Source organism: Sabethes cyaneus, chromosome 3 (assembly GCF_943734655.1).
Source record: "Sabethes cyaneus chromosome 3, idSabCyanKW18_F2, whole genome shotgun sequence".
In the NCBI taxonomy this organism is placed as follows: Eukaryota; Metazoa; Arthropoda; class Insecta; order Diptera; family Culicidae; genus Sabethes; species Sabethes cyaneus.
In genome coordinates, this window is record NC_071355.1 from 185,861,979 (window position 1) to 185,914,256 (window position 52,278).

Below are 52,278 nucleotides of genomic sequence, written 5' to 3' on the forward strand. Positions count from 1 at the left end.
CAGAAACGCGAAATAAAGCAATAAAAGAAACGAGATTAACACAGAAAACTGAGTAAGAGCAATGGGAACCTGAATTGAAAACAAACGTGAATTGAAAGAATCGGAATGGGTTAAAAAACCAAAAGGGAAAAGTTAGTAGGAAATGGGAAATCTGAAAGGGAAAGTAAATATAGAATGGAAAAAGGGGGAGATTAAATATGAAAGGAAAATGAGAAAGTATGATTGAATTTTGAAGACTATGAAATGAGTTAGATTAATAGGTTAAAATTGAAATAAAACATACAAAAGAAAATGGGAAGAGAAAAATTGCAAAGAGAAAACAGAAACAAAAACAAAAGTTATAAAGCAAAATAGAAGAAGCAGAATAGAATGGATAATAAGAAACGTATGAAAAATGAAAAAATGAAAATGGAAAAAGCGAATAAGGGAAATTGGAAATAAAATTAGAAATTAAAAATAAAAGTTGGAATTTGTAAGAAATGAATAAAGATACTAGAAAAGTGAAATGGGATAAAGAAGTAATAAAAAATCTGAATTTATTGGTCGATTTCAAATGTATTGTATGGATTGTAAATAAACGGAACGCGAAGTGGCAAAGCGATATAAGAAAGGAAAATAGTACAGCGAAAGCAACATAACAATGAATCTTATTTATTAAAAAAATATAGCTTAGTCAAGTCGTATTTAATGGCCAATTCTAAATGATGCTGTGCTTTTCTAAACTATTTTAAAACATACCTAATCAAGTATGAAATTTAGAACACATTCATTCTTCCCTATTACCACCCGCGTAAGCAACGCAGCATCCTCCCACCAGCAGCCAGCCCATGGGGTGGGATGGGATATAAACGAAGTTTTCAAATTCGCATCGACGATGACTATTTTTTCCGAAGACGGTTGGCCAATGGAAAATGCTCTCTGCTCTCTCTTCTTTTCTCTGTGCATTGCATACATTAATAGTTTTGATGTGTAGCGTGAGACCGGGACTGGAAACGATGCATTTTGCTTGCATATATTCACAAAAGTGCGCGCATAATTTCTCTCCTTCTCTCACCTGTAAGACACGCTAGTTCATTTTCGTTGTGCTAAGCTGGACTCAACGTAAACCATCTGTTTTCCCTTTGGCTTGTTATATACATAAGTACATGTATACCAATGAGGAGAATCTAGCTGCTGGCTGATCTTTTGCCGTCAAATTCGTCGCCAGCCCACAGTGCGACAAGCGAGGCAAGAAAAGATACGTTTTTGCGCTTCAAGAGCTTGGTTACGGAGAGCCAAGCAAGTTGCGGTTCAGTTCATTCTTGACTTTCGAACCGTTTGGGTGTTCTTTCGGGTTTGTTCCTCCGGTAGTGATTTGGGGACTTTACCGATAGTGTTATTTTGTAGTTAAAGGTTTTGCGGGCAAGTAAAAGTTGCAAAGTGTTTAACGAAGTTCAACTTGGAAGACTCCAATCAAGGATAGCAAAAACTATTGCATCAAAGGTGAATTGTTATTCAGGTCGTGTAATGTAAATCAATTTGAAATCAACAGAAACTAGATTTCAAAAAAGCTAACAAAGTGTTGAGAAGGGATATTCACGAGAGCCGTTTTGTGTGCACCCAGATATACGATTCTTCGAGAGTGAACCACTTTAGATGCTGCACACACCGATTAGCGCCTAATTTAATGATCTGTCGAAAGAGGCTAACGAATACAGTTCAAACCGGAGAATTCGCAACGTGCAGAAAGCGAATAAAAACAAAATAATATGTTTGTGCAAAAAATTCAGTGAAACCGGCTTAAAGGAAGTAGAGAGCATGGAAAGTGTAAAGATCGGTAGCCAGAAGCGATGTTTGCCAGACGTTTTGAGTTAAAAGGAAAAGATCGGCGTACGAAATTGTGCAATTCATCAAAATCAGTTTGAGTGGCGGTGGTGTAAATATGTAAACAAAGAATGGTCCTATGGTCGATTCTAACTTGAGGTTGTTCGCTGTTCGAAGCTTTATCACATCGGCAGTCAAGTTCTTGGCGTGCTTCGGATAGTCCAAATAAACACCCAATCGCCAATTGGAGTTCTGACACAGCAACAGTCTCCTATGGAAAATATTTATCCAGAAGCAAATGGAAATACAGCTATCTTAAGTTCTTCGAATAATGGGTTTTAGAAACTTATCACTTTGACAACTAAATTGCCGACTTCACGTTTTGATTGTATCATTCATTAAAGGTTGGCTTAGAAATGATATAAAATTTTTATCTGGTCACCAGTGCACTATGGTCCAGAAAGCGATTTTAGACGGACAAAAATGATTGCGCCTTAACGGGATATTCTAGCTCAATGAAGTCTTCGGCAACTTTTTGAATGAAAACATGACGCATCTTTTAAAAGGGTCGTCTAATGTTCAGATGATACCGTAACAACAAGTCAAGTAATAATTTTTTAAATAAGTTTGTTTTCCATTTTTTAGTTTCAAAACATTAAAGATAGATTAATTTCACGTAACTTTTCTAAACATTCCAAATTTCTAACTCTTACGTATTTTCAGCAGTGGACCTTTGTTTATGGACGACCCGTAAAATCATATTTCCTCTTATAACTCTTTTATCTCAACAGATAGCTCAATATGATGTTCTACAAAAATTTGTATACGTAAGAGAAGAATATTTTTGCAGAAGACTGTTTTGCTTTATCTTTATGAGTTAATAAGTTATAGCCGAATTCAGGTTAAAAACAGACCAATTTTACTGAAGCATAACTCAAAAAGCGGCAAACGGATCTTGATGAAACTTTGGCGATTTAATATACACATGTGCATAAAGTTTTTAACCAAATATGGTGGAGGTGTTACTTTTTTAAAAAAAGATAAAATTCTTTGAACTTTATGATTTACTATAGCTAAAGTTTTCGTTTCATCCATCCCTAACTGCCCAGGTACAGTTTCTTGCTCAGTTTCAAAGCGTTAAAACATAATTTTGTGTAACTATTTTTTTAGAAAATGTCTAAAACATAATACAAAGCTTGTTGCTTTACTATTTATGTTTTATCGAGACAAATACGAACGCTTATCTTACGATAATCGCGGTCTTTTCAATCTGTTTGTGAAAAATATTCATGAAGTTTATTTGATACGTTTAGTATCAATGCCTACATTGAGAGAAAAACTATTATATATACGCTGATAAATTACATAATTAAGAAATCTAAATACTATTTGCACTGTCCACTGTCGGAGGCAAAGGATACCAGCCATAGAACTATACATATAGATTGTTCTGTGTATTCCCGAAACTGTACATATTTAACCTTCTAAAGAGGCAACGATAGATAATGACTATTTTTCAAGAAAGCACACTCAAAAGAAAGTCAATTTGATATTCATGCAAAAGTAATAATCTGGACTAGCAACAGTTAAGGCATATTATAAAATCTTTATTTTGGGTTTCATATCCAATCCTTGTTTTTTCCAAATATTACAAAACTCAGTGCGTTGTTCATCACTGAATATTTTTGAGGTCGAACATTTTGTTTTAGATGTCCTATGTTTTCAAAAGTAAAAATTGACAAAAATCGTGCAATTATTTTCGTCACAATTTGCCTGAATTTTTGATTTTAAAACATAAGAACTCTTAAACGCATAGTCAGAATGTTGCAATGCTGATGCCAAAATGTCAATTTATTCTCAGCACAGATATTGTGTTATCCAATTAGAATAAATTTCGTATATGGCTCTAAGACTCTCAAAGCAAAAACTATCTACAGAAGTCTACCCGTTGAAGGGTTAGTTATATGTTTGCTAATAATTATTAGCATCTCGTGCATTCGCTCAAATAAATCAACGTGGTGTATATTTAATAAAGTTGAAATTGACTGAAGTTTTTTGAGCGTTTCAGTGGAATACTAAGATTGAAAATAAAAAAAAAAAATCCCGATTTATTTCCATTGTTAATTTTATAGTTTTAAATGGATTTAAAAATCATAATAGAATTCTTCTTGAATTTCAATGGTAAATTTCCCGAAAAGTATAACAATTAGTGGAATTTCCTTCGTAAGTAGTTCGATTACGCGCAAATCATAAGTCTTCCGCAGCTCTGCTTCATCTTCGTCGTTTTTCACATCGCAGTTATTTTTAGTCTATAAAATATTTTCAAAAAACATTCAAAACATATTGCGAATATACGCGTATAACAGTAAAAGTCCGTGTTAGTGTCTAAAGGGATCGTAAAAATCGTTTAATTCAAGGTTATTATTAAACATTCTTTTAGTTTTTTCGCTTAAAAACAAGATTGCGAATGTAACTCTTTGAATGCATTCACTATTTTAGTATCAACCATGGTTATTGCCAGTATATTTGTTGTGTATAGTATTCCGTGGTCGCATACTTGATTACTTGAATGTGAATCTATGAAGAAAACGACAATTTTAGCTATAGTAAATCATAAAATTCAAAGAATTTTATCTTTTTTTTTAAAAATAACACCTTCACCATTTTTTGCTAAAAACTTTATGCATATGTGTATATTAAATCGCCAAAGTTTCATCAAGATCCGTTTGCCGCTTTTTGAGTTATGCTTCAGTAATATTGGTCTGTTTTTAACCTGAATTCGGCTATAACTTATTAACTCATAAAGATAAAGCAAAACAGTCTTCTGCAAAAATATTCTTCTCTTACGTATACAAATTTTTGTAGAACATCATATTGAGCTATTTGTTGAGATAAATAAGTTATAAGAGGAAATATGATTTTACGGGTCGTCCATAAACAAACGTCCACTGCTGAAAATACGTAAGAGTTAGAAATTTGAAATGTTTAGAAAAGTTATGGGAAATTAATCTATCTTTAATGTTTTGAAACTAAAAAATGGAAAACAAACTTATTTAAAAAATTATTACTTGAATTGTTGTTACGGTATCATCTGAACATTGGACGACCCTTTCAAAAGATGCGTCATGTTTTCATTCAAAAAGTTGCCGAAGACTTCATTGAGCTAGAATATTCCGTTTAGGCGCAATCATTTTTGTCCGTCTAAAATCGCTTTCTGGACCATAGTGCAGTGTTTTTGAAGCTTGAAATTTACAAAACAGAGACAAACATTTATTAATTTTAATAGAACAAAATGATGTGTTGAGCGGTCTGTTAAAGCGACTGTTAACGCTGCAATTAGCAAATCAAACTGTCTAAATTAATCTATCAAAACTGAGACCAAAACGAATGGACGGAAATCCCTCGAATAATCACCACTACCGGCTACAGTATTAATTATATTTCTGATAAAAACTAAAATCATCATCCAACAAACCAAATTGGATTCATGTCGGTATCGGCATCTGGAGCAGTATGGACTCAATTCCAGCCCACGTCACCTTAATGAGATTTTTTTGGGTCATACTTTTTATTGCAGGAATTAGTAAAACCGATACGTGGTATGTTTAATTGGGACGTTAGTTTGAGGTCCTGGATAAAGTCAACTTTCCGAGCTTTGTTGATTAGAACAACAGTAGAACAATAGTGGACAGGTACCGACGGAGATAAAGCAAATACAGTAATTCCATGGAAAAAATACTAATGTGATTTAAAAGAGCTCCGATTTTATTCAAAACTTCTACACTTGTTTCTTTCCTGAAAGTTTGAGGCCTGTATTTATTATTTGGCACTTATAGTGTTACAGTTTCAGATAAGTGGTTTGGTTTTACCTGGACGAAAACGAATGTTTCAGGTTCGATTTTATCGAAAATATTCGTTTCCTTGTAGTTAAATACAAAATACCATGCACCTTCATTACATTGTAGTAAGTTTATCTGTTTAAAAGGTTGTAGCCCACAAAAAAATACAATATGTTATGTAAAAAGTTCACAATTTTCTATAAAAATTATCAATTAAACGAGAGATCTTTGGTTTTCAAACCATACAAACAGAGAATAACTATTTTTTGAATTGGTTTTGCTATTCCAAGAAATTTTAGGCCAATATTTTTCCTGAAAGACTTGTTAAAATACCTTTAATACAAAAAATCATAGTAATCGCTTCAGTTAACCCTCTAACGGGTAAGACCGTCTATAGACGACCTTCGCTTTTGGATCTCCAGAGTCACATACGAAATATGTCTTGAATTGACAATATGAGAAAGATGTTCAGAACAGATTTCCTGACACTATCACATCATTCTGACCATGCGTTGTAAAGGTAACCTCTCTCAAAAACAAGAATTCCAAAAAATTCCGAAAAAATTATAGTGCGAATATTTCCTTTTTTACGATTGAAGAAAAGGGACATCTAGAACAAAATGTTCGATCTCAATTTTTTTCCTATGAGTAATTTACATGCTTTTTTTCAATTTTGTGATATATTTGAACTGAAAAAATATTTGGGTAGAGCGTTAGGCATGAAAAACTAAAAAGAGAAATTGGACTTTTTCATACCTAGCGGTCCTCCAAATAAATATTTTCCCGTGAAAATCAACACTCGAGCTTCTTTTGAGTGTACTTTCATGATAAAGTAATCATTTGCTCGACCCCATCGTTTTTACGATGTTGCCCGTTAGAGGGTTAAAACCGTTCGCTCGGCAATCTGTTTCGCATTTGACCTAACGTTGTTTAATTCAACTTAGGATGTAGCTTGGCAGCTCCTGTGGTAGAATTATTCCTACTGAGATTATCTTCACTCGTCTTTGCAATGGCCTAATTAATTCAACTCTTATGAGTCAAACCATTTTTTATGAAAAACAAAAGTTGTATCATAAAATGCTTACAAATATCATTTCACCTCATCTTCAAGTTAGAAAATTTCCTTCTTGCGATTTTTTCAAAGTGATTCTACAGATAATTGAATCCATTTTTTAAATGGTTGAAAACACAATTTTTTCCACGAAATATGCACAATATTTTCCGAAGACAAATGCGACCGGCAATATTTTTCATTTATTCCTGAATTTTCTAACGACGTATTTGTCTGTTCACTATCAGAATTATTTCCGTTTTAATAAGGATCACTGAGCTTGGATCATCCAGGAATGCAAAAAAACACAAATCTTAATAGTTAGATTAATAGATTACTGTAATATTAAAAGTAATTTTTGGATACGAATATAACGACACTGTTCTTTGGAGGTTTAAATCTTACTAATCATTCCAATTTATTTATCAGCTTCATTATTATATTATAAATACTTCTCGATCGCAACTTCCGAATTCGCAATCTTGTTTAGCTTTTTACCTTTGTTATACTATAACAAAGGTTTAAAAATTGGTCGAAAAACACGAAATTGATCCGAGGCCCGGAGGGCCAAGTCACATATACCAATCGATAGGGTTCGACGATTTGAGCAATGTCTGTGTGTGTGTGTGTGTGTGTGTGTGTGTGTGTGTGTGTGTGTGTGTGTGTGTGTGTGTGTGTGTGTGTGTGTGTGTGTGTGTGTGTGTGTGTGTGTGTGTGTGTGTGTGTGTGTGTGTGTGTGTGTGTGTGTGTGTATGTATGTAATGATTTTTTCTATCGCCTGTTTCTCAGAGATGGCTGAACCGAATCGTTCGCTATTACTTTTGTTTGAAAGGTATTATTGTCTAGTAGACCACTATTGAGTTGCTTCGTGACACGACGTTTCGTTTAAAAGTTATAAGCAAAAATGTGAAAAATACGTGACACGGGTTTCTCCGCAACTACATGACCGATTTCAACGATCTTAGTATCAAATGAAAGCCCTTATTAAAGCTAAATTATTCAGAAATTTTTAATTGAAAACAAACAAGTAGTTTAAAAGTTATGCTTAAAAAACCTGTTTTGACAAGGTAATAATTATCGCCTGTTTCTTAGAGATGGCCAAACCGATTTATGCGCTATTAGTATCATTTGAAAGATAATATATGCTAATAGATCACTATTGAATGGTTTTTTGATTGGACGTTTAATTTGAAAGTTATGAGCAACCGTATACACCACACCAAAATTAACAATAATTTATAATGATTTTAACCAAGATAATTTACCTAATTTCAATTTTTTTAATATCAAACGAGAGGTTTTGACACTACGAATATATATGCAAAATTTCATAAGAATTGGTTGCACCGGTCAAAAGATATTAACCCTCGAACACTCGCGCCAACTTTTGCAACACAGTTACTCGCGCGCACTATAACCCCAAACCAAAGAAAACGTGCGCACTAGAGGTTTGACTGGGAAAACTTGGTTTTAGGTTTATCGAACCTTTAGAATAGTTTCTTGAAATTAAAAGACTTTTTCGACAGACTTCGCAGCCGGCTGTTAGACTACAGGACAATTACGGAACTAGTGCAAAAAAACTACTGACTCCATCTAGCAGCATCGCCTAGCCGAGATTCGAACCTGCGACGACTGACTTGTTAGACCAGCATCGTACCTCGAAGCTAACTGGGCGATTACATGGTTTAAACACGTGTCATTGATTTCAAGGTTTTCAAAAGTACATAGTTTTCCTCCTCAAAATAATAAATATGTTCATGAAACTCTTCTTCACTTCATTTTTTGCATTTTTCAGAATATACTTACAATTTTTTGTGAACAAATCTTTTATTTATAACTATTTTTGAAATGAATGAACATTAAAACATAAGAATTTTGTATAAATGATGAATCTGTCTCTCGTACGCGTAGCGCACGTTAGAAATTTCCCAAAAAGGATATGGACTAGAGCGGTCTAACCGGTAGTACCGAAACAGGCCAAATTTTGAATACCAATATACTGGTTATAAAAGGGCAAAAAATGTGTATTTTTCTTCTTTCGGGCATTTAATTAAAACTCCGCTTCAAAATTATGTCTGATTGAAAGCACAGCTTGTAATTAGTGCTGAAGAGATTTTTAAAATTGAATGGATTATTTAAAGAAATCTAATTAAATTGGAGTGTAATGCGAAATTACAACGAGCGATGAAAAGTTTGCAGCAGTCCATCAAATAATTGTAGCAATTGAATTTGTTTTGGCTGCCTTGAAGCATCTTCGCTGGGAATTTGGCTCAATGTATGAGGTGGACATAATGCTGCCATTCATGTTGGAACAACTTGCTATTCAATTATCTTTTTCGAATTTTTCAAAGCTGTCAGAATTGAGGGAAAACAATCGAAATACGACGACTAAAGAAACTGACTAAAGAAATGACAAGTAACTCATTTTCGGTACGTCGAAACCAAGTGCGCATGAATCTCGATGAAAACTTCTGAATCTTTTGCTCGAAAACTTGCGGAGTATCAGTCGATGAACGCGGGAGAAAATATTTACTGCAAGCAAACGGCAACAAATATCATCGTATCATTACGAAATCGATCCGTGCTGTCTAAAGGAAAACGCCAGGCAATCAAGTTTGTGGCGTACAGTTAATAAAATCACCTAAATGTTGAGCTCGAAAAAAATATTGTTAGAACTTTTTCGAGCAACATTGAACAGAGTCACGCACAACAATCATCGTTGAGCAAATTAGATTTAATGATGACAGGAGGCCGCGAATGACTGAGCTTCGATGTCATTTCTTTAGTCAGTTTCTTTAACGACGACCTTTTCGTTTTCTGGGTCAATTGTAATCTTTAAGTAAAGACTTTAAATATTTTTAAGTCTTCTAAAGGTACTTTAAGAACAAACAAGTTGACGAAAACTTAATGTAAATAAATGCGCCTTACATTTATGGGATTGATTATGGGAAGTGCCTGGGTGAACGCAAAGTACTCATTCTACTAGCATTGAATGTAATAAAAACACCAGGATCTTTGAAAACAATCAAAAGTGAATTTTCCCTTTTAAGAAGAGATAGAAGAAAAATGCTTGACCATAATATTTAACGCGCTTGGAACCATTCGTCAAATTTCGATGGAAGTGGAAAGAGTTTTATCCATTGCTGGAAATTTTTCCATTAAAACCTGAATCGCTAAGTATAATGTGATTCTTGAAATTCAGCTTTGCTTAGGTGCAATCTGAAAGTAATAATTTGAAAAATAAAGTCTTGCAAGAGAACACCAACATTTTTTTAACACGAAAAATTAAAAAATACCACTATTTGCTCTCTGCAAGTTCAATTCCTTCTATGCCATCATTATCAGGAATCCAGTACCGATTTACTGAGTTCACGTGGCTTAGTGGGCGTTGCGAACGAGCTGTTGCGAGCATATTAGTAAATCTTGAGTGTATAAAAATTATGTAGAACTTAGTAAGGTTAATTTATCGAAATTAAAAAAGCTTTCCGATCGAAAAACATGACAGCGAATGTTCCACTAGTAGGTACAAGCTTTGTTTGAGCGTGTTGCAGTTCTGAAGCAGTACATTAGATCACATGATGTTATAATGCACAGCAGATTTAGGAGAAGAAGTAGCGTAGTAATTTGCAAAAAAAACCTGGGCTTAAACGTCTTTCTAAGACTTAACTCTTCTTCATCGACAGCTTTCGCAGCCGGCTATTAGAGTACAGGACAGTGACGGGGCTGGTGCAAAAATCCTACTGATTCTATCTAGCAGCACCGCCTAGCCGAGATTCGAACATACGACGATTGGCTTGTTAAACCAGCGTCATATCTCGAAGCTAACTAGGAGCAAATTTGTTAAAAGAAGAGGTAATGAAATTTAAAATGGGCAAACTGATTATTTTCAGTTGTTTTCAACATTATATACTTCGTGAATAAGGTAATCTAAGTTATTTTTTCCTAAAACTTTAGGTCACTTTTTGGTCACTATTTTTTAAATTTTGGTCACTAAAGTCACTATTTTTAGTTGGTTAGGTCGCTTCCAGTCCTGAAAGCTCTATCGTCTGGTGGAATCTAAATTTTGATTAATCCCCCTAAAAGTGAAATAAAAAAAATTATTTATTTTTCAGTGTCAATATAACACATTGATGTGCTCTGCAAAGTTATAGAGCATATTATTACAAGAAATTTTGCTAGAGACAGTAACCTTCCATCTCTGCAGCTAAGATAGAAAAATCTTATTTATTGTATATGAATTTGTAAACTCAGTTTTTATATTTTAGCTCCTTTTGTAATTATTGTATGACTTTTTCTTATATTACAAAATTGTACAAATGATAAATATACACAACTTTGCTGAATATAGTATACCTCTAAGTTTGCTTGTTTAGGAACTGTAGAACTTTGATTATAAAAAATACCTTAACTACGAATTACTCGACTACCAGCAGACGGATACATTTTAAACATTTTACATTGGCTAGTTTTGCTGCCTACAGACACCATTTTTCCATATGGAGAAACGAGAGAAAATTCCACTTGGGGTCAATTGCGGTACACCTCGCATGCTGATTGTTTCGTTTCTGTGATGGCGGTTTATGCTGATCTATTTTTCCAACAATTTAAATTATTAATGCATTGAATAATTATGACATTTTGCTCAGAATAAGTTTATTGAAGAATATTCGTTAGATAAACAACGATTTGTAACTTTATAACAATATGGCGTTGAAAAACCTACACGTGTTGTACAAAATACAACAGCGTGAGTAACCGAAGGTTAATAAAAATTGATTAAAATTATTCAAGAAAACTCTATTGATGTGAATCAAATAGAATGGCATTACAGGAAATTATGCATAGTTCAAAAACCTAGAAACTAGACCTTTACTAGGCAATGTATATGTTAAAGAATAAGATTTCCTCTTACAACTTACTTTTATTTGCACTTACTCAAATTAATAACAACTTACTTATCCTTACTCAGCAATTACATGAAAAAAGGATCTATCAAAATTTAAAAGTGTTCCTATTTTGTTCAAAATTTGTAAACTTATTCAATTTTTAAAAATTTTATGTAAACCAACGCATTACGCAACGTTAACCAATAGATGACTTATGTTCCGAAAACGTGTCGATTTCTATCTCAAATACCAAGTAAGACCGTATAACAAAGGTTCCTTTCACCACTAGGTGGATTAAATCGGGTTTTTTTATTTCTTACTAGCTGACCCGATAAATTTCGCATTGCCACAAACTAAACTATGTTGTACAATAATCGTGAATCTCGGATGGTCTTTGTCACAATCTCGAGTTTTGCAAGTTTCTGAAGTGTTCATGGGTGTTTCAATATATAAATTTTCCTCACAGTAAAGTAGAAAACGACTCCCCCAATGCTTAGCCTTATAAAATAAAGCGGAGAGAATTTAAATATTCGCCATCATTACAAACCATTTCGCCGAATACCATTTTGCGGAATACCAATTCTCGGTTGACCATAACGCGAAATACGGAGTTTCGTAGAATACCATTTCACGAAAAACCTTACGCGGGATGTACCATTTCACGGAAAATATTTTCGTAGAAAGTACCATTTCACAGGGGTGACCCAACTGAAGGAAAGTAATAGACGTCAGTAGATCTAGGAAAATAAATAAATCTACATAGAGGTGATCTCTACGGGGGGCAGCCCCCCGCAGTGGCCGGCGCTTCCGAAGGCAGGTCGCCGGCAACACTCGCGGCCTGTGGCTGTCTCGCACTGAATCATCCAATGTTACTATTGATAGTTTTTGGTGGTCTTGTTATTGACTAATGTTTTATGAAAGAGTCTAAAATTTCTCGAGTTCGAATAGTTTTTGAGTTACGCAAAAATTTCTGTTTTATTTGTATGAGAGTCCTTATCCCCCTACCACAGAGGTGAGGGGTCTCAAACCATCATAAAAAATTCATGTCTCCAAAAACACCCACTTGTCAAATTTGGTTCCATTTGCTTGGTTAGTTCTCGAGTTATTAGGAAACTTGTATTTCATTTGTATGGGAGCCCCTCCCCTCTTAAAAAGGTAAGGGGTCCTAATTCATCGTAGAAAAAATTCATGCCTCCAAAAACACCCGCATGCCAAATTTGGTTCCATTTGATTAATTAGTTCTCGAGTTATGAAGAAATTTGTATTTCATTTGTATTGGCACCCTCAACCCCAACCACCCCGCCCCCCCCAAAGTGGGCAGGGGTCCAAATTCACCATAGAAGAAATTCTTGCCTCTAAAAACCTTCACATGCCAAATTTGGTTCCATTTGCTTGATTAGTTCTCGAGTTATGCAGAAATTTGTGTTACATTTGTATGGGAGCCCCCCCCCCCCTCTTAATGTGGAGAGGGATCTCGAAAGTCCATATAAAATACTTCTAAATGGTTGACATAAACATTGCCTATATCAATTCCAAAAGATTGGAGGCAGTAGGGCGGCCTTTGTAAAAGTAGCTTTGTGGTTTACTTGTTGAAAAAAAAATCCATTCACAATTTATTCAAATAATTTAGGAATGCATATGATAACATGTGGCAATACCATGGTAGTTGCGGATGTCCGACCCAAGTAGCACAATATACGTCCATTTAGTTGAGGCAACTGGATTACGACTGAAATTAGTCATATTTCGGTTACCGCAACAACTTTGTGACAACCGTGCTAGTAGGGGAATTTGTGAATAATATAAAATAATATCAAATAATATCGTCGCATGGGGAAATGTGACGCACATATGGGATGTGATAGAACTGGGAGAATAAAACAGTATTAGGTGCTAGACTATCTAAGATAGCGTGCGGCAGTAGTTTAGTTGGTAAAACTGTCGGGTACCAACCGAAAGAACGTGGGTGCGAACCTCATAGTTTTCACATAAAAATGTCCATTTTGGCGTCACCATTTGGTCGATTGCTCCGACCTCCCAGGCCAAGGCGCAGAACGAAAAGGCCACATTGCTCTCGGTCTTTCTTTTCTGCTTCAGCTGCACTCTATGGTCGCACAGCACCATCGAGCGGCCGAAACCAGGCTTCCATTCGGTGCTCTCGCCTTTCCACAGAAAAAAGAGGTTATTGTAAATGGAGGATCGTTTTATATCCGGCAGGTACGCAGTGCCAAGAAGTCAACTCAAGAAGTCAAGTCAAGAAGTCCAACTTTTTAGCTCAGGAGTACAGTGCGTAGTACGAATAAAATATCGAGCGTAGTTATTTTTGCCATAGCTGCCGCAAACTAACCAATAACGCTGTCTATTTGTTTCTGTGCAACTCTAATAAACGTAGGATTCCAAGAAAATTTGTTCCATTTAGGTAATTATCTATATGAAATCAATGCAAAAAATCGTGATTTCTGTGGTGCACTGTTCAACGGCATTGATTGATGGATTCAAGTTACTGCAATTTAATTTATTTTGCTTAATATCATTCTAATTTATATTTCACCCGTAAACTATAGCTGTTTAAAAAACACATCAAACAACGGCAAACTGTTACCTTCGGCGAAATGCTAATTTCTCTTCTGGCTACCGGCAAACTTTTTCAATCTGTCCCAGCTCAATAAAATAAAATAATGTCGGTCTACACCCTATACTAGTACATTCAATTATCGTTGAAAAACTGTGCGTTTCCGACGACGAGGAGAGTAAAAAAACACGTTCCCAATCAACGAACCGCCGTGTGTGTACCTATCACGGCAGTGGTGTATTGTGAAAGCCCGCGGCTGCGTCAAGTGTTTGTGTTTTTTATGAGTCAAGCGCTCAATGTGTGTTTTTCCGACTATTTCTAAACACCGAAGAAAAATCTATCCAGATTAAACGTTCCGACCGACGGCCGACCGATAGCAAACAGTCACAGTGTGAACCTGCAGCCAGCAACGGCAACAACAAAAGCAACTTAAAGCGCAACCGGTTCCTGCCCGGCCGACGCACGGCACGCCGAACGCGAAAGGAGGTAAAAAGGTTCATTAAGCAACACCGGCAACTCCAAAAAGGTTCGTGTTAATTAATGGTGTTTAAATTTTCCCAACTATCTTCTCTATCGTAGTTACGTATGAAGGGGCGATAAGCGTACATGAACCCTTCCCAAGTTCACAGCCTCCGTAGATATCTAGACATACCTACTCGCAGCTTCACATAAAGACGAATGAAGCAGTAACGCTTCTCTTTAGCATAAATCCAACCGTCGTTGATCGTATCCTGCCTGGGATGATAAAATGCGAGGGAACAGTTAGAAGTGGGAGGGAACAGTTAGAAGGCATTCCGCGTCAAAGTACGTACGTACCTACTGCACACATAGCTCTATGGGCAAGTGATGGCGGCGTTCATCCATCCATTGGTACATTTCAAACTCTATAAACAATTATTTACATTGACATTATTTCCAGCGTAATGCACGATTCGTGTACTTCTCCAAATGTTTTGTTTATTTTTCCTGAACTTCTCCGGTAGTGTGTCGTTTGAAAATATCAGTGTGCGCTGCTGAGCGCTGTGATCATGCTGATGTCCGATGGTAGAAATATGAATGGTCATAAGCTGCTTCGAATGCTACCGTAAGCAATTCAGGCTCGTTTCTTTGTAATTTTATCAAATACTATGGTATGGTCGGTAAAACTTATTTTAACGATTTTAAAATGCAATTGAAGCGGGTGAACTACGGCAAAGTATATTCAAAATTAATTCATTAACTAAAAGTAACGAAAATCTTGAATAATAAAATAATTGATTAAATGAATAATTGATTATAATTATCTATGGCATTTTCCTTACGACAATATCTACTATTTTTAATGTTTTTTTGTGTAAACTGGATGTGGATTGTTACTTTCATTTTTAGATTTCAGGTATTGTTTTCATGTTAAAATTTGATATGCTAATTAAAAATCTATTAACTTCAAATAGAAAAGTTAATCAATAGATAACTTATGGTCCAGCCATTTCCATCCATAGTCAGCAGTAATCAAACTGTGCTCTTTAAAAACGTACATGATAGTAGTCAAACTTAAGGGTGCGGCATTCAACATTCCCATACCTATTAAAAATTGTAGTAATCCGTCATAGGCGTTAATAGGTACCGATTATTCTGGTGGCAATGCTAAGTATAGTGGGCATTGCAAACTATTCAAGACACTGACTGCCAGCGGCAGACTGCTACCGATAAACAATTCAAAACTATTAAACGTAGCTTTATTAGTGTTTTACTGCTGGGATTTTACAACCTTGGCGCATTTGCTCAAATTCTATCACATGTCTCGATTATTTAGATGTATGCTAATTTTCTTCGCGGACTTTCTAACAACTGCTTACCTGAAATACACCTATCATAACAGCAAAAGGTTTCCTTTAACCTTTAAAGTAGGCGTTCCGCCAACTTTTATGTGTTTCTTTGCGATCGCAATGATATGGCCAGAGGCAGGTATAGGGTACTTACAGCTGAAGTGCCACAGGTTTACTTAAAAAAAATTGCCAAATGAATTCCGCCGGATACGGTTAAGACGAAAGGAATAAAATTAGCAAATTGGCAAGCTCTAAAAATCCTTAGGACGAGAAAATCTTCAATTAAGTTTAATAAAACTGCAAATTTAACTACACCCGTGGTGGCCTGCGTTTTGTTATATTATTGATGAGATCTTATTGTGATATAATTTGCGCTGTTGTAGGATATTGGTTCACATGCAATGGAACTAACTGAGAATAAACTAACACGACGTTATAAAAATTAAACTGAGTAAAATTACTAAACCTTACATTCAACTTCGTGTTTTTATTTTAGCTTATAATGAAGCAATGCATTAATCGAATAATTTTTTTAACGGTAGTCTTTCCAATAGAAAAAGGAATTAGTGGGCAAAGTAAATTAGAGTTTTTATAGAATCCTGATGGCGGGATAAGACAGAAAGACAAAGTGAGCAGAAAATTAGACGAAGGACGTAGGCTGAGTGTGAAGATCCGAAGGCCGAATGTTTGGTTTATACTGCAACAACGCTGGCGTAGGGGACCCTGTAGCCGCAAGGTTACCGAGGCTGCCTTGACAAGCGAGTGGTCGTGGGTTCGAATCTTAGTAGAATCAGGCCATTCGATGTTAAGTGACTTTAGGTTTATGGGCATGGGTTCATCCTCAAGCCCCTCCACATCCTTCCTACTAAATTCTTCATTTACTAACAATGAAGCCTCTTACCAGGGCAAGTTATAAGAGTGGCACTTGCTTGAGGTGCGAATGAAGCCTCTTGTTCAAAGGCAAATTATAACTTGTTCCACTTCCTGGTTCTAGGAATGAGATTGGTAATGCAAAAGTAGTAAGAAACACATACATACACACATACACACCCTCACCCTTTGCTGAACTCTGCTTTACCGACCATGAAGCCTTTAGCCGGGGCTGGTTATAAGAATGATACTTGCTCGAGGTGCGAATTAAGCGTCTTGTCCAAGGACAAATTGTAACTAGTCTCCCCCCTTCCTGGTTCTAGAGCTAGTTTGGTTGAAAAGTAGTAAGAAGAGTAGAAGGAAAAAAGGGGTGAAAACACCGACTCTTTAAGCACGGATAATAAGCAGTTCGCTCACTCTATAGCGATACTTCAAAAATAACGAAGTGCAGAACAATAACACCCAGATAAGATCACAATAGGTCAAAATGCTGGTGGTAGTGATAATATCCATACATAAAAAACAACGCTGGCGTATCACAGGGGAGCAACCTTGGACCACTGCTCTTTTCTTTTGTTGCAAATGAACTATCCGCTCTCCTGTCACCTGACTGCCGACCTTTGTATTCCGATGATGTAAAAATCTTTATGGTAATTAAAACTCTGATTGTATTGAACTTCAACAAATTTGACGGTTGACGCTCGAGTAACATGCTTACCGCCAGCATCTCAAAAGAAAGATGCCAGGTTTTGCTGAAAAAAATTTCTTAATTTTCTAAATAACGTTTCAAATTTTAAATTAAATCTTTGGTTTAAATTAAAGTTTAACCGCCATTTGTGCTTCATTTGAGCGTTAGTATAGTTTTTCCAAATTTTATCTTTCATTAGTCGTTTGGTTTGGTCGTCTTTTGGCTTTAATCTTTTGTATTTGTTGCCAAATATACTCCGTCGCCTCTGACGACATTTTGTCGTTTTTTGTTTGTATCTTTAATTTGATTGTACTCATTTTAACAGCTTGGGCCATTCGTGACTTCTGCGGGGTTGGAATGTTAAGTGACAGTCCTCGGTGTGACTGACGTGAATGCCTACCACTACTCCGAAATTGTCCCCTCATTTTTTTGTTGTTTTTTAACGTTTGTTAGTCATTTTCCGTTATATATGTCATCTGGCAATCTGTCATCTTTACATCGTCTTTTTGTCTCTTTTCAGCGCTTTTCTGTCATTTTTTATTGTCGTCTTTGGCATTTTTGGTCGTGATTTGTATTTTTTGGCGTTTTCTTGCGGCCGGTTGTTTTGTTGTCTTTATTGTATTTTCTGCATCTATTTATAGACATTTTGTCGTATTGCACTGTTTTTTGGCATTTTTGTCGCTTTTTTGGTGTCTTTTCCATAGATTTGTCGTCTTTCATCTTTTCTTCATCGTGCTTTCGCAATTTGTCTTCACTTTTTCGTCATATTTTCGTCTTTTTGTTGCGTTTTTGAAGTTCATTTGTTGTCTTTTCGTCGTTTTATCGTTTTCTGTTCATCACTACCATTTTCGGCACCTTTTCACGATCTTGTTGTCATCTCTTTGTTGCCTTTTTTTCGTCGTTTATTTTTGCATAGCCTTGGTGCGATCTCTCTATCATATTTTCGTCGTTTCGTGCATATTTTCGGCAGTCTTTTGTTGCTGTTTTGACGTCTTTTCATTGTCATTTTGCAGCTTTTTCTACGTTTTTTGTTATTTTTTGTTCTGTTTGTAATGAAGACAATAAAAATGTTATTTTTCTTTCGTTGTCTTGCTGATCTTTTCGTCTTTTCGTCGTTTATTTTTTGTATGTTTTATTGTCTGTATGATGCTTCTTAAACACATCTTTGCTGTTTTTTATCGTATTTTATCTGTCACAGTTTTGGGGTCTTTTCGTTGTGTTTTCATTGTATTTTCACGTTATTTCCGTCGCATTTTTGTCATTTTTCCGCCAACTGTTTATCGTATTTTTGCCATCATTTTTATCACTGTTCCGTCATTGTATTCCGGTGAATTGTAACCGTCTCTTTGTTGTTTTTTCTGCGTATTTTAGTCTTATTTTCATTGTATTCTTTGCACTGTCTTCCTTTATTAACAGTGCTAACACATACTGGATCCCTGCTTTAAGGATGGATTCCTATTTCATAGTAAAGAGGATTTCTTTAGCGAGTTATAGATATCCTGGGAATTCATCATTTAGCTTCTCATCTCATACAACAATGCTGGTTCTATAAGCAACGCATTCTATACGAATATTATTCAGAATTCCTCTACAAGATTTCAATGCGAAGAATCCCAACGATTCTGTGTGAGTCTTTTGGTTCGTCCGGGTTCCATGATATGGTCCCAGATACCCTCCGTCGTATTTCGTAACGTTACCGTTAGTCTTGTTTTGGTCAAGATTTGGTCTTGTTTTGGCTGATATAGTTGGTAAAATAACAAAAAAATATATCAAAATTTGGCTTCTTTAAGGCCCAAAGAATAACTACCCTCAAGTACTTTTTTTACACGATTTGTTTTTTCGATTATTAAGAACGGGACAACTTAGGGACCATTTATTTATTTCTCAATACATTTGAGATCGGCCCGACATTCGTTACGTAGTTTGTAAATGGTTCCTAAGTTGTACCGTTCTTGAGTAATCGAAAAAAACAAACCGTGTAAAAAAAGACTTGAGTGTACTTGTGTTATTTGAATAACAAAGCAATAACATGACCGGATTCAGAGTTTAGAATAACATATTTTAGTATTATTAGGGTATTGAATAACAAATGTAGTAGTATATGAGATATTAAAAAATCATTTTATAAAATATTTATAATCCAAAGATTTCTTTAATCATTAAAAAAATATGAAATATTTCGAATGTCATTAAGGTCAAAATAATATATGACAACAAAATCATTTATTAAACTCATTTTACAACCACTGTTTTAAATATCTACTCAATAACAAAATGTGTTATCAATGTATCTCCATATCTATTCAATAGTATACGTATAGTATACGAACTGCAAATCTAATAAGCGCTTCAATGACCCCTTTCGCTTCACTACTTTTTTCTATCACTCTTTGTCTATTGGCAAGACTACCGAATAATGCCTGACTTTATTATAAGGAAAGGCAAGAGTCCGTACCAACAAATATACTTGGTAAAACATTCATGATCTAGACTGCATTATTATTCAAGCTTCACTATATTTACATCTTCAGAATTGCAGTTTTCATTTCCGTTAAGAGAAAAAATGTGTCACAGGTAAAGCTTTTAAATATCCTTTTTAGTAAATTTAATTGTAGAAGAAAAACCACTTACTTTTATATGTCGTGTTTAACGCGTTGTTTAGATTTTTTATTTGCTCCAGAAGTAGCATTTAAAACATTTATCGAGAGGTGCCAGCTTGCGCCTACACTTAACAGAAGAAATGTGTTCGAATTTATTTCCAAACTTCCCCATTGGGGATAGGAAAATTATGACCGAACTTTCGTTTACTTCGAGTTTTATTTTTACGACGTCTGGTTTGTTCGGAAAACTTTCTCGTCAAAAATGATTATGTTGCTTCTGAGAATTCAGTTGGACTGCTGGAGTAGCAGATCGTTGCACGCTGCTGTTTCATTGTAAACAAATAGAAAATACAAAAAATGCAATTAGATAAATTCCTGCTGCTTTTCAATTTATACAGACATGCACGTGTTGCAGGACCTCCAAAGCATGCATCGTTCCGAATATTCCTTCACTTTACCTATCAACGAAATTAGAGACAAAAAAGTAATCCTTAGAACTGATATTGAATATCATATATACCATAAATAGTAAGGTTAATCGAACCGAACCAAAAATCGACATAAATTCGGCCTCATAACTTTTATTACTCGTCGATTTTCCTTTTTTCCTTCGCCGGCGGCTGGGAAATAAACGAAATTTGCTGTCAGTCGGCTGCTCCCCCAACCCCCCAAAACACGGCTCCCCTATTGTGGCCACACTACTGCTTTGCTTTGCTCCACTCAGTCAGAGGACGGCTGGTAAGCATAAGTTTACCAGCGCTCCAGCATACGTACCGTTCGTTCATAACTTGGCGTCGGCGGCATTCTGTGTACTTTCGGAATCGATTCGTTTAATAATGTGAAAAACGCAGTTTTGTTTTTATTGGATTCCGTCCGCTCTTGTCCGCTTCCCACATGTGCGCCGTCGGCAGCAGCGGCAGCAGTCCGAGCGGAAGGATATATCGATATAGTGTCTTAATTTGAGTTTGTGAATATGAAATTGGAAATTAGGGAATGATTAAGGTGTGTTCTCGGATGCCAAACCTGGTAGGGTAACCGATGCAATTTAGTACATACAGTAGTACATACAGTTTAGTACATTTAGTAGTCAAAACTCGAGGACGTAATAGGATATTTTGTCAAAAAAATATTCAAAATTATTGGAATGACGTTTCACGTCGTTTCAAGCAGAGAGTTATTCTTCACAGGATAAATAAAATTTCTGACTTTGTAAAGTATTTTATATGGATGATATGTAAAGTAGTTTTATTACATTTTTCCATAAAATTGATTCTTAAATTTTTCTGCGATTTCTTTTAAATACTGACTAATTTTGTCTTAGTTTCGTGTTGTCGGTAATTGTATTTCTTTAATTTTTGATTATAAATTGTTAGGTTAATGGTATGTTAATTTTACTTATTATCTTCTATTTTTCAAGTTAATCTTTGTCGTGCTCTGATATTTTTTACCATTTTGAATTTTGGCGCACATTTGTGAAACAAAATATGTTTTTTCCTGTCTCAATTTCAACACCCCGTAGTAAAACTGATTTTATGAAAAGATGTATGTAATAAGTTTAGGATTTGCAGTTAAATACCAAGAATGGGAAAAAAAACTTTCCCCGGTTCGGGTCACAAAGGCGTGCGTATGTCCGTCGCGATGGCAATGATGAAATGTGCGCCAAAACAACGCATTCTGAGAATGGTAACTAAAGAGAAAGACCGACAAGGAGAGAACATTTTCCGAATATAGTTGGCTTGATGCGACGTGAGGAAGGGGGGTGGGGGTGGCGTGCTGAACGCAGATGAACAACAACAAAGAATTGGAGTCGTCGTCGAAAAACAGGAAAAATTAGGGGGATTATAAGGAGAAATGCTTTCCGTCGTCACTGGAGTCGGTACTTCCTTCAATATGGATGGCCGCCGGCTCCGGAGGGTGGGTGAATCATAGCAAGAAGAAACAAACAAGACGGTTACGTTTGCTTTTTGCAACATCGATAATTTCCCAACTTTCGCATTACACGGTTCATTAAAACGTTTATTTTATTTATTTTGTCAATTTCTCAAACACTCTCTGGCGAGGACATGTACAAATGCGTGTTTCCTTTCTCACAAATTAACAATACCGCTTATGGAGGATAGCCGCTCTCAACGTCTTGTGTATAAGCGCTAGGTTGGAGCATAGAAATCGCAGTCACGTGGATGCAAGCTTGCGCTGATTCTTGGCATTCAAGTGTCATCGTTTTAGTGCACAATAGTACTCAACTAGAATGCTAATTGAGCTGCCACGGAGCACGTCAGACGGTCGTACAGGCTAGCCGAAGGAGTCGCGATTTCCTACGAGGATAGCAATAAATCTGCGAGAAAAGAAAAAGTGACGCAACGTTGTATCCTCCCTAGCCGGGCGAAACCTTCTATCTACGGTAATAATTTATGCACTCACGAAGGTGCACCATCATTTGCAAGCCATGCGCTTAATGCATCGTGGCCGTTCAAATTGCATCTACCATAACATTGCTTTATGGCTGTGCAAGCGCATATTCATCAGCCGGTGGAGTACTTCAAATCTTTTACCCAGGCGATACTTGAGCAAGAATTAAAATACTTCAGTGTGACGCAGTAGGAGTTCACACACTGATAAAAATAATTGCTGAATATGCGGAAGAAATATCTCATCAATAACGGGCCAAAAATCTATTATTAACAACGCTTAGGGGTTGGTTTAAAGTAAAAGATTATTTAAAAAGAAAAAAACATTTATGAAAAATGTAAAAGAAATGGAACATTTATGATTTATTAAAACATACAGCATTTTTTGTATCAAGTTTCACTACAAATGTATCCGACATTGCAAGATTTATCCCAACGTACATGGTAGTATGTTTCTGTACTTAACGAGAACAACGAGAACACATCATCTTATTGTTAATTGAATTTCTAGAGGTAGTATTTTCTAAGTAGGTATTGTTATAACGATCCTCAGAGTTGTAAACAGCACGGGTTTGCCTGTGAGAACAGCCACATAATAATTCCAGACTAGAAGAAGCATCAACAGGTTTTTAACTATGAACGTTTACGTGGTTCGCTTCAGAAGGCCTGCGGCGAGCATGTACCATAAGTAGTTAGTTACCTGTGAAGGTTGTCTTAAGCGGTTCTGAAGTGGCCGTTTTGCAAGGATTATTTGAGGATTAGGAGGGCTAAACCAGAAACATTTCTGGATGTAGCATATGAACGAAATGGTCAACAATTAAATAATTTTAGCTGCATGTTGTTCGAAAAGTGACCAGAACGAAATGTAAGACACAAAAGAGTGGTATTGCAGCACGACTACTATGTGGGACCGAATTGTACTTAACACACGAGATCCTTATTCTGATCGATGGTACGTGCTTCCCTGAATTCCAGTTTGAATGATAGTCATTGAAATACATGTATCTAGCTTTATGAACTAACTGCATGACCCTCTAATTTGCTTACTAGCAAATTTAAATGACCAAGTGCAAGACTCCATTAATTAACTGATATTCCACATTGAGAATGTTATTAGAGGGTATATGATGCGGAACTATTCAACAATTTTTATAACGGTAGCCTTTCCAATATACGAAGGGAATGGTAGAAGAAAACAACGAAAGAAAAGTGTTTTAGGGATACTTCTAAGGTGGGATAATACTGGGGAAATGAAGGATCATAGAAGTAGCACTTACTAGTTAATGGAAACCAATGGAACCGAACCAACTTTTCTGTACAGGCCTACAACATTCGCCGATATTGTGTAGCCCTTGAACCACCGAGGACTGACAAATAGCAATCTCTATAACCTTTATATAAGCGCGCTACACTTGTTCAGCCTCTACCAAAACTGGCACAACCGGTTTCCTAACAGGGACTACCCGGCATCGTCGTCCGGCATCTTTACGACATGTCAGGCCCTCCTGTACGATGGGAATTTCTTCAAGCAGTGCCTGTAGCTTGTGATTCATACGCCTCCGCCACTCTTTGCTTTCAGTTTGTACTCCACCGAATATCGTTCGCCGCACCCGCCGCCGCCGCTAGAAATTGGCTACCTTTGGTGAAAATCGTGCCTGTCTCTTCGATGGCTGCTCGTTGGATTACCCGGATGTTAAATGACATGCAGGTCACCGCGGCATCTCTAAGGGACTCGAGAGTGCACTTGAGTTGGGCGCGTAATTCATTACTCGATCAGTTGTTTGTTTGGAGAACCGTGTTCGTGCACTATTTGCCATAGCTGGTCTCGATCGACTGTATCTCATGCTGCATTGAAGGCAATAAAGGCATTTCTGCAAGAGCTATCGGGTGGTAAAAAGTTGGTCCGTAGTGGCGTGCGTTCCTTCATGGGAGGTAATAATTTACGAATCCTTGGGCTATCGGGGAGTGCCGGCGCAATAGGATGTGAAAACCCAAGTGTAAAGCAATTACCAGTGTTTCTCGGTCATGTTTAAAAAACTTTGCTGGTAAGCAGTCCTTACAGGCGGCATTGTTGGCTATCAGCAACTCAATTTCCTAGAGCTCAGGTGTTGGGGCATTACTATCTTCCATGACCATTCCTAGGTTATGTTTCGTTCCGCCTCATTGTAATCCTTGCGAGTTTGGTTTATGGAATTAAATAATTAGTTAGATTAGTTGGATTACTTTTCTTTTTATTTCCAGGTTTTGTATTCTACTAAGACGCTCCCAAAACTTCAGTTTGGTTCAGTTTCTCGTAATATTTGGACTTGTCATTATGTCGGAATAGTACACATCCAATGGTTTATCAGTCCATTATGTGATCCTGCGTTCTTCCCATCCCGTTGCCTCATTGGTTCATTGGTTCCACCGCCAGAGATTCTCTCACCGCCACGGATTCTCTCTACCGCCTCGCCTTGGCGACAGATCTCCTGCAGTATCACGATGCCGAACTTTCGGAGTTGTAACTGATCGAGTAGCATCCTGTCGCTACCCACGAAATTTAGCGTTCTGCAGTTCCAGGTACCAATCATCCATTTTATGTCCCTATTTCGTTCCGAATGTTCCGAGTCGATTTTTCTAGATATTTCGTAATAGTTTATAGTTTAGTTAGGTTACCTTTCTACCGAGTCTCGTCGTGGGGCTGCCTATTAGATGGCAGCGAGAATGGAACAATCCTATACTACAAAATTTAATGTAATTTTTCTTATCCGAAAAAAAATTCACATTAAACTTTGTAGTAGACACAATGCATCTACAGCAGTTTTTATTATAAACATTGAAACTTATGGTAAATTTATTGTAAAAGTGTCTCAAATTAAAATTTTATTCATATTTTTGTTTCTTATTTTATGCTATGGAATTGGCCATATTTCATCATAAATCTGCTGCCTTTTTAAATTATATTTTGTTTTTTCGCCTAAAAAATTACCATAAAAGGACGATAACTTTTACTGTAAATGAAAATTTTTGTTCGAGAAAAACTAGATTTTTTATTGTTAACTTAACAACCAGGGTTGCCACATGCACAGATTATTCTGTGTTTAACAGATATTTGAAAGAAATCGCCTGTACAGAATCTGTATGCATAGAATACAGATTTTCGCCAAGTTACACAGATTAAACAGATTTTTGAGCTTTTACATGAGGGTGAAAGAGATGGAAATAGTCAGCAAAATGACTCTCTATCTCTTTCACTCTCATTGTTTTGCATTGGACAGATTTTTGCACAGATATTTTTCCTCGCTGTACAGATTGTCAGATTTTTCCAACAAAAAACACAGAATTATATGTGGCATCCCTGTTAACAACCCGTCATTTTTATGGTAGAATCTCTGAAAACCATAAAAGATATGGTGGACAACAATAAGTTTGATGGTTTGGCTATCTTTTCTGATGATAAATTTTATTGGTTTTACTGTATTTTGTATCCTACTTCTACAATAATTTTTATCTTCGTGTTATGGTTATTTTTTTTTCGGGGTGGAAAATTCTCAACTCTCTCATCATCATGAATGGTGAGACTTAAACTTTTTGAGTTTGAGTTAAGCGTAAGGTACGAGCATACGGTTATGGTATTGAAGTTGAATGAAATAAATATGCCAAAAGCTTACTGATGGGTTATATTTTGTTGTCTAAAAGTTTGAAAAGGATCGGTCGATCAGGTAATTTTCTACAGCGTTTCTTCCGTGCTGCAATTTGATGTGGGACACCCTTTAGTTATTCTTTTGGCCTTAAAGGAGCAAACTATGTCACAAGACCAAATTTTGATATGAGCTATCCGATATCCATAACACATTTTAATATTATTCTACCTTTCCCATCATTTCCTCACAACAACATACCTCCGAAACTTTAAGGCCCATGTTCCGAAAATTCTTCAGAAAATTCATTGCAGAAGTGTCAAATTTCCTTTGCCGATTGTTCTTATCCGAATTAAGTACTTCTTTTGTCGCTCGTTGCTTAAATTTTTAGTAATATAAGCTTGCATGTCCTGCAACTAACCGCACTGTCTCGCAAGAAAAGCAACGTATCTCTGTTACTTAAGGCCCTGAAGCGACTAGCAGTCCCCCGGGATTGGTTAACCGATCTTCTCATTGGTTTTACTAGCATCACAGTAGGCACTACTGTGGGTAGGGCGTTGGGGATTGGTAACTGGAAGGTTATGGTTCACAAACTAGCGTAACGTCCCCAGGCACTACATTTTTAACTAAGCATTGATTTCATTTTTTAAACGAAATTAAATCAAAAAGTTCAAGTGTTTATTCTAATGTGTAATTTCTGACAACACCGCTCGAAAAGTGTTGATAAAATAAAGCCTCAATTACATTAAGCGAGTTAGCGGGTTTGCGAGTAGACATGATGACACCAGTCGAGTTTACAGTCAACTCGCACACTCGTTAACTAGCAACCAGCAAAGTCGCCCAAAGTAATTGAGGCCTAAGACTTACTCGATCTTTTGTAGAGTTCTTGTAAATTGCGATAAGATTTACACGGGAAAAGCAAAGCAAAACTGTTTTATTCGTGCGGCCTAATATCAATGTATACCGAAAAGCTGGTTCCTACCGAAAATCTGTCAAATAATGTACCCAACCATAAAATGTACATTTCGTCCGGATCATAGCAGGCAAGTAACTTGGTAACGCGACATAATGCTATTATCAGACCAGCAATTACGCAAGCTTCCTTTCAATTTTGGCTAACAAACTCATCACACTGACAGTGGTTCGACGAAAAAGGGACCGATGTCTTTATATGTATGACAAAATCCCACAGAAGTCAGAAGAGGCTGCCCCCAGCTGCCAACAAATCGTGAGTGCCTGCGTCTTCGTCAACACAATAAGGGCAAACCGACAAACAGGCAATAAATAAAATATCAGATCACGTTGACGATATCGTCCGTAGAAGGAACATTTTCAGTCTGATCTGTGCTCTACTCACCATCCGGAGGGGTTGCACTGCTAAACGACAACACGTGCTCATGTCGTACTTGGTGATATTGTTCACCACCCCTAACCTCTTCCACCCATTTCGGTTCGGTTTATTCGAGAAGGCAGGATACGTTCGACACATCCTGTGCAATACGACTTAAGGCGCGTAAACAACAGATGTTGACTAAACATTGTCTCCGGCCGGAATTGTTTTGTCGACCTGGGGAAAACAGGTATTAAGAGTGCTCTCGAAAATACGGCTGAACTGAAATGGTTTAGAAACCTCAAAGCCTCAATGAAACGACAAATCGTCCCTTTTCTATAGGCAACGCATTTTGTTCCATTTTGCTCCGCAATGAAATCAGAATCCTCTTTTGGGAGTTATACCTTATGAGCAGCATCAAGCGAGGATGTTATTTGATCGTAATCATATTTATTTATTGAGAGACAAACTGACGACAGCTACTCAGGCTTGGCAGAAGTCAATCAATGAATGATTTATTTGACATCTGTAACCGAGTAGTTAATAAAGTATTTATGGCTTCTCCAACCAGACCAGGCGACGTTCTACTGTTTCCCCCGATGGAAAGTGGAATATATTTGTGCAAACTAGGAGTTCTGTTCTTCTAGCAGAATAGTCTATCCATTTGTTTCAATACTTTGTTGAACGAATACACAATAAGTTCAGCTTCAGAGCATGGCATCAAGACAATTGTGGATTTTACATTTGTGCACACAAAGTAAACGGTAATGTTTGTTCTTTAATTATTTTCAATATCCTCCTTTGGCGTCCTACAAGATTCTGAATACTGATTGAACAATATTCCAGCTTGCACACGAACGAATCATGGCTGCTAATTACTTTCCGGTTGACCGTAATGTGAACAAACAGGCTGAGACAGCTAACGAACTTATTAACCTGCTGGAAATCTACGTCGTGTGTGGTCGAAACTGCGAGATGTACATACCAACACACAGATAATGAGCAATTATAAGATTATTTATTTACTATATTTCATAAAATAATGGTAATAAACTCCAAAAGTAAATAGTAATCACCGCTCGGTGTATTCTGCACATACTGCATTGTAGCAGTATAAGCGTTTTAGTCTTTGAACGTCCTGAATGAGACTCAAATGAACAAACTCAAGCCGACATCATCGACGGTTAAAGCGTTTCGTATAGGCGCAGGCTCACGCAGACGCTTCACGACCCAAGCGGACGACGTACATTCCTGTATGGTGAAATGTACGTTTAATTAATTTTAATCGAGAAAAATACATAAAATTTACGATGCAAGCCATTGGTAATTAGTAACAGTGAACCGGTGCATAAATAGCCAATGCAGCAATCTATGAGAGCTTAAAGTAAGTCATTATTGTGAGAACAAAATATCAATGTTGATATATCAAAGACCGTTCCCGTTGCCGACTTACAGCCGATTGGTACAATAAACAATAACTAATTCGAATCATTTAATTTATACTCTAAGACCAATTGTAAATTATTTCACTTTTTGTCTGTGCCTGGCGCCGCTTGGATCGAATATAGGAGGTGTATGGGAAAACTTGTCTGTCGCAACAAATCAACATCTAAACTGGCGCTTCTTGGGGTCTAAGAAATTTCCAAATCTCCAATAATATACAACTTTAGTGTAGATTTATGGATTCGTCCATTATTTTTTCTACTAATTTCGCGTATTTAAAAATTTTATTATTTAAAAAAAATTCTGTTTTTAATACTGCATAGCAAAATTTAAATCTATCTCTCAAAACCAATGTCTCCTATAATCCCGCGTGGTTCTCATTGAATCAACCGGTACGGAGCAAAACAAAAATATTGCAGCTTAATTATGTCGAACTTACACGCTTCAGAGTACCACCTCACCCCTACTGGTCTCACCCAAAACCTCCTGGCGCGGCCGACCGACCGGCCGGGGTAACCTGACTGCACTCATAAACGTCTGAGATGAAGGTTTCCGACTCATTGCGCAATTATTCTCCAACCGCACGGCAAGTTGTCATTTAAAGTCTCCGCCATACTCCACCATTGCATAGGATAGGATAGGTACACACAGGCAATCGTCATTCGGAAAATATACCCACCACATGACCGCTTGCTGGTTCTTTCTGTCTCTGCACGAATCGATTCTCATTGGTTGAAAGCCGTACGCAAGTCCCATAAAATTTATAACAGTGCTTCTAGCAAAACCAATCTCTAGCAAATAATTCAATCCAATTAACGACTCGATGCTGTCCGTGCGGACAGTTCACTACCGGTTCGGTATAGTTGTGCATTATTTCATATGGTCATTTCACAAGCGGCAAAATCGAATCGAAACGTTGGATTGGACGGAGATGTAAATCTATTGCGAGCCGGGGAAAGTTCCTCCTACTTTTCTAGCGGTTGCCTACTGCTGCTACTGCTGCTACTGCTACTGCCGCTATTCGTACTACAGTCATCTTACTACAGTGAATCAGTAGCAAAAAACATCTAAGATAAAAAATGATTCAAGTGAAATACAATTTAAATATTTTTCGTTTTAAGAAGAAATTCTGTGAATGTCACATATCTGTAACACTCGTGAACTTTGCTGCTCCACATGAATTACTGCAATACTCCAGTTTTAAACGGAGGCGGAGCCAAGTTGACCACTATTTGATCGAGTAGTTTCACTCAGACGATGGATGTGTTTTCGACCTAATTTCGACCAAATGATGCTTTAATTAAATGGAAAATTATAGAATATGGAAGGGTATTTTCGGCCTGTTTCTACATTCAGCCTATTTTAATGTGTTATAACTATTTTCTCAAGACTGCTGGTAATCTCCTGTTTTTTTCTTGAAAAAACGTCAAAACCACCTGTTCTTTCGCTAAACCTAGTTCTAGGCCGTGAAAATAGATGCAATCGCTTAATGGGCCGAAAATACCCCTACGTACAGCGTCAAATACTAGTTTGGTTTTCATTCACAAAGTTATTCCCAGTAGAGAGAGTGTGTGAAATTAAGCACCTTCAGTGATTGTAGGAATATATTGAAAAGAGAAAAAATAGTAAAACGAAATCAATAGTATAAGATAAGACCGACCGTTCAAATGGGAGAAATGAATTTCTGGGTGTCCACTAAATGAAAATGAGATTCCCATATTTTCTTTCCCATATTGACTTTCACGGAAGTTTGTACATTGCAATCGATTTTATGAAAAAAAAAATTGCTGCCTAATTGCAGATTTGACATAACAAAGTATTTCTCTATTAAAATGTTCAATAAAACATTCAGCAAACTACCCTTGAATTTCGCAAATAATCATTTACGTTGAACTAACTGCAGCTCGCGTGCGTCTAACTGAAAGCGAATCGAAAGTAGGGTAAGGAACGGATTAATCAGGTGCACAAAGATAGCCAAGGAGGTAGGGTAAGGAACCATGAAGAAATATTTTGAATGATTTGATTCCATACATACCCTTTGATTCCATACAAAAAACAACGGGTGCACGATTTGATTTAAAAGCAGAAGGTTGCAAAAGTCAAAAGAAATCTGCTCAAACGGCACGGCAATATGTCTAGGGACCAACTGGCTATTCAATGGCTCGAGAATGTTTCCTGGGCGATGGCATGGGGAGGTTCCTCCTAAAGTTTGAATATTCCATTGCTGTTCTTTGAACCTGGTGTTAGAATCTGCACCGTCTCGCCAGGCGAAAGCTACACAGGCTTGGTGTGTGAACAATTTTCGGATTTTATTTCTTCGAAAACTGGCCTGCATCTTCGGCTGATTTGAATCCTCTCGACTTCTATGCATGGGGTTACATGCTAAGCAAACTAGGGAGAATCAAATGACTCGCTGTGGATACTTTCAAACAACGGTTGGAGAAGATTTGTAATGAAATGCCTCAGGACATCGTGCATGCCAGCTGTATGAACATTCCAGCGTTACGGGACACCATTAGCACCCATTTTTACTGCGTAAATTGCTTCCTGTTTCACCAGTTTTTTAGCAAATATCTTGTAAAATAATTGATTAAAGAGCACCTTATTTTCCACATGAATGCCAGGGATTTGATGAAATAGGAACTGAGTTGCATAGTAGGAATGGTGTCCCGTATCGCTGGAATGTGTCTGTAACGTTTGCGATCGACAACTGCAACTGATAACTAAAGCAAAGGCAGAAAGATTTTAATTTGACTAAATTAAGACAATTTTTTTTTGTTACGTTATAGTCACTTTAACAGCTTGGGTCATTCGTGTCTTCGGCGGGGTTGGGATTTTGAACCCGGGTCCTCAGCGTGAGAGGCGTGAATGCTAACCACTACGCCGGGACTGACCCCGTTTAAGACAAATGTTGTGGATATACTTTACACGAAAATTAAAATTTATTCAAGCGTCCGTTTTCTGTGAACATTTACTTTACTGACAGTTATTACTACTCAACTATGTTAAGATTACAAATAAGAATAACGTACCACCAATATGTATCCAACAAAATCGTATTCGATGCGCAAAACGAGCTTATACGCTATCTTGGAAGCGATATACGTACTGAGGAATAGTTTCGATTCACTTATATAGGTATTTCTATACGATAAAGTTGAATTAAGCGCGACTAGCTTCATACTGCTATACAGCTTTATGCTGGAAATCGTATGTTTGTCAGCTACTATCATTATAAATGATGGAATATCAACCTGTGCGCGCTTTATTAGAGCTTATTCTGAATTTATTAAGAAATATTTACGACAAATTTCGTGGAAAATAAATAAAAAGAAAATTTATCCAATTTAATTCTACTATGTATATTTTATTCTTGACAGATACGTATTTCGTCTACGACTTGCAGGCTTCCTCAGTATCTGTTTTCGAACTAAAGTTAATTTCCAGGTTTCGTATTCTACTAAGACGCTCCAAAAACTTCAGACAATTTTCGTACATTGATATACGAGTTGGTGCTAGCTAGGGCGTACATTTATAGATTAATTAGCCACTGTGATGCTTTGTGGGGTTTGGCCGGATACTCGCTATTCGCATAACAGTCCCATTTTCTTTGGAGTTTCCTATATAAATGGAACTGTTATAGCTGTCTTATTTTCCAAAATTTTAGTCCTCTGTTCTTTCGGGTCTACCTAAAATCCGTGTATTGGATGAGAGAGTGTTCGTAAGGTGCTCACCCCACCTGCACAGGGTGCGGTAGGAAAAAATACGAACTTGTTTAAACTTTAATATTTGGTTAATTTGTATAACTAATGACTTATTGCGGATAATACTGTGTTTGCTTACGTTTACTTCCAAGTGCTGCTTCAAAACATCGGAATTGTTTTTATTAAATACTAGCTGACCCGACAAACTTTGTATTGCCACAAATTAAACTGTGTTATACATAAATCGTGAATCTCGGATGACCTTTCTCACAATCTTGAATTTTGCAAGTTTCTGGGGAGTTCATGGGTGTTTTAATATACAAATTTTCCTCACAGTAAAGTAGAAAACAACTCCCCCCATTGCTTAGCCTGATAAAATAAAGCGGATAGCATTTAAATATTCGCCATCATTACAAACCATTTCGCCGAATACCATTTTGCGGAACACCAATTCTCGGGTGACCATAACGCGGAATATAGAATTTCGCAGAATACCATTTCGCGAAAAACCTTACACGTGATGTACCATTTCACGGAAAATCTTTTCGAAGAAAGTACCATTTTGCAGGGGTGACCCAACTGAAGGAAAGTAATAGAGGTCAGTAGATCTAGGAAAATAAATAAACCTAGATAGAGGTGATCTCTATGGGGGGCTGTCTCTCCGCAGTGGCCGACGAGTCCGACGGCAGGTCGCCGGCAACACTCGCGGCCTGTGGCCGTCTCGCGCTGAATTATCTAATGTTACTATTAAAAGTTTTTGGTGGTCTTGTTATTGATTAATGTTTTATGAAAAAGTCTAAAATTTCTCGAGTTCGATTAGTTTTTGAGTTACGCAAAAATTTCTGTTTTATTTGTATGATAGTCCGTATTCCCCTACCACTGGGGTGAGGGGTCTCAAACCATCATTAAAAAAATCCATTTGCTTGATTACTTTTCGAGTTATGAGGAAATTTATATTTCATTTGTATGGGAGCACCCCCTCTTAAAAGGTAAAAAGTCCTAATTCATCATAGAAAAATTTCATGCCTCCAAAAACACCCACATGCCAAATATGGTTCCATTTGATTAATTAATTCTCGAGTTATGACGAAATTTGTATTTCATTTGTATAGGAGCCCCCCCTCCTAAAGTAGGGAAAGGTTTCAATTCTCCATAGAAAAATTCTTGTCTCCAAAAACACCCACATGTCAAATTTGGTTCCATTTGCTTGATTAGTTCTCGAGTTATGAGGAAATTTGTATTTCACGTGTATGGAAGCCCCCCCCCTCTTAAAAGGGAGAAGGGTCATTATTCTCCTCCTAAAGAGGGGACGGGTCTAAATTCACCATAGAAATAAAAGTTGCCTACAAAAACAGCCACATGCTAAATTTGGTTCGATTTGCTTGATTAGTTCTCGAGTTATAAGGAAATTTGCATTTCATTTGTATGGGAGCCCCCCTCCTAAAAAGGTAAGGTTGAGACCCCTTCATCATAGAAAAAATTCATGCCTCCAAAAACACCCACATACCAAATATGGTTTCATTTGATTAATTAGTTTTCGAGTTATGAGGAAATTTGTATTTCATTTCTATAGGAGCCCCCCTTCCTAAAGTGGGGAGGGGTCTCAATTCACCATAGAAAAATTCTTGTATCCAAAAACACCCACTTGTAAAATTTTGTTCCATTTGCTTGATTAATTCTCGAGTTATGCAGAAATTTGTATTTCATTTGTATGGGAGCCCCCCCTCTTAGTGGGAGGAGGGGTCTCTAACCATCATAAAAACCTTCCCTGGCTACAAAAACCCCTATATGCAAATTTTCACGCCGATCGGTTCAGTAGTTTTGGATTCTATAAGGAACATTCGGGCAGACGGACAGAAATTCATTTTTATAGGTATAGATTTGTATGGGAGCCCCCTCCCCCTCTTGGTGGGGGGAGGGATATCTAACCATCATAAGAATCTTCCCTGGCACCAAAAACTCCTACATGCAAATTTTCACTCCGATCGTTTCAACAGTTTTCGATTCTATAGGGAACATAAAGCAGACAGAAACCCGTTTTTTAGGCATAGATTTGTATGGGAGCCCCACCTCTTAGTGGGGGGAGGGGACTTTTGCCATCGAGAGAACCTTCCGTAGCCCCAAAAATCCCGACTTGCAAATTTTCACGCCGATCGGTTCAGTAGTTTTCGATTCTAAAAGGAACATAGGTACAGACAGACAGACAGAAATCCTTTTTTATAAATATAGATTTGTGAAAATGTACGCCAAAGAAGTAATTATGAGTTTGCTGTTCACCCACAAGACACCGGAGACAAGGAAATTGCCAATGTGGTAGGACGTCATTTGGTCACAGTGTATCGCATCAAAAAATCTAAGTAGCGGAAGCCTAGGAGTGGAAGTTCCCGGTTTACACGTACACCAAATCTGATCAAATGGGTTCGCATGAAGATTACTAGCAACCTATGGTACGTTCCATAAGGAAACTTGCCAAGGAAGTCAAAAATACTTGGAAATCCATGCGAAAAATCCGCAAAGAAGGCCTGCATACATCTTCCAGAGCTAGAGTGAAACGGGCTTAAAATTATCAGTTGATGCTCGTAAAATTGAATATCAACTCGCTCTCAGTGTGGCAGTTATTTATCAACACGAAAATCAATTTCAATAACCAGTCACGACATTTTTGGAATAGATAATCATTATTCTATCTCTAAAACTGAATATCAAATATCAGTATCAACGAATTCGAGAAGACAATTTATAATCAGTACCAATAATGTCAGTTTATCACGAGGTGTTGATATTGTCACTAAGCGTTCTTTTCACCATAAACGTTTGATTTCAACGCAAACCGCGAAAACAGTTATCTCAATTTTAAAGTGAATTGTCATCACAACGCCCACTGCAATATTGTGCTAGGCGCTGATATTCATACTCACTGCCACGGAACTGAAAATGATATTCAGCTCTGACTTCTTTGTAATGCATTATGAATTTTTCGAAACGAAAATACAGCAACATCGAAACTCAGCGGTTTGGTTTATCAATGAATTTTTATTTCAATGATATTCATAATCCTTCTGGAAAAAAGAGTTTTAATATTGTATTGACTCAAAATCAATCCGTTTGAGTTTCGATAAAGTGATTTTTTCAGAACTTTTTGCATTTCCACCATTTTTTCCGTTTCAAACGGCACTTGATTACGGGGCAAGCATGTTGCACGTTGCATGAAAAACGTACCGGCAATGCCGAAAACCGGCCGCTTAGCAGCCATAAGTGTTCTAGGATCCGGCGTCGTCTTGTGGATGTCAATGGTAAATATAAAGGACAAATCAAATAAATGTGTTTGAAATGGGGCTCCGTAAGCGCAAGGTTGCCGAGTCTGCTTGAATAAGCGAGTGGTCGTGGGTTCGAATCTTAGTAAAATCAGGTCACTCTTTGTCTTTGACATGAGTTTATTCGCAGTCCCCTCATTACCCTTCCTTCAAGCTGACTGGTTATGGTCAAACTGTGGCCCGCGGGCCACATACAACTCTTGAATATGATACTTTTGGCCCGCGGACTGATTTGATGGATGGTGGACAGGAACTATATGTTAAATTTATAAATGTCAGAAGTCATTCCGGCCCGCGAATCTAATGAGAAGATTTGATTTGTCCCGCATCATGCTTATACCGCGGCCACCACTGGGTTGGAGGAACGCAGTGAGTCCTCGTTCCTCTGACTGACAGGGTAAACCCCCATCACACACAAGCACGCATAAAATTATTATGCATATCGCTCACTAAATAGCAATTATAACAAAAAGAAATACAGTGCGGGGTATACAGCAAGCACTCGGGCGATATCACAATAGATCAAAGGTACGCGAGTCGCAGTTATGAGTCCATACATGAAAAAAATAGTTTGAAAGAACCTAATAAAGATAACTGAATTAGAAAATATTGATATTATTGTCTAAATTAGTTGAAATAAATACCATAAATCTTTGCAGTTTTTCTACCGCACCCTGTATATATTCATTTATTGAATTTATCTGAACAAAGGAGCTCCTCGACATCTCTATTTTGGTCTACCTAGTTAGACAGTACCTTTATTTAGATGAAGCCCTCAATACTGAACTGCAAACAACAATGGGCGTCCCGTAGATTTTCTATGATGTGATTTCCCGTCCAGTGTTTTTGACATTTTCAGTCATAGAAAAATGGCGGTGTACCAGGGGGTAGGAACCAAGCCTTAACAAATGGAACAAACCAGCGTCTAACCTGTAAAATCTCTTCAGTTTTGTCACAGATCTATGCACTGAGTCATTGAACGCGAATAACTCTTTAATCACTCTCGAAGGTCTTGATGCACGCGTTGATAGTTTCCCGACAACCTTAGACTGCAACCTTAGACGACCTGCAATGGTAAGTGCTTTGTAGTAGTAGTAACGAAAGCATATTGCGAAGCACGGAAGTTCCCTTCCGCTATAAAAATTGTCCACTGCAATTTACGATGGCTCTCGAACGTATCGGTACCGAGTGATTAGGCAACAATCAGGGTACGGGCTGATTAACAAGAATTTAAAAAACTCGCGTAGTGCAAGTCGTACGAAGCTTTTCTAATTACGTTCAATTTGCAAATTCTAGCTAGGACAGGTATTATGGAAACCTAACCAAACTACCTGTTTATCTCAGTGTTCTCAATAGGAATGTTTTACGAAAAATAGAGAAATATTGGTGTTAGCAAACCATTGTCATATTTTTACCTTTGTTATAGTATATAACAAAGGTTTAGAAATTGGTCGAAAAACACGAAACTGATCCGAGGCCCGGAGGGCCGAATCACATATACCAATCGATAGAGCTCGACGAACTGAGCAATGTCTGTGTGTGTGTATGTGTGTGTGTATGTGTGTGTGTGTGTGTATGTGTGTGTGTGCAGCTCATTTTCTATCGCCTGTTTCTCGGATATGGCTGAACCGATTTATGCGTTATTAGTCTCATTTGAAAGGTATCATTGCCTAGAATATCACTATTGAATTGCTTCGTGGTCCGATGTTTCGTTTAAAAGTTATAAGCAAAAATGTGAAAACTACGTGACACGGTTTTCTCCGGAACCACACAACCGATTTCAATGATCTTAGTACCAAATGAAAGCTCTTGCTAAATTATAAAAATTTTCAGGAAGTTTTATTGAAAACAAATAAGTAGTTTAAAAGTTATGCTTAAAAACGTGTTTTGATAAGGTAATAATTATCGCCTGTTTCTCAGAGATGGCCAAGCCGATTTATGCGCCATTAGTCTCATTTGAAAGGTAATATAGCCGGATAGATCACTATTGAATGGTTTTTTGATTGGACTTTTAGTTTGAAAGTTAAGAGTAATTGAAATTACACGTTAAAATTTACAATACTTTATAGCGCTTTTAACCAAGATAATTTATCTAGTTTCAATTGTTTTAGTATTAAACGAGAGGTCTTAACACTGCAAATGTATTTACCAAATTTCATAAGGATTGGTTCTACTGGTCAAAAGATATTTAAAAATGATTGATGAAATTTATTCAAGAAAACCTTAATGACCAAACCTTTAATTGGACTAAACATTTAAAACAGATTAATATAGTAAAAATGTGTAATTTTTCAACGGATGTTTCTTTGCAGCAGTTAATTAATAAAATATAGCACATTTTCTTACACTTTTAGGGTGACCGTGAATCCACCTAATAGGGTGACACAAATTTTTGTTTTTTTCATGCGTCCAAAAAAATAGCGTCTTCCCAAAAATTCTAGAACACTAAAATAAGCAACTTTGCTGCATATAGTAACTATCTGTCTCTTAATGGTTGCGAAATTTAATGATTTGTTTGAAGAAACCACTTTAAAATCAAGCAAAGCAAAGCCATGGGTGTAAACGTCCTTCAGAACTTGACCCTTCTTTATCGATAGACTTCGCAGCCGGTTATTAGAGTACAGGAAAATTACGGGGCTAGGGCAAAGATCCTATTAACTCTGTAGCGACACCGATCAGTCGAGATTCGAACATACAATGACTGGCTTGTTAGGCTAGCATTGTACCCCGAAGCTAACAGCCACTTTAAAATCAGATCTGCTCAAAAATTCGGTATACGATGTTTTCATTGCTTTCCTATCTATACCTATAAAGAAGGATTTCTGTCTGTCTGTCTGTCTGTCTGTCTGTCTGTCTGTTTTGTGTTCCTTATAGAATCAAAAACTACTGAACCAATCGGCGTGAAAATTTGCATGTAGAGGTTTTTAGGGCCAGGAAAGGTTTTAGTGATGGTTAGAGACCCCTCCCCCCACTAAGAGGGGGGGCTCCCATACAAATGAAACACAAATTTCTGCATAATTCGAGAACTAATTAAGCAAATAGAACCAAATTTGGCATGTGGGTGTTTTCGGTGACAAGAATTTATTCTAGGGTAATTTGAGACCCCTCCCCTCTTTATAAGGGGAATTATAACTCCTCTCCCCTTTAAGAGGGGGGGTTTCCATACCAATTTCCTCATAACTCGAGAACTAATCAAGCAAATGGAACCAAATTTGGCATGTGAAGGTTTTCGAGGGCAAGAAAATTTTCTATGTTGAATTAGGACCCCTCCTCACTTTAAGAGGGGGGGTCCTGTACAAATGAAATACCAATTTCCTCATAACTCGAGAACTAATCAAGCAAATGGAACCAAATTTGGCATGTGTGTGTTTTTGAAGACAAAATTTTTTTCTATGATGAATTGGGACCCCTCCCCACTTTAAGAGGGGGGGGGGGCTCCTATACAAACGAAATACAAATTTCCTTATAACTCGAGAGCTAATCCAGCAAATGGAACCAAATTTGGCATGTAGGTGTTTTTGGAGGCAAGAATGTTTTCTATGATGAATAAGAACCTCTCCCCACTTTAGGAGGGGGGGCTCCTATACAAATGAAATACAAATTTCCTCATAACTCGAGAACTAATCAAGCAAATAGAACCAAATTTGGCATGTGGGTGTTTTCGGTGACAAGAATTTATTCTATGGTAAATTGAGACCCCTCCCTCTTTATAAGAGGAATTGTAACTTTTCTCTCCTTTAAGAGGGGGGGCTGCCATACAAATTTCCTCATAACTCGAGAACTAATCAAGCAAATGGAACCAACTTTGGCATGTGAAGGTTTTCGAGGGCAAGAAAATTTTCTACGGTGAATTAGGACCCCTCCCCACTCTAAGAGGGGGGGCTCCTGTACAAATGAAATACAAATTTCCTCCTAACTCGAGAACTAATCAAGCAAATAGAACAACATTTGGCATGTGGGTGTTTTTTTTGGTGACAAGAATTTATTCTATGGTGAATTGAGACCCCTCCCCTCTTTATAAGAGGAATTATAACTCCTCTCCCCTTTAAGAGGGGGGACTTCCATACAAATTTCCTCATAACTCGAGAACTAATCAAGCAAATGCAACCAAATTTGGCATGTGAAGGTTTTCGAGAGCAAGAAAATTTTCTATGGTGAATTAGGACCCCTCCCCACTTTAAGAGGAGGGGCTCCTGTACAAATGAAATACAAATTTCCTCATAACTCGAGAACTAATCAAGCGAATTGAACCAAATTTGGCATGTGTGTGTTTTTGGAGACAATTTTTTTTTCAATGATGAATTGGGACCCCTCCCCACTTTAGGAGGGGGGGTCCTGTACAAACGAGATACAAATTTCCTCATAACTCGAGAACTAATCCAGCAAATGGAACCAAATTTGGCATGTAGGTGTTTTTGGAGGCAAGAATTTTTTCTGTGATGAATTAGGACCTCTTCCCACATTAGGAGGGGGGGCTCCAATACAAATGAAATACAAATTTCCCCATAACTCGAGAACTAATCAAGCAAATGGAACCAACTTTGGCATGTGAAGGTTTTCGAGGGCAAGAAAATTTTCTACGGTGAATTAGGACCCCTCCCCACTCTAAGAGGAGGGGCTCCTGTACAAATGAAATACAAATTTCCTCCTAACTCGAGAACTAATCAAGCAAATAGAACAACATTTGGCATGTGGGTGTTTTTGGAGGCAACCATTTTTCCCATGATGAATTAGGACTTCTTACCTTTTTAGGAGGGGGGGGGGGGCTCCCATTCAAACGAAATACAAATTTGCTCATAACTTTAGAACTAATCAAGTAAATGGAACCAAATTTGGCATGTGAGAGTTTTAGATGGCAGAATTTTTTTTCTGTGGTGTATTACGACCCCTTTCCCTTTTAAGAGGGTGGGCTTCCATACAAATGAAATACAAATTTCCTTATAATTTGAGTACTAATCAAGCAAATGGAACCAAGTTTAGCATGTAGGAGATTTTTGAGTCTTGAATTTATTTTATGATAGTTAGAGACCTCTCACCCCTGTGGTAGGGGGATATGGACTCTCATACAAATAAAACAGAAATTTTGGCGAAACTCAAAAACTAATCCAACTCGAGAAATTCGAGACTCTTCCATAAAACATTAATCAATAACAAGACCACAAAAACTATCTATAGTAACACTAGATCATTCAGGACGAGCCGGTCGCGAGTGTTGCCGGTGACCCGCCGTCGGAAGCGCCGCCCACTGGGGGACTTGCAAAACTCGAGAAGTGATAAAGATCATCCGAGATTCATGATTTATGTACAACACAGGTTAATTTGTGGCAATACGAAGTTTGTCGGGTCAGCTAGTATTCTATAAAGTAATTTATAGCTTAAAATACACTCTGAAAATTGTTTATCGCTAGGATGCATATGGATGATAACTAGCACAGCGTTAACAAACAGTTGAATTAAATTCCGAAGACGTGTCGATTTCTTAATGATCATTTCCAGCTCAAAACGCTAAGCGTAAAAAGCCAGTTTTTATTCGACTATTTTCGATTGGAATTGGAATTTGAATGTGAAAATAGTTTCTTTCTAAACCTAATATTTGACGAGCAGCACTCCAAAAGGTCTCTTTGCGACTCGTCCCTTACGGTTATTACGGCGGCATAAATGCACTTGAATGCGTCTATTTTGCATGAAACGGTTACTGGTGTTATTGGAAAGCTTATCCTTTAGAATAATTGGGTTGAAATCTATTTATGCCGCCGTAATAAGCATAAGAGAAGAAACGCAAAGAGAATCTCTCACTTGCACATTGGACCTTTTGACATGTTGGTCGAGATTTCCAGGTTTATCTGTAAGTAAAACATAAAAAGGTTTGACAAAACGGGTCTTTTTTAAAAAGGAGGTACTAACACTAATCGTACCACTTATGGAGGTATCAATCGGCACCAAATCTAAGATTTTTGCTTTCTGACCTAAAATGTACAATCTGACAAAATTTGGTTCAAATCCGTGAAAGTCGATTACACGGTTATTGGATACTTTGCATGTGTTGACTCCAATAGATAATTTTGAGATTTCCCATCTGAATAACTTGAGAACGGCTGGGCCTAAGAAACAGTTTATATAAGAATTTAGTTCAAAGTGATGCGTATATAATTTGACTCTGTCAGTTTTATGAAAATTACAAATTCAAATACAAATCAAACATAATATTTTAACTGAAAATGCCTATGTCAAATGACATATAAGATGGTATAACAAAGGTTCCTTTCACCACTAGGTGGATTAAATCGGGTTTTTGTATTGCTTTCGACTACCATTCTAACGTAAGCCGGAGAGGTGATTTTGACACCTTCCGGAAGTTGTGTTCGAATCCGGTTATAATTAGCTCCCAGTATAGCTTAGTTCGATCAGCGGATCCCCCAGTTTTTGTGAAGAGAAACGGTACACATACTTAATGAAGTCTTGCTTCAATGACCCTCCCTTCCCTGATTTTCCGCTCGTTCCCCTTCACGTCTTGTCCCACTCTGTTTGGATACTATCAACACCCTTGTTTCATTAGTTTCTACAACCGTCCCCTTCGTCAATACTAAAAAACCATCGTTATAAAAAAATGGGATTTGATTTTCAAATGTTCAGATGAGCGTATTTTTTCTTACAGTAACGAATCAATTCCGGACGCTTTGCCTGATACTAGCACTCTTTTCAAGGTTGATGACGTCTTGATCTTTATACTATTCATCTGGAATATTCAGGCATAAAAAGAAAAAAATGCAATAAATCATCACACTAGGCACGTACATGTTTTTGATAAATTAAATTACATGAAATAATCGCAGTCGTAAGCATAATTACCATCATTTAATCTTCATCTTGAATCGCTTAATTTTCCATCATCCTTCACCAAGGAGCAGTAAAAAAAACATCCACTCATGTTTTATGCATTGTCGGGTAATCAGCTACATGGCTACTCTACTCTTCATCATTATATCGCGCGTGTATATTTTTTGCTTCTAAGCCTGATGAAAATAATGAAACCTTTTGTCCGCCCAAATAAGCCTATTTATTTCATCGCCTTCGCAGTCATACAACTTTCATTTATAATCACAATCATTCCTGGAATTATCCTCTTCTCATTCTCCGTCTAAATATCTGCGCAGCTTTGGTGCTCCCGGCTGATTTTTACTGAAATCTGATATTTTCTTTCCGGTGAAAGATACTGGTGCTCTGTTTGTTTCTTCTTTCTCCTTAAGTGCCTACTGGAAAGTGTAAATACGCCAATTTTTCGAACCGAAACGTAATTTAATGCTATTTACGTTTTAAATCTTCGCGTTCAACTTAGTTTTGCCATTTCTTGAGAATTGCATCATTTATATAAATTTTAAACAAACCGTCCGTTCAGTTTGTCAGGATGTGCATGTATCATCATGGAAATGCAAATATATCTTCGGCGAGTAAATCTTTTTTGATGTTTGTTTATTCTAGAGTTAATCATTTTTATTGACCGATTCCTGTCCGTTATAACTTTTGCGATGTTTAACATTAACGTCCATAATCATTCGTTTACAATTATATTTGCGAATAAAATTCCAAATCTTATTTCACTACTGATAGTGAAGTAAAACCAAAAAATCCTTGGTGCTACTTTTCGACAGACTTCGCACCTCGATATTAGAGTGCAGGGCAATTACGGAGCTCGTACTACAATCCTATTGTCTCTTATAGCCTCTCTCAGGACCAATATCGTACCTGGAGGCCAACTGAGAGGCTTTGCTACTGATTTTGATTTTATATTATAAATTTGAACATAGGACTAACAAATTTTATTAGCGCGAACGGATTAAAAAAAAAACATTTATTGATGTGTTCAAAATCTTCCTAGCTCTCTGATGCGCTTGTTTGTATGTTACTTAAACCCATAATGGAAAATCTCAAACACTAGAAAAACATAAAAGTCGAGCTTGGTGCACTAATGACACCCTTATTTTCACTCTTCTTTACAGATCCAACAGGGAGATGGCACCTAATTAATACTCGATGAGAGCTGTACGAGTGGAAAATGGTGAAGCATAAGAGCCCCTTTTGCTTCCGACTATCGAACATTCTGACGGCTTCGTTCCGGTTCCGCAGTCGGCCAGCGGCGAACCGTGTCCGTCGCAGTCACGCAGTGCAGTGGAAAACCGTTCAGCTGTTGTTGATTCTGCTGGTGTACTTCAACGGATTCACCAGCGGCAGTTGGTGGCGTGTTGCTGACCTTTCGTTGGATGTCAAACATTTTCATCGGGACAACCGGAGTTTCGAGATCTGTAGTGAAAACGGTTACTTCACCCAGCATCAGCGGGAAATCTGCTACAATAATCCGGAACTGCTGAAGGTAAAGATTAAATCGGTTTAACCTAAAGCAAAGCAAAGCCTGGGTGCCTTATTCCGTTATCGAAACTTGACCTTCTGTTTTTATACGACAGACTTCTGTTAGAGTACAGGACAATTGCAGGGCCAGGTGCTACGATCCTATTGACTATTACAGCCTCTCCCAGCCGAGATTCGAACATACGACGACTGTCTTATTAGGCCAGCGTCATACCTCGAAGCCAACTGGGAGGAACAATTAAATGATTGTACTTTAATAAAATAACCAATATAATGTTTCTAAGAGTTGAGAAAGCGTAAACAGATGAAAAGTAACAAGAAACCAGAATTGTAGCCTGTAGAATGTAAAACTGAAGAGAATTATAGTGGTGCTATTTTAATTTCGCTCACTGTACGTATTTCGTCAAAATCGGGTTGGAAAATTTGAGATATTATCTTTTTACGTGAAACTATATTTTACGGAAAGATAGGCTGTCATTCAAAAAAAAAAAAATGTAGTAGAAATACTAGTGCCACTACATAGCCTTTGCTCCCACAGGCACAAAGCCTTCTTTTATTTTCAGTCACGTATGTACACTGGATTTCACTTCCAGTGAGCAAAAAACTGTTTTAAGGAAGTACATAATTAACTCATATAACAAAACAAATAACAATTGCATAATTAATAATTAATTGTATACAAACAAATTGTCAAAGCCAACTAGCGCGTTCTTAGCGCCTTGTTGTGTGCGTCTCGGTTGATTTGCGACAGCTAATCGACTTGGGCTTGGGCTACTGGACTATAGGGCGGAGTCGTCAACACATCTCTGTGGGCAAAAAAATATTTCAGAGCCAGAGATTGCAGGATACAGTATCCTACTATGTATCTACATAGTAGAATTAAATTGGATAAGTTTTCTTCTTTTTTAATTTTAGGTTTCGTATTCTACTAAGACGCTCCAAAAACTTCAGGATACAGTACGGCTGTGGCGATTCATTATGAAAAGTGAGGAAATGTCTGATGCGAAGAGTTATTAATTGGGAGAACTGGAAAATATCGATATAGACCAAAAATATATCGGGGCGAAGGCAAGTGGAGTTCGCATCCACGTTCTTTCGATTGGTACCGAACTATTTTGCTTACTACCATTGGTATCCGACTGTTTTGCCTGTTTATGTCTAATTTTTTTTATTCATCCAATTCTATCACTCCCCGTAAACGCGTCACACGATTGTCTATGAGACGATAGTTTTGTATGACTGATCTTTGTTCCTACCACTGAGCATATAGACTGTTATCTACTCGGTCAGCGCGATAGAAGCAAAGCAGTACGTTGCCGACGTTAGCACGGCAAGTCTCGAATTAAATCCACCATCTGGTGTGTTCTTTCTTTCTTATTTACTCGTATATGACTACACGTAAACAGGAAAGTGGCGATTCATCATGACGGTCACGACTAGGTCAGAAGTCAACAGAAGCTCTCATAGTGCATTGTTGCGTGTGTCCCGATTCAATTCCGAGCAGCTGATGAGACCCGCGGGTTGGGTTGCTAGGAACCTGGACATTTTTCATAGTTTGCCGCACATTGAGGTGATGTTTCGTTACAACGTGTTCACATGATTACGCCATGTCAGCTTTGAATCTATTACCATACTGAAATGTTTAAAACTTTCAACTTTTTCTATCGTTGTCGATTGCACTACTAGACCACTATTTGGTGTCATGGTACGGCGTGGCGTGTGTACTATCATATATTTCATCTTAGACAAGTTCAGTGACACCAAAGTTTCAGTAAAGAAATCTTGGAGCTTTACCAAATCTTCCTCCATTCGACGAATTATGCTACCGGGCTTGGACCCTCGTGCGATAACGAAGTATCATCACCAAATAATCGGGGATTTCCATGTAGATGAATGATCCATGGTTTACCTATCATTTACGTAGGGAAGGAATAACAGCGGCTCAAGATTACTACCTTGTGAAACACCAACCGTCAATGGACGCAGAGAGCTATTTATACCGGTTACGTTGACTAGTTGACTTCTCCCAGAAAGGTAGTTGCGAATCAGATCATTTGGAATATAATACTCTAGCTTCTGCATCAAGGAAGAATTCAACGGTACGTACGTTCAGAGATCAACATGCTATCTACCAGAGCTGCGGCAACACACACGAGCTTGGTACAGCTTTCATAGTGATGGGCGAGATGCGAAAACGGGAAATTGGGTGGTGGCCAATCAATCCTTGAATGTGCAGGTTGAGAATCAAGGGCCGATTCTTTAATATAAACATCATCAACGTGCATAGCTCTCAATTCAGAAGTACCGATTACAACAAAAATTAATTCTACACGCTGTTGGAGAGTGAATACGACCGCTGCCCAAAACATGATATCAAGATCGTCATCGGGGATTTCAATGCTCAGTTCGGCCGGGAGGAGGAATACAAATCGGTGATTGGAGGTTTCAGCGCACACCAGCGGACCAATGAAATGTGCCTAAGACTTATCAACTTTGCCGCCTCCAAGAACATGGCCGTACGTACGACATTCTTCCACCACAGAATCCTACACAAGTACACCTGAAGGTCACCAAATCAAACAAAATCACAGATCGACCATGTTTTGAGCGACATTCGGCACTTCTCAGACATTATCGGCATCAGATCCTATCGAAGCGCTAACGTAGACTCGGACCACTATCTAGTGATTGTATAAGATGCGCCCAAAACTCTCCGTTGTGAACAACATTCGCTACCGACGCCAGCCTCGGTTAGATCTCACGCGGCTAAAGCAGTCAGATGTCGCCGTAAACTACGCGCATTCACTCGAAGCTGCGCTGCCGGAAGAGAACGAACTGGACGGAACCCTTCTCGAAGACTGTTGGAAAACCATCGCAACAGCCATCAGCAGTGTAGCTGAGAGCTCCATCGGGCAAATAGCCCGGAATCGGCGGAACGATTGGTTTGACTATGAATGTAGGAGGGTGATGGATGAGAAGAACGCTACGCGGGCGGCCAAGTTGCGCAGTGCCCCACGTCAGAACGTGGAAAGACACAAACAGAAACAGATGCAGCGAAATCAAGTCTTCCGGGAAAAATCGCTACCTGGAAAAGCAGGAAAATGCAGAGTTGGAGCGGCTGCATCGTTCTCAGGAAACACGAAAGTTCTATCAAAAACTGAATGGATCCCTCGAAAGCTTTGTGCCGCGAGCCAAAATGTGGCGGGATAAGAATAGCAGTACTCTGACGGACGATCGTGAGGTGACCGATAGGTGGAAACAGCACTTCGACGAACCCCTGAATGGCGTCCAGACGGAGAACCATGGCGGCGGGGAAAGCGATTTCGACGGTGGAACAAACGGGGAAGAGATGCCAGCCCCAACGACAGGCGAAGTTCAGGAGGCCATCATGCAGCTGAAGAACAACAGGTCTGCTGGGAAAGATGTCATCGGAGCGGAGCTTATTTAAATAGGACCAAAAAAGGTGACCTTTTGTATGCACCGGCTAATTGTTAGAATTTGGGATACGGAGCAGCAACCGGAGGAGTGGAAAGATGGGGTCATCTGCACGATCTATAAAAAGGGCGACAAATTGGACTGTGAGAACTATCGAGCGGTCACCGTTCTCAATGCCGCCTATAAAGTGCTGTCCCAAATCATTTTCCGCGAACTGTGGGAACTTATCAAGCTGGCTTTGTCGAAGGTCGGTCTACAACGGATCAAATAATTATACTGCGGCAGATCCTGCAAAAGGGCCATGAATACAGAGTTCGTACATACCATTTGTTTATTGACTTCAAAGCCGCATATGAAACCATCGACCAGAAAGAGCTATGGAAAATCATGGACAAGAACAGCTTCTCCAAGAAGCTAATCAAATTGATTAATTCTAAGATGGATGGTACACAGTGCTGTGTTCGGATTTTGGGTGGATTGTCAAGTTCAATCGAATCACACAGAGGGAAGGTGACGGTCTCTCATGCCTGCTGTTCAACATAGCGCTACAAGGTGTTATGAACCGAGCGGATATCAACACTCGGGGCTCGATCTTCAACAAATCTAGTCAATTCGTTTGCTTTGCCGATGACATGGATATTATCGGCAGAACGTCTGTGACGGTGGCTGAACAGTACATCAGACTAAAGCGCGAAGCAGAAGAGATTGGGTTAAAGGTAAATACGTCTAAAACAAAGTACATGCTGGCCAGCAGACTAAATCCCCATACAAATTGCACTTTGTACAAGACGTTTATTAGACCGGTTGTCCTCTACGGGCATGAAAAATGGACAATACTCGAGGAGGATCTGCGAGTGCTTGGAGTTTTCGAACGACGAGTGCTAAGAACGATCTTCGGCGGTGTACATGAGAACGGAGTATGGAGGCGGAGGATGAACCATGAACTCGCACAGCTTTATGGTGAATCCAGTATCCAAAAGGCGGCTAAAGCTGGACGGATACGATGACCAGGGCATGTTGCAAAAATGCCGGACAACTACCCTGCAAAGATGGTGTTCAGCTCAAATCCGGTAGTTACAAGACGACCAGGAGCGCAACGAGCAAGATGGTTAGACCAGGTGGAGCGAGACCTGGTGGAGAGTACTCGGTTTCCAAGGAAATGGAGAGCGGTAGCCCACAACCGAGTAATATGGAGAAACCTTGTTCAACGGGCTCTGTCTTAGGTCGGCAAGCCATTGAAGTAAGTAGATAAGTAGGAATCAGGAGAGTATTCCTACCAGCTGAATTTATATTGAAGATTGTACAGGGAATCGTTTGGGAAATTCAGCAAACTAGTCGTAAGCAGAGTCTATATTATTTTACTCAAGCTGCCAGCTTTTACAGTACAGGACAATTGCGGGGTTAGTGCTACGATCTTTTTGATTGAACATACGGCGACTGGCGACTGGAAAATCGGGTGAAAATCGTGAGTAAACATTTCTAAAGGGTTCATTGAAACAACCTGTCTAATGTACTACTTACGTGAACCATGCGGTTTCGATTTTTTATTTCACGAATCTAAAGAACTAATTTATCCCAGCAGTTTCTATTGGCATGATATTTGTTATAGTTTCAGTTACGTTTATAACCCAAGGTTTTGCTTTGCATTGCTTCGTATCTTTTGCTTTTAGTAATTAAATTATAAATATTTTACTTTCATTTGCCTACTTTCTTTTTTCAGGTTATCGTAAATGCTGCAAATATTGCTAAATATGAGTGTCAAAACTACTTCCAGAACAGTCGATGGAACTGTTCAGTAAAGCGTGGATCTGAAGTTTTCTATGGCAACTTCGATGACAAAGGTAACGACGCTAACTGCTATTTAATCGAACATTAAAATATCTAGCACCTATTGATTTTAACTGACAGGTAATCGCGAAACGGCCTATCTTAGTGCGATAAATTCGGCGTCGCTAGCCTGGACAATCACCAGGTACTGCACCAAGGGAGAGCTGACTATGTGCACCTGCGATCACATCCAGCGCAAAAAACATAGCAAATGGACCTGGGGCGGCTGCTCGGAGGATGTCAACTACGGCATCAAGCAGGCACGACAGTTTGTCGATCCCCAGGAAGATCGCTCCACCAGTTTTGGATTGATGAATCTGCATAACAGTGAGGCTGCTCGAAGAGTAAGTAAGTTTACACCTTTTATCAGTTGTTTATAATTTTGTTGTTGATATTCACATGGCCCTATGATTCTGGTGCAGTACAAAGATATCTTTTTTTTTGTTGTAGACTTTGCGAGCTAAAATGCAGAAAGTATGTAAATGCCACGGAATGTCCGGCTCGTGTACAACACGAGTGTGCTGGCGACGGTTACCACCTATGAAACTGATGGCAGAAACACTTGGTTCAATGTTCGATGCCGCTGCTCTAGTCAAAGTAAATTAAAGAATCTAACAATTTTGCTTCATGTATCTCTAAATATGAAATTCAAAATATTTTGTAGCCGGTTGAAAACAAAGGCGTCATCAAAAAACTGAAACGAAAGGATTCACAATATAAAAAAGTGAATAAATCCGATTTGGTGTACATTTCCGATTCGCCCGATTATTGCGAGGAAAATGAAAGGTAAGGAATTTACTCCCGTGTTCAATAGTGTAGTGTACATCACAGAACTACTATTCCGATTACAGCTTGGGTATTTTCGGTACGAGAGGACGATTCTGCAATCGGACATCCTACGGCATCGAGGGTTGCCGGTTGCTATGCTGCGGCCGTGGTTACCAGACGCGAATCAGAAATGTCGAGGAAAAGTGCAACTGCAAGTTCGTCTGGTGCTGCTCGGTCAAATGTGACACGTGCAGTGTCCGAAAGGACGAATACATCTGCAACTAAACACGGCCGGCGACAACTGCGTGACTTATCCCACCCACTAAATTATAACCCAATGGAGCTGGAGAGGAGAAACAGTGTAACGAATTGATCGATGTAAATTATTGCCATTGTTTGCCGCGACTATAGAGGAAAGTATTCCGACAAATTCATTGCACAATTTAATCATGTCATTTGTCTCAAACTTTTGTATATTTTTGAAGAAAATATTTAAACGATAATGTAACGTATTCTGGAGTAGGTATTCTCTGTGGACTTAATATGTCAATGTATTGTTTAGAAGAGTACTCGAACGAACAGATCGAATTTGCATCCATGACATACGTGCTAATTGCTTGTTGTAATTCATCATTTTTAACAAAGAAAATTAAACAACGAAAGTCTAAGCGTTTCCAGTATTTTTATAACCACCTTACGGTAAGAACACATTTGCATTCTGTGATTTCTTTTTGTTTTTGTAGTAACGATTTTATTTAATGACTTAGCGGAAGTTTTAGCCCTTAAGTGTACCACGTAAGAGTAGATTATAAGACAGCCAAATATACCGATAGCGATGGAGAATAACTTCAACTAGCCAAAACGAACAGAAGATAGTATTTCTATTCCCCGCATATTCAACGCAAGCAAACTCACTGAAAGTACTCTCTCGTGAATTGAATCCAAAGTAATATTTAGCCATCCTGTATAAATCAAATGATCGTTGTGTTAAACCAACCATTTATATAAGTATTAATTGAAATTAATGAATAAAGGAAACAAAGAACAAAAATAAAGCTGAACACCCCCCGGTAATCGCGCACGGCTCGATGGTTCGTTTCTTTTACACGAATGTAAGTCACTGGTGACAAATTGTCCCATAAATTTCCCACAACGGCAGTCTGCTCAGTTGCAATTAATCACTGGAAGGAGATTTCAATGAAACGTAAAACGCTGCATGCAGAACAATGCGCTGCAACTAACTGCTCGTTCTGCATTCTGCAAATCTTAACCTATACAAGTTCGATATCAAATTAGATCAATGATTATTCATTCTTTGGTGAAATACGGTAGCAGAAATTAAAAAATGAATTAACTGACAAACGACCGAATACTTGGAAAATTATTTCTGAGTATTTTAGTAGAATCGCAGATATGAGTAAAAATTATCGATTTGTCAGTCATACCACATCTACTATTCCAATAAAAACCTAAATAGGCTTGACTGGAATTTACGTCGTAAACGGTGGAACAATCAAAAATTGGTCGAATCAAATTTGGTGTATTTTTTAATCCTGTAAGCATTTGCTGTGCCGACGTGAACATTAATTCCTACTTAATGGGAAAGTCGATGAGTTGAATAATCGGGGTCGCACCCAGGTTCGACCCGATCCTCTGTTTTAATTCGACAGACTTCGCAGCCATGTGCAACACAGTCGCGGGGCTAGTACTACAATTCAATTGACTCTCACAGCTTCTAACAAACAAAAAACAACGGATAAAGCAAGAGCTTGAAAAACGGTGCAGTAATTACCCAACGAATAGGATTCCGCCAATTCCAGCTCACGACAGTAAACACCAGCACCCGCGCAACCTTCCTTCATGGAACCATCGGCAAACTTACTTTACTTTAGTGGCAACGGTCCGTTATCGATCCTGCGCCGAACGAATGCTGGTCCTCCGGTACTGT

The 52,278-nt window shown here is 38.0% G+C and overlaps 1 protein-coding gene across 1 annotated transcript; it reads left to right on the forward strand.

Moving 5' to 3' along the window:
• Nucleotides 1–14,486: 14,486 nt before the first annotated feature.
• On the forward strand, nt 14,487–50,769 carry LOC128742329 (protein Wnt-1-like). The gene is made up of 7 exons (XM_053838661.1): nt 14,487–14,677; nt 43,934–44,304; nt 49,456–49,576; nt 49,644–49,906; nt 50,013–50,159; nt 50,227–50,348; nt 50,414–50,769. Exons 2-7 carry the CDS (start codon nt 43,990–43,992, stop codon nt 50,613–50,615), a joined length of 1,170 nt encoding a protein of 389 aa, XP_053694636.1. The 5' UTR covers nt 14,487–14,677; nt 43,934–43,989; the 3' UTR covers nt 50,616–50,769.
• Nucleotides 50,770–52,278: the final 1,509 nt, after the last annotated feature.

Coding starts and splice junctions, on each gene's coding strand:
- LOC128742329 (XM_053838661.1), top strand. CDS start 43,990: ATGGTGAAGCATAAGAGCCCCTTTTGCTTCCGACTATCGAACATTCTG. Junction 49,577..49,643: donor TGGCAACTTCGATGACAAAG/GTAACGACGCTA, acceptor TTTAACTGACAG/GTAATCGCGAAACGGCCTAT. Junction 49,907..50,012: donor ACAGTGAGGCTGCTCGAAGA/GTAAGTAAGTTT, acceptor TTTTTGTTGTAG/ACTTTGCGAGCTAAAATGCA.